The 72,089-nt window shown below is 39.5% G+C and overlaps 3 protein-coding genes and 1 pseudogene across 3 annotated transcripts; 1 reads left to right on the top strand and 3 right to left on the bottom strand.

Annotated features, from left to right (window-relative positions):
* The first annotated feature begins 7,165 nt into the window (after positions 1-7,165).
* LOC105050001 (receptor-like serine/threonine-protein kinase SD1-8) lies at positions 7,166-13,577 on the top strand. The gene is made up of 7 exons (XM_073251227.1): positions 7,166-8,384; positions 8,800-8,925; positions 11,289-11,434; positions 11,540-11,750; positions 12,585-12,822; positions 12,910-13,060; positions 13,141-13,577. Exons 1-7 carry the CDS (start codon positions 7,181-7,183, stop codon positions 13,420-13,422), a joined length of 2,358 nt encoding a protein of 785 aa, XP_073107328.1. The 5' UTR covers positions 7,166-7,180; the 3' UTR covers positions 13,423-13,577.
* Positions 13,578-24,586: 11,009 nt separating this feature from the next.
* On the bottom strand, positions 24,587-34,293 carry LOC140855343 (uncharacterized). Its single transcript, XM_073251226.1, has 3 exons — positions 34,086-34,293; positions 25,853-26,373; positions 24,587-25,483 (listed from the first exon to the last, which is right to left on the bottom strand). Exons 1-3 carry the CDS (start codon positions 34,291-34,293, stop codon positions 24,587-24,589), a joined length of 1,626 nt encoding a protein of 541 aa, XP_073107327.1.
* An 8,449-nt stretch (positions 34,294-42,742) lies between these two features.
* Positions 42,743-48,706, bottom strand: LOC140855341 (uncharacterized; annotated as a pseudogene).
* Positions 48,707-49,034: 328 nt separating this feature from the next.
* LOC105049979 (S-locus-specific glycoprotein S13-like) lies at positions 49,035-71,738 on the bottom strand. The gene is given in 7 exon segments (XM_073251225.1): positions 49,035-49,518; positions 55,728-55,857; positions 64,797-64,925; positions 65,406-65,599; positions 68,906-69,805; positions 69,807-69,879; positions 71,606-71,738. Coding segments are annotated over 7 exon segments (2,043 nt in total).
* Between the last annotated feature and the right edge of the window lie 351 nt (positions 71,739-72,089).

Below are 72,089 nucleotides of genomic sequence, written 5' to 3'. Positions count from 1 at the left end.
ACAAAACAAAATAGTAAAAGAAATAATGAAATCATAGTTCAAATCATCAGGGATGGGTGGACACTTTGCATTAGAAAGGCGTTTGAATGCACATAGTAATATTGAATATTATACTTCGTATGTTCCTTTTGTGGCCAAGATTTCTTTGCCAAGCTCTTTGGATTTCCAACCTCAAGTTCCCGGGCACCATAGACTAGGGCTGAAACAGCATACGAATTTTACCTTCAGATGCACAAAAGAAAATATCAAACCTGGCCCCCTCCTTTTTCTTTTTGATGGAAACCTGGCCCCTGTCAAGCTAATCATTTGCTGCAAAGGATGACCAAAAATGGGTGTTCTATTTTTCTGTCTCTCATGATCCTAACCATTGTTATAATTAAATTTCTCCATTATGAATGTATTTCACCACACCATCTTCCACAAGAGAGGCAATTACTTCTATGAGAACTTCCCCCCCAAAGTAACAGTTAAAATTTTCATATTATCCAGACTAATAATCTACCATATTAGGCATCTGATACTGGCTGCTTGTAATCTAGTGGTTCAGAGAGCTATGCTTAAGACCCTGACCTGAAAACTGTGGGATCACATTATTATGAATAAACTAAATAGTTTCAAACCTGTTGCAACAAAGAAGAAGCCAACAATCTACCAAACCTAGCGCTGTTGCCCTGGAAGGAGGTCAGTCACCTTATAAACTGGCCCAAAACAACCAACTCCTAGTTTATTTGAAGCAGAGAAGTTGTTTGTAGCTGCTGTTATGATAGTGATGCTGAATGAAGAACAATCTGAGCCTCTCACCAAGCATGGCTTTTCACTTCCTGCGATTGCTAATTAACGAATACTAGCGAGAACATTAAACATCGGCCTTTCTCCATGCATGGCAACATATCAAGGTCCCTAGTAGAAGTGCCATGACCGCAGCTTCTACCAAAATTACCCCAATTACCACCCTCTTTTCTTCATTCTCTGCATCAATTAACCATTTCTAATCAGATGAAGAATTAAAACAAGTTTTTCACCCTAAAATTAGCAATTATATTGTTATATAAGTGAAATACCTTGGTTTTATGGCTTCATAGTTTCCAAATAGAGATGTGTATATTTACCTGTTACCTACTTCTGTTTACTGATTTTGTTCATCCTTAATCAGGACGAAGATTAGTAAATTCTGGTTGATCCTCCACGGATGACGCAACTAATGGTAGAAAGCAAGATAATAAAAAGGTTCAGTGATGGGGAAAATATTTGGTCTTTAGGAATTCATAGTTTTTGATGGTGATGAGACTGGTTCATGAATCTTACCTTATACACTGGTTAAAACCCTCCCTCTCCCAGTTTATTTTCAGCAGAGAAAGTTGTTCGTGGCATCTGCTACGCCAGAGAAATGAAACAACGAGAACTCTGGACCACCCTTGTCCTCACTTTCCCCAAGCTTAATTGCTATGTCATTGCTCACTGTGAATAAACATTGCTCCTACTCATACGGTCTCTTGATTCCTAATTTGTATACACAAAAAAAAAGAAGAAGGTTTTGTCAGCTATATGTGCCTCGGTAACGTAATCCGTAATTTTGTGCAAACGTTTACCTCTTCGTCGTCTTTTTCATCCACAGAAAACAAACCAGCAGGCATAAAATGAACAATGTGAAAGGTGCTGTTACAGTGACAATAATCAAGGGCTTCCTCTTTTTCCTTACATTTAGGAAGACTATTTTATCTGCTTGTATCATTGATTTCAATAATGTTTAAATCTAATCGAGCTTGTATTAGCTACCGTCAGTGATCAATCCATAATAACATTTTATTTTCAAGTAAAAAATTTGGTCTAAAGCCTATTGTTCCAGTCAACCTTGTGCTAAGATCTAATTTAGTGACAGCTAATTTATAATTTAAAGCATTATCCATTTGCTTCGTACCTCCAGATGCTAACTCGGAAGCAGCAAGGCAAAGATAAAGGGTTCGAACTTCCGTGTCATTTTCCTGTAAATTTTTTAGGTCCCCGTACCGCAAGTTGATAGGATCTTGGTGCCTTTGCTGAGCCCAGAGCAGGATCTATTGACTGGAGTTGGCAAGGATCATGAAGATGAGAAAAACAGAACATCCATGGAATTTTACTATTGACTGGATCAAGCAGGATGACAAATTTCAATGTAGAATATTCAAAACTGCTATGGTGGCATTTGGTATAGAGTGATGACCCCAAGATCAAACGATGATCAGGTTATCCTAAATCACTCGCAATTCTAATTAAATCACTGTCCAACCTAGTGACGCTGAATCCATTCTCGAGGACAAGTTTCTAATTCACTCCAGAGAACTGATGTTGGACTGAAATTTGGGGATAAAAATGGCCCTTATTCTGGCAGGAAAAATTGGTACAGTTCCCCCTCCCAATCCCTAGAATAATTATTCTTCTAGCTGGAAAATGCTTGATAATCCTTCAAAAAAAAAAAAATTTCTTGTTGGAAAAGTTTGATAATTCCCTAAAATTACTTTGACAGGTTTTGACTGATTTTTGGCCTGGACTTGTAATATATTTCATCGGCGCTTGTCAGAAAATGCCTTGGGTGGCATCCTAGGAGCGGCATCTAAGGACTGGCCGATCGGTCCGGTCGATATGGGAACGGGACAACTTGCCAATTCACAGTTTGGTTCGGTTTTTATGTACCTTCTAGCTCTGGTTATTGTTCTCATGAACGGAAAAGGAGTTCAGACATAATGAATCTGAGCAAATTTATCAGAAGAAACGACTATTTCTAGTCAGCAAGATTCATATAACCCATTTTTATAAAAATTACACCTTTAGGCTTCAGATAGTGAATTGTCCCTGGAGAGAAACAGAGGGACTACATGATCAACAAACATGCATCTCCATCCCAACACCACCCACCGGAAGGGCGGCTGTGTGTATCTCCAAGTAGTCAGGGAACCGTACTCTCTGGGAGTCCAGGTTTTGCTGCTAATCCCTTAGACAGAACACTCGCAATACTCCGCTCTAAGTTTCTCTCACGTGCACAGGATTTTATGACTCATGTTCCTCCATATTTTACTGTTACGTTTCCTATATTTTATGAATACGGCACGATAAACAACTTCATATATGTTGCCGCTGAGAAGATGATCTGACTTAAACTGTCGAGATGGAGTTGAAAGAAGGTATATATGTCTCCAAGACAGACATAGAGGCCGATCCATCCGAACGATCCGAGTCCCTGACTGCAACAATATATATACCTACATTTTTAAGAAATACACTTCCAGATACTTCAGTTTTTGCTCTCATTAACTGAAGCAACCAAGAATACAAATTCAGAAAGTACCAGATATAACATATAGAAGTCCTTTAAACAGAAATACGATATAGAAGTCTTTTAAACATATCACAAAAAATATTATTGAGATTATCAGAATACAAGTCCTTTAATCGGCCATCGCATCCCAGCCATCCGTGCTTCACATCACGTGCCCAACACTGGTACTTAAGGTGATCTCCGTTACCACCGCCTCAGATGCGACGAAGACTTCCATCTTTTCACCGAGAGAATTAGTCCGGTATTTTCCGAAAATGATTGCAACCTAACCTCGATGCCCGTGTGCGGAAATTGTAGACCACCGTCCAAGGGCGGAAAGCCCCGATTCTTATTCCACGTTTAGCGGTCCATCTCGTTTCAGAGGCGCCTCTCTGTTTTCCCTGTTTTCATTATTGTTTGTGTTTCGTTAACAGGCATTGACTGAGCCTCTATATCTCCTTTGGACTATCCTCTGTACGTATATTCTTCTTTGGACTATCCTCTGTACGTATATTCTTCTTCTAATAAAGGACTGGTGGCAGTCTTCAGCTGCCTCCTTGAAACCTCAGAGAAAAGACGTTTAGAGGTCCATCTCAGGGACGTGCGTGCATGAGACTGACCATTAGAAGAGTTCAACGTTTGTAAATCACATAGATTCTCCTTTGAATTGCAGTAATCCCTTTATGCCATATCGGACTGGGAACTAGTTTGGAAGCTGCCCTCTCTGCTCGGCTATACTCCTTTATTATTATTATTATTATTATTGTTGTTGAATAGGTGGGGTGGGTGACTTAATAACAACATCATCAAAAAAAAAAAAAAGACTTAATAACAAGCATATCATAGAATTAAAGTAGTAATATGAATGAGTAACTGGCAACTTGGATAAACAAAGTCTACTTCTAGTTCCTATCATTGTTATTAGTTATGAGAAGGTCTCCTACAGCTAGTTGTTGAAGTCGGAGACCTCTTAAACATCTGGGTATAAATCATTCATTGCTATCGGAGAACAATATAAGGGTTTGGCAGCTTCTGCTCGTTTTTTTTTTTTTTTAATCTGTTTATTCTTTCATATCTCCACCTACTCTTCAAGAGAGAGCTTATACAAGTGGCTATTACTGGATCAAAGTCTTATTGTTTTAGGTAATTTGAGGTAAGACAACCGGTTCTTTCGCTTTAGACTATTCTTTTATGGCTCCTTCCGTGGGAAAGCCACTGGCTTACCACAAGACAAATGGTACAACTAGATGAGACTTTCTAGGTGCCACGAAGCAAAAGAGAAATGGCATCGGTGGAATGGTTTCTAGTGCTTGGTATCTCGGCAGCTGCAATCCTGGTTCATGGCCAACCAGGTATGAATGCTAGCTAGTGTGTATCCAGAGCTTATTGTTCCCCTGCTTTCTTTGATAAAGAAAGCACGGCTGTATACAAGGATATCCCTTGTTTTCGTTCTTTCTACCTGTCTGACATTAGAATCTAGCCATCTATATCTTCAGAAAAGAATCCTTTTTCGGTATATAGGCCCTTCTTGCAGCTTCTCCCAAGTTTTGTATAATTTTTTATTCGCAGAAATTCATAAGTTCAACATTTGGTGGTTTTTATAAAGGCACAAAAAGTTGCACCATGGAAAATTTCCCTGAGCAGGTTAGCTTGTAAGGTAATACGCAAGAAAAGTTCCACGCATAATTTGAGTTTACCTTTTAGGAGAATTGTCGGTAAAGACAACGAGCATGACTCCAGGTAGTCTTTCTTGACTCCACAAGGGATGGTAATAGATAGAATATGGATCAATTTGGCCAATATCCACATCCATCCTATCATTAAAAACCTTAAATCCATATCCCTCCTATACTTGTGTCGGGTTAGGTTGGATCAATTCAAATAGAGGTGCGAGTAAATCAGATCAGGTTGAAAATTCATCATATAAATATTATAAAATAATTATAATTTAAAAAAAGGATTTGAATTAAGATGCATTAGGTCAGTCTCAGGGTGAGGCATATCATTTCTAGTATCTAACCTAAACTCACTTTGGGTGTTTTGGGTTAGATCAAGTTGAGTACTTGATGAATTGGCAAAAATTTCCATCCCTATCAGTAACCACAAATTGTGCTTTTGAGACCATTATATTTGAAATCTTAAGTATATATTGAGGAATTGGACCCATTCAATGGTTCTTTGAGGACATTCCAAGCAACATTAGAGTCTTTAAGTCTATCCTCCATTTATTACGGGGGATTGATTGGATGAAGGATGGATGAAAGAGAGAATGGATAGATTTAGTAAAATATGAAGGAATGGATAGAAATAATTTCCTCTTCTCTTTGATTTAGAAAGAATAAAAAAAAAATGAATGATATTTATATGATACTTTTACTAAATAATTATTTGATAAAAAATATTATTATTATCAATTTATAATTCTTATCCATACTAGAGAAGCAAGGCAATAAATAAATTTATAATTTTTATAATTTATAATTATATAAAAATTATACAAATATTTTAATTTAATTTAATAAATAATTTTTATAAATTAAATTATGTATGAATTAATTTATTGATATATGTTATTATATAAATAATTAATTAATTTATATTTTAATATAAATAGTAAATTAATTTTATACAAATAATTAACTAAAAATAATAAATATAAATAGAAAATAAAAATAATGCTAAATATTTACTTATTATAATTAAGGATGGCAATTAGGTCGGGTCAGGTGGGATACGGATCGAGTCAATAAGGATTGGATCAAAAAATTATCAACCCAAATCTAATTTGTTTATTAAATGATCAAAAATTCAAATATGAATTCAACCTATTTATTAAACAGGTAACCCGACCCTACCCATTTAATCTGTTTATTAAATAGTCAAATTAAGTTAAATGAATTAAACAGGTCAGGTTAAATAGATCAGAAATAGATTAAATAGATTTTAAACAGGTTAAATAGATCTTAAACGGGTAAAACAGGTTGGATTAAATGGATCAAAAATAGGTTAAACAGGCTAAATAAGTTAAATGAATTATTGGACTCAATCCGATTTGAATATTAAACAGATTAAACGGATCAAATATCTAAAATCCAAATTTGATCCAAACATTAATCTGATTAAATGGATCAACCTGTTTATAATCTAAACCTATTTAGCACCAATCTAAATCTATTTATAATGGATCGAACACGAGTCGGATTAGCAGATCGGATCATATTTTGTCAGTCCTATTTATAATTATAAAAATTATGTATTAAAATTAAGTTAATTGATAGTAAAATTTAATAGTATAGGATCAATAGTGTGTGTATATATATGATGAATGAAAAAGTGAAGAAATATTATAGTTATATTAAAAAATTAATGATGGATAATTTTATTAATATAAAAATCCATTCTTTCCAAGCTCCATCAATCTTTTCTTGGATCCTCTCAAATACAGAAGACACAAATTAATGGACCAGAGTAGATAGGTAATCCTTTTTTTTATTTATCCTCTCTAAGTTTTTTGAAACCAAACGATGGATGAAGATTATCTATCCTTCCAACCTAATCTATCTTCTCTTTGTAACCACAACCAAACATAATATTACAGACTAAGATTGTGCCTAGAGATCAGATTTCTCGAGCAAAGTGCCTCAAGATCAGTTAAACTCCTCTATTCTACTAAATGTAGTTTCTTTTGATAGATTGCCCAGCCCCAAATACCCAAATGAAATATGAAAAATGTAAAGCACATGAAAATTCGACGTACTAATCATATTTTCGTTCTCCTTTCGTTTTTAAAACGAAATGATGGATACCCTGTGGCCGTTTCCTCAAGATAAATTTATGGTTTTATTTCTTTCCTTTAATCTCTTCACTGTATCCATTGTAGGAGATACAATGACACCAACCAAATCCATTGTAGATGGACAAATCTTAATCTCGTCAGATGGGACCTTCGAACTGGGCTTCTTCAGCCCTGGCGACTCGAATAATCGATATTTGGGGATACATTACAGAGGCACTCCAGATAAAACAGTTGCGTGGGTTGCCAATAGAATCTCTCCCCTCAATGGCTCCATGGGGGTTCTCAATCTCACAGGTGATGGAAATCTAGTACTTCTAAACAGCACCGGATATGTTTTTTGGTCGACAGGCACGTCAAATGCAATTAATCCTGTTGTAAAGCTCCTAGACTCGGGAAATCTTGTCCTGATTGAAGGAACTTCGAAGAATTTATTGTGGCAGAGCTTTGATCATCCAAGTGACACACTTCTGCCAGGCATGAAGCTTGAATGGGATTTAAGAACCAATGTTGACAGGCATCTCACGTCATGGAAGAGTTCCTCTGACCCTTCTCCAGGGGACTACTCCTACAAGCTACACATCAATGCAGTACCGGAGCTTTTCTTATGGAGAGGATCTGTCCAAATAGTATATCGCACCGGACCTTGGAATGGACGTGGATTTGGTGGCATTCCAGAGATGAAAAAAAATAACATGTTCAGGTTTAATCTAACTTGCAATGAGTATGAGGCCAGCTATACCTTCGAAGTACTCGACAATTCTATTCTGTCTCGTGTCTTGCTGAACGAGACTGGAACGGTTCAGCGTTTGGTGCGGTATAAATCAAACCTTGCATGGGACTTTTACTGGTGGCATCCGAAAGACCCGTGTGACGAGTATGCCAATTGTGGAGCTAACGGCGTATGCAGTACAAGCTACTCACCGGCCTGTGATTGCTTGAGGGGATTCACTCCCAAGTCTCCTCAAAATTGGACAATGAGAGACAATGCTGATGGCTGTGCCAGGAGAATAGCTTTGAATTGTTCATCGGATGGTTTCTTCGGGCTGGAACAAGTGAAGTTGCCTGATACATCAAATGCCACCGCGCACAGCAGCAAAAATCTGGAAGAGTGCAAGGACTGGTGCCTGAAGAACTGCTCTTGCAGTGCCTATGCTATTAGTGGAGGGAGCGGGTGCATAACATGGACCGGAGATCTGGTAGATATCAGAGTGTTCACCGAAGGAGGGGAGAATCTATACATTCGGCTTGCATCTTCTGAATTAGGTAACGATTATTTCCTGAGAGGGCAAGGAAAAGGTGCGAGTTAGGTTAGGAATATAGCAGTACATATATTGACTACATTTGGAACTTTCTGGCAGCTGGATATGACTGTTGGGTTGAAAGGGAGGTAGATAACTAAAAGGATTATCATAGACCTCCGAACATATCTTGTTGGTTTTGTCAAAATAACCATAATACTTACTTTATATGGTTTAAGGTGAATGTGACTAGGTGATATAGTTCTGTTAAGTTTGTGACTCTCAGTACGCTGAATGTAGGAACATGTTCTGATGACAAAGTGGAAATATACCTAGTATACCAGTTCGAACATACATGTTACCAAACACATTTATATGATAGGTTAATGCAGAACAAAATATATAACTTAAATTCCATATCATAAGAAATGTACCCTAAGTGGAAGTCCTAATACCAAAAATTTGTTGTGCAGGTCATAGAAGGGACCATTATGGCAAAAAGAAGCTGATAGTCATCATCATTTCTTCACTGGCAGGGTTTCTTCTACCTGTGTGCTTTATTCACCTTCTGTGGAAGAAGAACCGAAAAAGTAAGCAAGGTACTTACCCCTTTACCTACACATACAGGCATGATCTATCACTTATACCAGCGATAGTACAATATTAACGAATTTTACTTCAAGTATTAGCATTGATTTCTTCAACATTTTTCAGAACAGATTTCATCAACATTTCGAACTAAGAATCCATCAAATAATTTTATGCCTGATAGAGAAGTACAATAGCGTTCAATGCTCAAGCTAACAAGTAAAATGATTTCATTCAGGTTGGCAATACATAGAATAATTAAGTTGACATCTTTCATGAGTCCATTAGAAGTGAAATGTATTGGTCCTGTCCACCAAATAGCTTTCTTTAGATAATTTAAGGCACCAATGACCACTTTATCCATGTCTAACAATTGTAGTTAAATTACAAGCATTTCACTCCTATGTTAATTCTCTAGTTGGTTTCAGTAGACTTACTTTGTGGATACCTTGATGCATCACAATCCTTCTTGGAATTGATGTCTAAGAAAAGCTAAACAAGGAATGGAAATTTTATTTTCCTACTTTTCTCTTCAGAACCAAAACATATGAGAAAATGTCAAGCTCATTGTAATTAGGGACGCCAATCAGGCCGAATTGGACCAAATATGGGTACAAGATAGATCAAAAATCTGTCTATCCAAATCCAATCTATTTATTAAACAGATCAAAAATTCAGATCCATGCTTGGCCATTTTATTAAACAAGTAATCCAGGCTGACCTATAATAGATTAAATCTAGTTAGACCGGTTAAGCATTGCCATCTCTAATTGTAATGGAAGCGTGTTTAGGTTCTACAAAAAGGTTCAGTTGAGTGTCTCCCTTCAGGAAAAAGTTGTGGACAAGAAATAACAATAAGTGAGCATATTGATCAGTAAATGATCCATAGGGATACAAAATGATGCAATAAAGATCAATATGGTGGAAAGCTGCTAATTCTCTCGTTATCTTCCTCCATCCATTTAACACCTTATTGTTTAAAGCTGCCTTTGCACAATTTTAGTTAAATAAACACTAATTTCTCTCATGATTCTCCATCTATGTTTACATTCTGTAGATAATTCTTTGTTTAGCTTTTTTGTGTATTGTGTCGGCAAGGGAAGAAAGCTGTAGGTGCGAATGGTCATTAGGTATCCTCTAACAAGTTTTTGGTATCCAAAAAGTGCCTAAGACAAGTCATGTGCATATCGGTTTCCAGGGCTGCTGAAGCTCTGCGACCACTATTGATGGCAGATGCAAATCTTTAGGTGTCACCTCTATTCGGGTAATGGTTTAGAGGTAACTATGAGAAGAATTTTATTCAAATAAAAAATGAATACAATATATATTCTCAAAACCAAAAAGAAACTCAGAGAAAACTTTCAAACTTGTTTTAAGCAAATATAGAAAGCAATATTATGCAAGAAAACATATGGTATGATGTACTGCATCACCACAGCATAATTCAATGTCTCCCCAATGAACATGGTTCTGGTGGAGTAAATGGGCCCCCTCATTTTACACTATGCCCAAGATAGAGAACAATACAGTGGTTCTTAAAAACTAACAGCTGGTAACTGAGCTAGTTGGTATCCATCTCTCCAAGTGAGAGGTCTCATATGTAAACAAGCATTTTCAATTGCATTAAATGCTTTTGTCTCGAATATATTGTACTCACGTATCTAGTTCTGATATATTTCTTCACATGTTGCCCTTGGTAGTTGGTAACTCTACCCATCTACATTTGTTGCCCTTGGTAGTTGGTAACTCCACCCATCTACATTTCCTTGGCATATTATTTTGAAAACAAACTTGCATGGCTTGTTGCATTTGTTTTTATTATGTTCTGCAGGGTTGTTCTACATTGACAATGACTACATTATTACCTCAATATTGTTTTCTCATTAATCTGCTAATTAGGTACATATACACGTGTGTGTGTGTCTGTGTGTGTAACGAGGAAAGATAGGGATCCTGCAATCTATTACCATAAATGATACTAATAAAGGAAAAAATTATAATATATCCGATAATCTCTACTGAACCATGACATGACTTCCGGCTTTCTTTCCAGTGCAGAGTGACCCACAAGCTTTAAACGACCTACGCACAGTTTCTAGAACAGATCTTGCTAAGCTCTGATTGTTACCTAGTATATTCTTTAGCTCCTGACACCTAGCACTCTGTCAACCATGAATTCCACATTTGTACCCATGTGAATGCATACTTGTGAATCAATTAAAATAATTGCTGTCTTGAATGAAATTTTTGTTGTTCTATTTACAAGTATTATTTTTTTCTTTTTGTTTTGGAACTTTTTGGCTAGAGATGCAAGTACAGTTGAATTCAAGAATATCACATAATTGATCTTGTTATACTAAACTTTTCATGCTAGGTAAGACAATTACTACCCACAATACAGAAAGCAGAGGAAATGAGCTACAGTTACCTTTATTTGATATACATACCATAAGAACTGCCACCAATAACTTCTCTGATGATAATAAACTTGGAGAGGGTGGATTTGGCCCTGTTTACAAGGTAATTTTTTTGACTCTAGGGCATACTGCTATTTGATCCTATAGTTATTACAAACTCTTAGAAAAAAGAGCATTGTGGAACTCACCTAAATATAGCAATTAGCAGGGTCAGTTGGACGATGGGGAAAAGATTGCTGTCAAGAGGTTGTCCAAAGATTCTGTGCAGGGCATCCATGAATTCACAAATGAGGTGTTGGTGATAGCTAAACTTCAGCACAGAAATCTTGTTCGCCTTCTCGGTTGCTGCATTGAAGGAGAGGAACGATTGCTGGTGTATGAGTACTTGCAAAATACAAGTTTGGACTGTTTCATATTCGGTTTGGCCTTTATCCTTGCACCATTTGACTACTTTATGCTCTATATACAATGCAATGTTTGATGGACATCTCGCAGGCTTAGTGACTATATTTGACTTAGTTGATCATCATGTATACTCAGACTTCTGCTTAGGTCTTCTGAGTAGGTCAATGATGAAGGAATTTAGAAAACTAAGACTGGATTGATGGGGCAATGGATTAACAATTAAGATGGACAAACAATAAGAATGGATATATTCTTCTTGCATATCAGGTTAAATTCTTTTAAATATAATAATTGTGAATTAAGCTAAGACCGCCATGAAGAATATCTATCTGATTTTTCAGAAACTATATAGATTTTTATCATTCAAAGAAAGGGGTATATGGTATGAATTGTCGGGACTGAAATTGCAACATAATGCATTTTAGTTAATCAAGTTGGCTATTTTGAAAGATGAACAGAGGTGGTGGTGATGGTGGCAGTAGATAATCTGATTCCTCTAACTTGGCACTTCCTTTACCCTTAATCTCAGCACTATGTATTAGATCTCCTACTGAAATGAAATGGGCAGAATCTGAATCTCACATCGTTGCTAATAACCTAAGGTGCAGAACTATTTCATTTCATCTTGTATAAGAATTAGCCCATAAGGAATTCTTCCATGTGCTAAATATTCAACTTATGATTATAAGGTTAATCATGGATTTAAAGAGTATAATATTGGTAAAAGATAGATTATATTTATTTGAAATATGTAGTAGACTTATCTCAAAGGAAAAAGGCAAAGAACAAGTAGCTTAGTTGAATTTCAGAATACATTTGTCAAGCTAAGGAGTGTAACTTTGGACCAGATAGGAGAAGACGTGCATTTTTGGACTGGCAAAAGCGCCTCAACATCATCTTAGGAGTTGCTCGAGGACTACTTTACCTTCACCAGGACTCTAGGTTGAAAATTATTCACAGAGATTTGAAGGCCAGCAATATTCTTCTTGATGAGGAGCTGAACCCAAAAATCTCAGACTTCGGTACTGCAAGAATTTTTAAGGTTGACCAAATTGAAGAGAATACAAATAGAGTTGTTGGGACATAGTAAGTACATAAGTGTATCAACTCATAAAGTATAAATCTGAGTGCAATATCCTAGTTGCATAAACTAATTTTGCTAATGACATGCAGTGGATATATGTCACCGGAGTATGCAATGGGTGGTATCTTTTCAGTGAAATCAGATGTCTTCAGCTTTGGTGTTCTAGTGTTAGAAATCTTAAGTGGTAAGAAGAATAGAATGATCAATCAAGCAGAAGCTCATGTAAACCTTTTAGGACGTGTAAGTACTTGATGCAATAATGTCATCATTCTAAATATTACTTCTAGTTGTTCATTCTAAACGTACCTGGATTATCACAGGCGTGGAGACTATGGACAGAAGGTAGATGCTTGGAAATACTTGATGAAGCAGTGGGATGCGCATATCCGGAGTCTAAAATATTACAGTGTATCCAAGTGGCTCTCTTGTGTGTGCAGGAAGGGAGTGAAGATAGACCAACAATGGCAGAGGTAGTGCTCATGTTAGGCACTGAAAGTGCACTGCTACCTCAGCCTCAAAAGCCAGGTTTCTACATAGCAACTCTGATGGAAAGAAATTGGTCTTCCAGCAATAAAATTACAGTTACAACTGAAGGTCGATAGAAATCTGTGACATGAGTTTTTTTTGGGGATAGGGGAATTCACGGACCTCATTGTACAAATATATTAGTCAAGCAGAGTTCAAACTATCTTAGTATGATTTTAATTGTTCATATGCCTTTTTTGTGGGGGGAATACAATATGCCTTTTTTCATTATCTTTATAAATCTAACTAGCGGATTTCATTTGAAAAAAATGTTCAAAGTAGCAAATTCTCCTCAGTTTCACAGTGATAAGATTAAGAGATTCAGGTGTAAGAAAGAAAAAATAGTGCTTCTAGATACAAATATAATTCGCACTGCCAATGGATTTAAAGAAAAGAATATATGTCCTACACAAACAAGAATGATAAGTGAAGAAGAACAAGAACCAATAATGAGATTTTGGGTGACAACGAGTGCAAAAGGAATAAAACCTCAAGAAATATTATCCACAATATTATCGCAAATGTAATAGTGATATTTTTTTTTGACTGAAATAATAGTGATATTAAAACTAGTTCACTGGCACCAAAATACATTATCTTCAGATTTTCTGGCGATAAAATATTAGAACAGAATACATTTTCACCTGAGCTCTTTCCCACAGAGTCCCACAGAGTCCACCGTGTTACGAAACGAAAGGGGCAACAATTAGTTGGAAAGGGGTTCAGGATGTATCTTACGATTGTCCTTCTTTCGCCACGTCGACCGTTGGTTCGTGAAATAGCGGCAGATGGAAGAAAGAGATTGGAGTGAGTCACGACCAAATGGTGGGCATCGCGATAAAAAGATCAATCAGTCTTTCATCCCAAAGATACAACCCGAACCCAATGGAAAGTGTAACACCCCGGCCCAAATTGGGCCCAGAATCAGCCCACAGTTCAAAAAAAAAAAAAAAAAAAAAAGGAAAACAGGGGTTCCTCCTCTCACCGGCTCCCAATCGGAGTCGGAAACGAGCTCCCTCCAGTCCTATTTAAGGAGGAGAACTCTCCTCTCATCGAGAAATCTCGGGGCAAAACGGTAGAGATCACCAGAAAATCCACCACGGAAGACCGTCCCTGTACCATCCAATTTCTCGCCGGGAGGTAAGCCTCCTCCCCTTCCTCTCTTCTCCCCCTTCCTTTCCATGCCAGTGTGCATGCTCGCCGGCGACCGGAGTCGCCAGATTTCTTTGAGAAAAAGGAGAGTTTTCGGTTTCATTTTTCTTTGTTTGCCGGCACCGGTGGTCACCGCCGACCATCGGTTTGGCTCTCCTAGTGTCGTCGAGTCGCTCCCCTCCTGCCGACGGCCGCCCCACGTCGGCTGCACCGTCGATCGGAATTCCAACGAGGGGACCTCACGGTCCCCTGTTTCGGCCCAAAAGAAACCCACGGAAAAAAGAAGAAGAAGAAAAGAAGAAGAAGGAAAAGAAAAGAAAAAGAAAAAGAAAAGAAAAAGAGAAAGAGAAAAAGAAAAATAGAAAAAAAAAGAAGAAAGAGAGAATTTTTCCTCTCTCCTCTTTCTCTTCCTCTTTCCTCTCTCCTCTCTCTACCTTCTCTCTCTAGATTCTCTCTCTATTTTCTCTCTCCAAATCTTTCTCTCTCTTTATGAATTTTATCTCTCTAGAATCTTTCTATTCTCTCTCTGATTGTATCACAGACCCTAGGATAAATTTGAAATAAAAATATGATGATTTGAGATTGCTCCGAAATTCGTACGGTAGATCTGATCCCAGTCCGATCCTATTCGAAATTGTAACACTTGATTCATATTGAGTCATCCTGATAGGACCTCTGATGATCTCGACCATGATTACCTCATCGGAAGGATACGAAGATTCTCTCTCCACTTTCTCTCTCTACTTTTTTTCTCTAGAATTTTCTCTCTCTTCATGGATTTTCTCTCTCTAAAAGTCTTATGGATCAGTGGAGGATCCTGATACTTAGACAAATCCTAATTTTGGTTAATCCTAAGAGAGGTCCTAGATTTGTGTTATTAGGATCGATTATCGGTAATTTTCTCCACATATAATTTTTATATTTGATCAGGGTTATAAAAAGATACGATTGTCTGCATAAGATATCGAGTGAAATATTTTGTTAAAGAAATTCATAAATCAAAGAAGAAAATTAATTTCTGTGCTTGGATCAGTCACCGGTAAAGGTAAGAATCCCTATACATGATCACCATTATAAATATGCTATTTTACTGTTGGTCTTGCATTATTGGTTTTGCATCGTTGGATTTGAGATCGATGAATTTATTATATCTGAGATACTATTATTTGATTTTGAGCATGAGTATGTTATGTCAATATATATGTATCAGAGATTGATGACACGATTATATGGATATGTCATATCTGAATTGATAATAATGCAAGTCGAAATTGATTTGATGAAATCAACACATAATGATTAAATGAAAAGAAAGAGATATATGGTATGGACTAGCATTATCATGTGGAATAGCCGGCCAGGAGCTTATGCCTGGGACAGCCCGCCAGGAGCTTATGCCTGGGACAGCCTCCACTGGCTTACAAGTGGATCAGCCGGCCAGGAGCTCATGCCTGGGACAGCCCGCCAGGAGCTTATGCCTGGGACAGCCTCTCACGGGCTTTCGTACGTGGGACAGCCGGCCAGGAGCTCATCCTGGGACAGTCTTGAAAGACTTTTTAAGTGGATTCAATCCGGATGATGACTGAGGTATAGATTTGGATAGTCCAGAGCCAGAAAGAAAATGTTAAAAATCATGTGATTATGAAAAGAGAAATGAAAGATAAGGCATGAAACAATTGTTGAACAAAAGTGTTTCACCTGTTAACATATGATGATGCATCTATTTTGACAAGATAGAAAATTTATGAATGTTTGCATTATTTTGGATATTGAATATGAGATTTTATATTTTACTGCTTATCCTTATTTTCAGACTATATTACTATATCAGTGTGATATGGGAATTCTTACTGGGCTGTAAAGCTCACACCCCTTCATCTTTCTTTTTCTTCTCAGAGTTACAGGATGCTCATGATTGGCTATGGCTTGGATTTACGGGTGAGCAGAAGGATAAATAGAGTGTCATAGTATCTGATCAGAGAGTTGAAAAAATTTAAATTATAATTATGCAAGGTTTTATGAATTATTACTGAAATTAATTGTTATGGATGTTAAGGTTGTAATGATTTATTTTGGCCTTGCATATTCTTTAGGGCTTGCTCTAAGGAGTATGCGGCCATCACGTATCTGATCCGGATGTTGGGTTCGGGACGTGACAGAAAGGTTGGGCCATTTATGAGAGTTAGAGATGCTGCGGATCTTCCTCCTCTCTTTTCTTTTTCTTTCCTTCTTTCCTTTTTTATTTTTTTTTTGAGAAAATAAAATATTCATATAAAATGAATATAGATACAATTCAAAAATTAAAAAAAAAAGTCACAGCAGGATATCAACAAAACATATATATATATATATATATATATATATATATATATATATATATATATATATATATATATATATATATATATATATATATATCAGACCAAACATCTGGTCCAGAATGACTGCGGATCCCTTTTGGGATCCGTATAATGCTAGCTGGTGGAAGACAACCTAATAAATGTTTCATACAATATCCATGCATGTGTAGTGCTTTTGTGTCCTCTGTCTCAATCAGTCTTGATTGCAGAAGATTGGTCTGTCTTAGTCAATCTTGATTGTAGAAGATTGGTAAGCATGAGACATAAGCGATAGAAGAAAGGCAGAGTGGGATAAGAAAGAAGATATTTATATATGGAGTTGGCTAGTTTTCTAGCTTGCTAAAAGGAAAAGGACTGTTTTTGGGCTCGAAGAAGGATGCTTATTCGAGCCGAGTTTCTTTGTTTCGAGTGAGAATTTTTCCACTGTAATATAAGAAGAACGAGCTTGTGAGGCTGTGACTGTCAAAAGCAGTTTCGTCTCTGGCTTGCTTCAGGCGCAATCGCTAGTCTGTGGCAGGATTGAATCATGAATAAAAAGGGTATTTGTTGGGATAAACTCGCACACAAACACAAATAATAATGCCACTGGTACAAATGGACACCAAAATCGCACCTTCAACGCAGAACGAAAGAAAAAAAATATAGGGAAGAAGAAGAAGAACACACAGATTTACGTGGTTCGGAGATCAAAAAGATACTCCTACGTCCACGGGCGGAGGCGAGAAATTTTCACTATGTAAGAATCAATAGTACATCAAAAGAGAAGCTTTTTAATCTCTCTCTCTTTCTCTCTCCTTTTAATTCTTTCTCTCGTGAAAAATATATTAGCAGAATGAGAGGAAGAATATCTCTTGAAAGAATCAAAAAAGAAGGAAATCCCGTTGCATTGCCAAAAGAGAGACCCGCGTGTGGGGAAAGAAAATCTCGCTGAAAAGAAAATCCCGCTGCATTGCCAAAAGAGAGGCCCCACCAAAATCGTGGGCAGAAACGGAAAGGGGAGACTGCTCTGTTGGCCGAGTCAACCTGACAAATCTCCACCTTTGGCTTGGTCAATACGAATGTTCTCCACAATGTTGATCGATCTCCTCAAACTTAAATTCTCACAAAAATAATAGTAGAAAATTCTCATCTCCTCCAAAATCCCGAAGGATATCCTCAAGTGCTGTAGACTCCAACCAAGTCCAAGCAATGTTTGAACTTAGCCACTGGAAGAGGTTTTGTCAGCATGTCAGCTGGATTGTCTTCAGTACCAATTTTCTTCACAACAATATTGCCCTGTGCAATGACTTCTCGAATGAAATGGTACCTTACATCAATGTGCTTCGTTCTCTCATGAAACATCTGATCTTTAGTGAGATGAATAGCACTCTGACTATCACAGTATATAATAGTCTCTTTCTGTTCCAAACTAAGTTCTCCAAATAAGCCTCTTAACCACATAGCTTCCTTCACTGCCTCTGTTGCTGCCATAAACTCTGCTTCTGTAGTAGATAATGCAACTGTAGGCTGAAGTGTAGCTTTCCAACTAACAGCACAACCACCAACTGAGAAAACATAACCAGTAAGAGATCTCCTTCTATTAAGATCTTCTGCAAAGTCTGAATCAACATATCCAGACAAAACATCACCGTTCCTGCCAAACTCCAAACAAGTGTTAACAGTACCTTTCAAATACCTGAAAATCCATTTCACTGCCTGCCAATGTACTTTACCAGGATTTGACATATATCTACTCACAACACTGATTGCTTGTGAAATATCTGGTCTGGTACAGACCATAGCATACATCAAAGAGCCAACTGCACTGGAGTATGGAACACGTGACATATACACCTTTTCATCTGTGGACTGAGGTGATAAAGAAGCTGAAAGTTTGAAGTGAGCAGCGAGTGGTGTAGAAACTGATTTGGCATCCCACATGTCAAACCTCTGAAGAACTTTCTGAACATAACTGGTCTGTGTCAGAAATAATTTACCTGCACCTCTGTTCCTCTGGATCTCCATCCCAAGAATTTTCTTTGCTGCTCCTAAGTCTTTCATTTCAAACTCACTGCTGAGTAAAGCTTTCAGCTGATTGATCTCAAAAATATCTGCTGCTGCAATCAACATATCATCAACATATAACAACAGATAAATAACAGAATTACCTGACAGTTTTCTGAAGTAGACACAACTGTCAAAATTGCTCCTAGAGTATCCATGTTGTGTCATAAAGGTATCAAATCTCCTATACCATTGTCTAGGAGATTGCTTCAAACCATATAATGATTTTTTTAGTAAACAAACATGGTCCTCTTTTTCTTCAACTTGGAAACCTTCAGGTTGCTGCATATAAATCTGCTCTTCAAGTTCACCATGCAGAAAGGCTGTTTTTACATCCATTTGCTCTAACTCCAAGTTATGAGAAGCAACTAATGCTAGTAAAACACGAATAGAACTATGTTTCACAACAGGTGAGAAGATATCATTATAATCAATACCTTCTACTTGACTGTAGTCCTTTGCAACCAACCGTGCCTTGAATCTAGCATCTTCAACACCTGGAGTACGTTCTTTCTTCTTGAAGACCCATTTGCAGCCAACTATCTTCTTTCCTTTAGGAGCCTTCACTAACTCCCAAGTTTTATTTCTCAGGAGAGACTCAATCTCTTCCTGCATAGCAACTATCCACTGAGCTGAATCCTCACGAGATATAGCCTCTGAATACCCAGAAGGCTCATTAGCATCAAGTGTTTCCTCTGCAATTGACAATGCATAAGCAACCATATCTGCATATCTCTGAGGTAGTCTAATATCTCTTCTCTGTCTATCTCTAGCTAGAGAAAACTGCTGCATTTGTGGAGTTTCCTCTACCTGAGCTGAATCTGTCATCTGCTGTTGTTGCTGGGAAGAATGCTTCACAATAGTAGAACCACCGCTTTCAAACTCCACCTGTTTCATGCTATTACCTGAAGGACCTGCATCAGATGAAACAACTTTCTCCTCTCTAGGAGATAACATTGCAGATTCATCAAAAATAATATTTCTCTCAATCAAAAATTTAGGAGATTTAGGATCAGGACACCAAAACCTGTATCCTTTCACCCCTGATGCATAACCAAGAAAAATGCACTTTTTAGCTTTTGGATTTAATTTACCATCATTAACATGAACATAAGCAGGACATCCAAAAATTTTCAAATCAGAATAATCAGGAGGATCACCTGACCACATCTCTTCTGGAGTCTTGCATGCAATGGCTGTAGCTGGAGAATGGTTCACTAAATAACAAGCTGTAGACACTGCCTCTGCCCAAAAGTCTTTGCTAAGACCTGCATTTGACAACATACAACGGACTCTTTCTAAAAGAGTTCTGTTCATCCTCTCTGCCACTCCATTTTGCTGTGGAGTGTATTTCACTGTACGGTGCCTGACAATACCTTCATTTTTACAAAACTCATTAAACTCACCAGAGCAAAATTCAAGCCCATTATCTGTCCTCAGCCTTTTAATTTTCTTCCCAGTTTGTTTTTCAATCAAAACCTTCCACTGTTTGAATTGCCTGAACACTTCATCTTTATGTTTAAGCATAAACACCCAAACTTTTCTACAATAATCATCAATAAAAGTTAGAAAATACCTGGCACCACCTTTAGAAGGAACACGGGCAGGACCCCAAAGATCAGAATGAATATAATCCAGAGTAGCCTTGGTTCTGTGAATTGCTGTTTGAAAGCTGACTTTCTTCTGCTTCCCAAAGAAACAATGCTCACAAAAATCCATCTTACCTGTACTCTGACCACAAAGCAAGCCTCTCTTGCTCAACATAGTCATGCCCTTTTCACTCATATGTCCCAGTCTCATATGCCAAAGTTTAGTGACTTCTGATTCTGACATAGAAGGGGATGCAGCAGCTGCTGCACCTGTAACTGTAGTACCCATCAAAGTGTACAAAGTACTGGACCTTTTGGCTTTCATCAAAACAAGAGCACCTCTACAAACTCTGAGAACTCCATCTTTAGCTGAATACTTGCACCCATTGGCTTCAAGGGTGCCTAGGGAGATGAGATTCTTCTTCAAGTCAGGAACATGTCTAACCTGTGTCAATGTCCTCACTATGCCATCATGCATTTTAATTCGAATTGAACCTATCCCAACAGTCTTGCATGGGGCATTGTTCCCCATCAAGACAACTCCACCATCAATCTGCTCATAGGTGTAGAACCAGTCCCTGTAAGGACACATGTGGTAGGAGCAATCCGAATCTAAAATCCATTCATCCTTGGATCTGTCAATATTAATAGATAAAACATAATCATAGGACTCATCTTTTGCAACTCCAACCTCTGCTGCATTCTCAGATTTTTCTGCTTCTCTTTTCTATTTGTTTTTCAACTTGTAACAATCAATTTTGATGTGTCTCTTTTTCTTACAGTAATTGCAGACTTTAGACTTGTTTCTTGACTTTGATCTGCGCTCTTCCTTCTTTTTCTCAAAAGTTCTCTCTTGAGACCGGCCTCTGACCACAAGGCCTTCAGAAACTCCTTCACTGTTACCACTAGTTAAGTCCCTATCCATCAACTCTTTTGAAAATAGGGATGATTTCACATCTTCAATAGAAATAGAATCTCTACCATAAAGTAGAGTTTCTCTAAAGTGTTTAAATGATGGTGGTAAAGAGTAGAGAAATAAAAGGGCTTGGTCCTCATCTTCAATCTTGACTTCTAAATTCTCTAGATCCATAAGAATAGAATTAAATTCATCAAGATAAATTTTTACAGATGTACCTTCAACCATCTTCAACATAAAGAGACGCTGCTTCAAATGTAGCTTGCTGGTGAGGGACTTTGTCATGTACAACGACTCTAACTTGAACCACAAAGCAGCCGTTGACTTCTCATGGATGACTTCCCGCAGAACTTCGTTAGACAAGCACAACTGAATCGCAGCCAGAGCTTTCTCATCCATCTCTTGTTTCTCTTCTTCAGATAATGTGGCCGGCATCTTCTCCTTTCCAAGTAATGCCTTCTGCAACCCCTGCTGCGTCAAGATCGCGCGCATCTTAACTTGCCAAATACCGAAACTAATATTCCGGTCAAACTTCTCGATTTCGAACTTCGTAGCCATCTGGAATCCTTCACAAAGTAGCAAACAGAGCTTGTGTGCAGACAGAACGAGCGATCTGATAACCAGGCTCTGATACCAGTTTGTTGGGATAAACTCACACACAAACACAAATAATAATGCCACTGGTACAAATGGACACCAGAATCGCACCTTCAACGCAGAACGAAAAAAAAAATATAGGGAAGAAGAAGAAGAACACACAGATTTACGTGGTTCGGAGATCAAAAAGATACTCCTACGTCTACGGGCGGAGGCGAGAAATTTTCACTATGTAAGAATCAATAGTACATCAAAAGAAAAGCTTTTTAATCTCTCTCTTTCTCTCTCCTTTTAATTCTTTCTCTCGTGAAAAATATATTAGCAGAATGAGAGGAAGAATATCTCTTGAAAGAATCAAAAAAGAAGGAAATCCCGTTGCATTGCCAAAAGAGAGACCCGCGTGTGGGGAAAGAAAATCTCGCTGAAAAGGAAATCCCGCTGCATTGCCAAAAGAGAGGCCCCACCAAAATCGTGGGCAGAAATGGAAAGGGGAGACTGCTCTGTTGGCCGAGTCAACCTCACAACCAAAATCGTGGACAGAAATGGAAAGGGGAGACTGCTCTGTTGGCCGAGTCAACCTGACAGTATTGATATTCTATGTACTTCGACGCTCAAGCACACTGAAAATACTTGAGAGATTCTTTTTTTACTTTATGCAATTCGCTATTTGGAAAATAAAAGACCAATTTTCATTAAGCCATTTCGGAGCTCCGCTAGGCTCCCTCCCTTGGGGGGAAGAGCGCGATAAGGGAAAGCATAATCGATGGTGGAGCTTTCAAATAACTTTAGAGCCCGTTTGTTTCTATTAGAGTTTTTTTTTTTTTTTGAGAGAGAAACAAGGAGGAAGTAAGCTACTTCCCCCTCAAGAAAGTTGTATTAGATAGATTGGTAAATTACAAGGGAAAGGGGCTTGAAAGAAGAAAATGTTAAAATAAATACAAGGTACTTCGACGTAAGAGATAACTTCCTAACGCCATGAATGAATGGGTTCTATCAAAGTGCCTAGAAAACCACACCCTCCTCAAAACAAATGTTCGAAATTAGTTCCCCTTCTGTGCAAACAAGGAAGGTGAGCATTGTTTCCTCCACCCAAAAAAAATGATAACCCACAGAGAGACTGAATCCCTAGAGACTCGTAAGTTTTGGGGAAATGGCCCCTTCCAGGACCATTTTTGCAAGTGCCCTCCCAGTCCATTGCTTATGTTTGGAAGCTGAACTGTCGTTGGTTGCATTTCCTCTGCAAACACCAGCACCGGAAGGCATATTGATATCCCATGGACGGAAAACGTTGAGAGGTGATTGCATGCTTTCTTCGAGCGTCCCACGTTCTGTGGACCTCTCCAAAGATGGGGAACTCCAAGGTTCATGAGGGGTGAATACCAGAACATCTTGGTGCAGGTGTTAGTATCAGGCTATTCTGCATTCTACACTTTGTTCAAGATTAAGTCTGCCTATTATCCATATTCCTGAGATATGGATTGTCATAATAATGCTAAGATCTGCTCGCGAATTTCCTCTTTTGCAAACGAAGTCCAGTCTCGATATTGGAATAAAATCTTTCTTCCTACCTCTGTTGATGAAACGGCTTCGAATTTGAAGATCCGTTGGTTCCTTTCCTTCCAAATGCCCCAGCATGCAATGATGAACAACGTAGAAATGACTGCCTTGGTATGATAATTTTTTACTCCAGATCACTTTCGGTTCCAAAGATCTCTAAAGTTGTCATCGGGTTGCATTTGAGATCGACTGAGATTGATATGGTTCCAAACCCTTTTAGCAAATTCACATTTCATTGTGAGTTGATCTAAACTTTCAGGAGACAATTGACAAAGTGGGCATTGAGGTGCACCTTGAACCCCTCTCTTGGCAAGGTTGTCTGATGTAAGGATCTTGTTATGATAGCAAAGCCAAGCAAAGATCTTAACCTTTTCAGGTAGAGGTAGCTTCCATAGCCATTTAACACAAGAGGATCTAACTCCACCAGCTATGATGAAGTCATAGCAATTATGGACTGTAAAAACTTTGTTAGCTGACCATCTCCATTTCCTGACATCCAAGGTTGCTGAAAATTGTGTGTTCTGTACACCTGAGCTTCTGAATTTGCAGCGCTTGTCATTATGCTTCGGAACATGTCATTTTGATCCAAATCTGTAACATAGCTAGCCAAAGAAATATTTTTTTTAGTGGAAAAAGAGAAGAGGCTTGGTAGTGTTTTGCGTAAGGCTTCGGCACCCCACCATAAGTCGAACCAAAGGGAAGTAGTCATTCCATCACCCACTTCAGAGATGGTGAATTGGTGGAAAAGTTCTGTAAATTTGTTGACTCCTTTCCAGAATGGGGATGCAGCTCGGTTGACGCTTGTCATCGATGTTAATGGAAGCCGATGTTGATCATGGTATATTTTTTGGATCAAAACTCTCCAAGCTTTGTTTGGCTCTGTGTAAAATTTTCACCACCATTTGAGGAGTAGACTTTTGTTGAGAATTGAGAGGTTTGAGATGCCCAAGCCTCCAAATTTTTTGGTGCGGCAGACTTGGCTCCAAGCAACTAGACATTCAAGCTTTCCTCTATGATTGTTGATACCCTACAAAAATGATCTGCAAACTTTATCAATCCTCGTAATAACTGAAGATGGGATGAGGTGCACAGCCATCCAATAAATTGGAATGGTTCTCAAGACTGTGTTAATGAGTGTGAGCCTTCCTGCCCTAGAGAGTGTTTGTTGTTTCCATCCTGCTAATTTTCTCTCTATTTTCTGCACTAAAAGATTCCAACCTCCTGGTTTTGTACCGTAGAAACTTAGTGGGATACCCAGATATTTAAAAGGGAGGAATGAACGCTGACAACCAAGAATCTGAGCAAGTTTGGAATCAGGATCATAAGGTAGATTCAAGCCAATAAGGTTTGATTTGTTGAAGTTGATTTTGAGTCCAGTTAGAAACACAAATAGATAGAGGATAAGCTTGAGCATCTTGATGCAGTTCTTACTTGCTGCACAGAGAATGAGGGTATCATCAGCAAATTGTATGCAATTTATCTTACCAGTGATATCTCCGAGGCCAATTCCCTGAATAAGGTTTTCCTCCACCGCTGAGTTTAAGATTCTTTTCAAGGTATCTGTGACAAGAACAAAGAGGAGAGGAGATAATGGGTTGCCTTGCTTAAGCCCCCTTTGATTTTTGAACCAGCTTCCTAATTCTCCATTTACCATTACCCCAGAAGTTGAAAATATAAGAAGCATCTGAACCCATGATATCCACTTCTCACCAAAATCCCTCTCCTTAAGAAGTTTAAGGAGGAAGTGCCAAGAGACATTGTCGAACGCTTTCTCAAAGTCTAATTTGCATAGAATTCCACTGGCTTTAGTTCTTTTAGCAAAAGATATCACTTCAGATGCAACAACATAGCTTTCAAATATTAGTCTCCCTCTATGAAAGCTGACAGTGAATTTGAAATGAGGGAATCCATGAGCTTGCTGAACCTATTAGCCATGACTTTAGAGATGATTTTAACAATGCTATTCTCAAGGCTGATGGGTCGAAAGTCTTTTACTAATAGATTCTTCTCCTTTCTTGGGGGTGAGCACAATGTGGGTGTAATTGAGATGATGCAGGTCCAATTTAGAGTTGTGGAAGGCTTCAAAGATCTTAATCAGATCTCTTTTGATAATTTCCCAATATTTTTGATAAAAAGAGATTGGGAATCCATCAGGTCCCGAGGATTTATTTCCCTGTAGATCAAAGAGTGTGGCTTTTATCTCATTTTCAGAGAATGGGTTGTCCAAAATTGATAGATCGGCCATAGGTTCCCCAAACAATTTACTCCAGTTTATATCTAATGTTTCACTCACTTCTGAACCCAGCATGGATGTGAAGTAGGAATGGAAAGCACAATGAAGACGTCTTTGTCCTTTGATTGTGTGTCCCTCACTTGTTAACTCTATGATTTGGTTTTTCCTCCTGTTGCTTGCTGAGATGTGAAAGAACTTGATGTTTCGGTCCCCTTCTTTAAGCCATGCATTTCTAGATCTCTGTTTCCAGTAAGTTTCATCTTGTAGCAAGAATGATTCTAGTTCAGCTTTCAAAGAACATCGCTCATCCCGTTCACTGGATGATAATCCCAGATCTTCCTCTCTCAAATCCAGCTGATCAATTCTTGAGTCTATGAATTTTTTTCTTTCAAGTCTTCTTTGATTAAATTCCTTACTCCAGCTCTTAAGTTTCTGACGTAGATGCCTTAACTTGGCCACCATGTTGTGGGCTGGCTCATTTTTTTGGGGTTCTCCCTCCCACCATGTTTGTATAAGTTGGTCAAATCCCGAGTGGCTATACCACAAGTTCTCAAACCTGAATGGTCTAAGAGTTTTTGTTCCTACATCACGAAAAATTTTCAAAGATAATTTTAGTGTAGAATATGGTCTGAAGTTGATCTTACCATTGGATGAGTCGTTGAGAGAGGGAGGAGATGGTTGTTTCTATTAGAGTTACAAGCTTGTTGTAGTCGGTCCTAAAAGGAGAACCTTGCTGTTTACTTGCTATATCCCTGCATCCTTGCACGGCTTGTTTTCTTCGTGTAACACCCCGGCCCAAAATCAGCCACAGCCCAAACCAAAAAAAAAAAAAAAGAAAAAAAAAAAGGAAAGAAACAGGGGAGAAGACTCCCGAAGGGAGTCTTCTTCCTCCGTTCACTGGCTCCCAATCGGAGTCGGAGACAAGCTCCCTCCGGCCCTATTTAAGGAGGAGATCCCTCCTCTCTTCTTTCCATCAAAAATCTTGGGGCAAAACGGCGGCAATCGTCGGAAATTCCTCACGGAGACCCATCACTGTGGTGTCCAATTTCTCACCGCAAAAGCTTCGCCGGCGACGGAGGTAAGTCTCCTCCCCTTCCTCTCTCCTTCCCCTTCCTTCCCGTGCCGATGTGCACGTTTGCCGGTGACCGGAGTCGCCGGATTTTGTTGCGAAAAAAATTCTTATTTTTGCCGTTTTCCGTCGCCGGTGGTCACCGCCGACCACCGGTTTGAACGCCTCTTGCCGCCGGATCATCTCTCCTTTGGCCGCCGACCATCCCCGCACCGACTGCACCGCCGGCCGGCCAACCAAGGAGGGGATCAAAGATCCCCTGTTTCGGTCAAAAATAAGCCACGGGAAGAAAAGAAAAGAAGAAGGAAGAAGAAGAAGAAGAAGAAAAGAAAAGAAAAGAAAAAGGAAAAAGAAAAAGAAAAGAAAAAGGAAAAAAAAAAGAAAAGAAAAAAAAAAGGAAAAAGAGAAAAAAAAATAAAAATAAAATAAAATAAAGAAGAAGAAGAAGAGAGAAAAATTTTCTCTCCCCTCTCTCTCTACCTTCTCTCTCCAGTTTCTCTCTCTAGATTCTCTCTCTATTTTCTCTCTCTAGATCTTTCTATCTTTTTATGGATTTTATCTCTCTAGAATCTTTCTACTCTCTCTCTGATTACATCACAGACCCTAGGATAAATTTGAAATAAAAAAATGATGATTTGAGATTGCTTCGAAATTCGTGCGGTAGATCTGATCCCAGTCCGATTCTATTTGAAATTTGTAACACTTGATTCATATTGAGTCACCCTGATAGGACCTTTGATGATATCGATCATGATTGCCTCATTGAAAGAATACGAAGATTCTCTCTTCACTTTCTCTCTCTACTTTCTCTCTCTAGAATTTTCTCTCTCTTCATGGATTTTCTCTCTCTAAAAGTCTTATGGATCAGTGAAGGATCCAGATACTTAGGTAAATCTTAATTTTGATTAATCCTAAGATAGGTCCTCGATCTGTGTTATTATGATCAATTATCGATAATTTTCTCCATATATGATCTTTATATTTGATCAGGGTTATGAAGAGATTGTCTGCACATGATATCGAGTGAAATATTTTGTTAAAGAAATTTATAAATCAAAGAAGAACATTGATTTCTGTGCTTGGATCAGTCACCGGTAAAGGTAAGAATCTCTGTACATGATCATCATTATATATGTTATTTTACCATTGGTTTTATTTCATTGATTTTGCATCGTTGGATTTGAGATCGATGAATTTGTTATATCTGAGACACTATTATTTATTTATGTGATTTTGAGCATGAGTATGTTATATCAATACATATGTATCAGCGATTGATGACATGATTATATGGGTATGACATATTTATTACATTGCAAAATTTGAATTGATTAATGAAGTCAAATATTTTAATTTCATGAAAATGAAAAGAAAGAGAAATATGGTTTGGACTGGCCTTGTCATGTGGAATAGCTTGCCAGGAGCTTATGCCTGGGACAGCCTCCACAGGCTTATGTGTGGAAGAATATGATCCGAGAAAGATCATGAAGAATATGATCCGAAAAAGATCATGAAGAATCTGATCCGAGAAAGATCATGGCCACTTTGATCCGAGAAAGATCATGAATATTTCGATCCGAGGAAGATCACAGAAATCGATCTAAATAAAAGATCGTCGCATGATCCTGGTAGTCCAAAGCCAAAGCCAAAGCCAAAGCTTAAGCTAAAACCAAAAAGAAAGGATTAAAGATGATGTGATAATAGAAGAAAATAGAAAGATAAGACATGAAACAATCGTTGAATAAAATTGTTTCACTTATTTAACATATGATGATGCATCTCTTTTGATAAACAGATAATCTATAAATGTTTGCAGTATTCTGGACAGTGAACATCGACTTTTACGTGTTATTGCCTATCATTATTTTCAGATTATATTATTATATTGGTGTGATATGGAAATTCTTACTGGGCTGTAAAGCTCACACCCCTTCATTTTCTTTTTCTTCTCAGAGTTACAAGATGTCCATGGTTGGCTATGGTATGGATTTGTGAGTGAGCGGATGCATAGATAGAGTACCATTGATACCTGATCAGAGGATTAAAGAAATATTAATTGTAATTATGCAAGTTTTATGAATTATTATTGAAATTAAATATTATGGTTGATAAGATTGTAATGATTTAATTTGGCCTTGCATATTCTTTAGGGCTTGTTCTAAGGAGTGTGCGGCCATCACGTATCCGACCCGGGTGTTGGGTTCGGGGCGTGACAGAATGGTATCAGAGCTAGGATATGATCATTAGGGATTATGATATAAGTGATTAGAATATTACAGAGTAATATCAGAGCTTAGGTTATGATCATTGGAGATTACGATATAAATGATTAGGATGTGATAGAATAATATCAAAGCTTAGGTTTAAGATCACTAGAGATTATGAAGAGATATTAAAACTTTATGTAAGATCAGTAGGATGTGACGGAGTGGCATCTGAGCTTAGAGGTTAGGTTACGTTTATTTGAAGATAATGATACAAGTGATTAGGATATGACAGAACAGTACCAGAGCCCAAGTTTAAGGTCACTAGGGATTGTCATATAAGTGATATCAAAACTTTGGGATTATAATCAATAGAGTATGATTGATAATATCCGAGTTTAAGATTATGATCATTAAAGGTATGATAGAATGATATTAGAGTTTAGGTTATGATCACTAGAAAATATGATTTAAGTGGTATTTAAGCTTAAGATTATAATTATTTGAAATTATGACTTTAGTGATATTTAAACTTAGATTATGATCATGAGGAACATGATAGATATAAAAGAGAAGAAAGAAATCGATGATTGTGAAGAATGCCCGATGTTTGATCTTTATTTATTTTCTATCAAGGATAGTCTGAGATAATTATGAATTTCGAGTGAAATGTATTAGATAAATAATGGTGGTATATTAATACAAGTCTAAAATGTTACGGTTCTTCGAAAAAGTTGAGAAATCAATAAGAAGGGATGAGTTTGAGATTTTAAATAATTTTTGTTATAACAAGATCATGAGAAATAAATAATATATAAGATATTATTGTAAGCTTGAGAATGATATGAAGAATGTATACTTTGAAATATATCTCAATAACATAACTTAATTTCGAGGACGAAATTATTTGAAGGGGAGAAGAATGTAACACCCTGGCCCAAAATCGCCACAGCCCAAACCAAAAAAAAAAAAAAAAAGGAAAGAAACAGGGGAGAAGACTCCCAAAGGGAGTCTTCTTCCTCCGTTCACTGGCTCCCAATCGGAGTCGGAGACAAGCTCCCTCCGGCCCTATTTAAGGAGGAGATCCCTCCTCTCTTCTTTCCATCAAAAATCTCGGGGCAAAACGGCGGCAATCGTCGGAAATTTCTCACGGAGACCCATCACTGTGGTGTCCAATTTCTCGCCGGAAAAGCTTCGCCGGCGACGGAGGTAAGTCTCCTCCCCTTCCTCTCTCCTTCCCCTTCCTTCCCGTGCCGATGTGCACGTTTGCCGGTGACCGGAGTCGTCGGATTTTGTTGCGAAAAAAATTCTTATTTTTGCCGTTTTCCGTCGTCGGTGGTCACCGCCGACCACCGGTTTGGCCGCCTCTTGCCGTCGGATCATCTCTCCTTTGGCCGCCGACCATCCCCGCACCGACTGCACCGTCGGTCGGCCAACCAAGGAGGGGATCAAAGATCCCCTGTTTCGGTCAAAAATAAGCCACGGGAAGAAAAGAAAAGAAGAAGGAAGAAGAAGAAGAAAAGAAAAGAAAAGAAAAAGGAAAAAGAAAAAGAAAAGAAAAAGGAAAAAAAAAGAAAAGAAAAAAAAAGGAAAAAGAGAAAAAAAAATAAAAATAAAATAAAATAAAGAAGAAGAAGAAGAGAGAAAAATTTTCTCTCCCCTCTCTCTACCTTCTCTCTCCAGTTTCTCTCTCTAGATTCTCTCTCTATTTTCTCTCTCTAGATCTTTCTATCTTTTTATGGATTTTATCTCTCTAGAATCTTTCTACTCTCTCTCTGATTACATCACAGACCCTAGGATAAATTTGAAATAAAAATATGATGATTTGAGATTGCTCCGAAATTCGTGCGGTAGATCTGATCCCAGTCCGATTCTATTTGAAATTTGTAACACTTGATTCATATTGAGTCACCCTGATAGGACCTTTGATGATATCGATCATGATTGCCTCATTGAAAGAATACGAAGATTCTCTCTTCACTTTCTCTCTCTACTTTCTCTCTCTAAAATTTTCTCTCTCTTCATGGATTTTCTCTCTCTAAAAGTCTTATGGATCAGTGGAGGATCCAGATACTTAGGTAAATCTTAATTTTGATTAATCCTAAGATAGGTCCTCGATCTGTGTTATTAGGATCAATTATCGATAATTTTCTCCATATATGATCTTTATATTTGATCAGGATTATGAAGAGATTGTCTGCACATGATATCGAGTGAAATATTTTGTTAAAAAAATTTATAAATCAAAGAAGAACATTGATTTCTGTGTTTGGATCAGTCACCGGTAAAGGTAAGAATCTCTGTACATGATCATCATTATATATGTTATTTTACCATTGGTTTTATTTCATTGATTTTGCATCGTTGGATTTGAGATCGATGAATTTGTTATATCTGAGACACTGTTATTTATTTATGTGATTTTGAGCATGAGTATGTTATATCAATACATATGTATCAGCGATTGATGACATGATTATATGGGTATGACATATTTATTACATTGCAAAATTTGAATTGATTAATGAAGTCAAATATTTTAATTTCATGAAAATGAAAAGAAAGAGAAATATGGTTTGGACTGGCCTTGTCATGTGGAATAGCTTGCCAGGAGCTTATGCCTGGGACAGCCCCCACAGGCTTATGTGTGGAAGAATATGATCCGAGAAAGATCATGAAGAATATGATCCGAGAAAGATCATGAAGAATCTGATCCGAGAAAGATCATGGCCACTTTGATCCGAGAAAGATCATGAATATTTCGATCCGAAGAAGATCACAGAAATCGATCCGAATAAAAGATCGTCGCATGATCCTGGTAGTCCAAAGCCAAAGCCAAAGCCAAAGCTTAAGCTAAAACCAAAAAGAAAGGATTAAAGATGATGTGATAATAGAAGAAAATAGAAAGATAAGACATGAAACAATCATTGAATAAAATTGTTTCACTTATTTAACATATGATGATGCATCTCTTTTGATAAACAGATAATCTATAAATGTTTGCAGTATTCTGGACAGTGAACATCGACTTTTACGTGTTATTGCCTATCATTATTTTCAGATTATATTATTATATTGGTGTGATATGGAAATTCTTACTGGGCTGTAAAGCTCACACCCCTTCATTTTCTTTTTCTTCTCAGAGTTACAAGATGTCCATGGTTGGCTATGGTATGGATTTGTGAGTGAGCGGATGCATAGATAGAGTACCATTGATATCTGATCAGAGGATTAAAGAAATATTAATTGTAATTATGCAAGTTTTATGAATTATTATTGAAATTAAATATTATGGTTGATAAGATTGTAATGATTTAATTTGGCCTTGCATATTCTTTAGGGCTTGTTCTAAGGAGTGTGCGGCCATCACGTATCCGACCCGGGTGTTGGGTTCGGGGCGTGACACTTCGAGCCCTGCTTCTCCCTTCCCCCTCCCTAGGAACCGACTATGTGGAGTATAGCCGAGTGATAAGGCATCAATTTTTGGTACTGGCATGCAAACGTTCGAATCCTTTTACTTTAGATTATGAACACTCGATCGGATTTCCATCCATTTCTATATCAAAATGTGACTTCATATATTGGTCAACAGGATTCACATCTTCACGATTCTCAGAGGGAAAAGGCATTTCATAGTGCATGCATAGTGCAAGTAAGTAGTCCACGACCAGATCTTCAAGATTGAGACGGACGACTACATGGTAGGAAAGTAAATGTCGATTATAATAATCATTATATACCTCAAAATAATCTTTTAACATAAAAAACACAGAATTAATGATTATTACTATAAAATAATACTAATTTTTGGATCATAAAATTATTATTGGAGGGAATTTTGAGATAAACATTTGAAACTTGGAAAGCATATTTTATTTGTAATAATGGTTGTTATTAATATTATGGCAACTTATTGTAACAAAAAATAATGAAAATTAATAACTATTATTTTTTTTCTATATTATTTATCTTAAAAATTTATTAGAGTTAGGTGAAAACCCTATCGTCAATGCATAAATGCCTACAAAGTCAAGGACTTACGGTAATGTTTAACGGCAAATATCAACATCCGTCGTAACGGCTTCTATGGCATTCCACCAGCTGTTAAAACAATGTTGTTCCATACTCATTATTTTTATTATTAAAAAAATATTATTTTAATTTATTTTAAGTTGTGTGGAGGTGAAGCTGATCGCTGGTGCCGTCGCCTTGTATAGAACCCCTTATTCGAAACTTCTATCTTCCCTCCCACTCTCTCCCCTTCTCTCCCAACAGGGAACTGGCGATCAGACCACTCTGATATGGAGGCTGTGCCAGGCGCTCCTTCTTCCAGCCGACATCGAGGCGATGAAGAATCAGCATGTCTCCGACATGCTGTCTTCATTCTACCCGATGATGATCCGGGTGAGTTTCTCTCTTCTTCATTTTCAATATAGCTTCCGTGAGTTCAGTCTCCTGACGGTCGGTCTTATTTTGTGCAGCTGGTTTACAACATATCTGAGCTAGAGGCCGGATATCGAAAGTTCGATGATATGCGCGCGGCTTGGAGAGACAAAGTCGCGACCGCAGAAGCCGACCGGGTCATTCTGGTCGACCAGCTGCAACAGTCGGTCGATCGGGAGGGCCGACTTGAGAGGGAGGTCACCCGACTCACGGAGGAGGTCTCCCGACTCACGGGAGCCTTGGCGACATCGGAGTTAGAGCTGCAGTCGGCCCGGGATGACGCGAAGAAGAAGTCCCGGACCGTCCACCGGCTTCGGCACGAGCGGGACGGCTTCGCCAAGGAGCTGAAGGACGAATGCGAGCAGCTCCGAGTAAGCCTCGGAAACCTCGCTAAGGCCGAAAAAGGTCTATCGATTGCCCAGGCCAACGCAGACATCGCGAAGGCAGAAGCGGAGTCGGTGAAGGAGGCCATGGGTCGGGCTGTTGAATACTTCCGCGACTCGAAAGAGTATCGGGAAGAGATTCTGGAGAGCGGCTTCCTTTCATACCGGGTGGGGTACGAGGATGCTCGGGAAACTGTTCGACACCTGTACCTGGAGCTTGATCTCAGCGGCGTTGTTCTGTCGGAGTCGGAGGCCCCAGCTGCGGAGGAGACGGTCGACCCAGCATCGGAAGGCCTCACCACCAGGGCAGAAGCCGAAGAAGACGCAGAGCAAGCCACCGAAGATCAAGCGGCCCCGACTGCCGAAGCCAGAGTGGGTTCGCCGATCATCCCCGGCCGTCATCCAGTGGAGGAGGCCGACTCTGAGGACTAGTCAGTTTTTTCTTTTTCTTTTTGCTTCGGCTTATAATACTTGTAGTCGGGCTTCAGCCCAGTTTGTAAACTTGTTTTGTTCTTCAATGAAATCAAAGTCAAAGTTTTTGGACTTGAACCTTTTCTTTCCGCATGTCTTTCTTTTTTCCTGTGTTGTGGAATGCATTTGAACACATAAGTCGCCAGTCCGATAGATCAGTTAGGACGTTCGATAATGCGTGCCACCACGAAGGCAGAGCAAGTCCCTACTCTGGATCGATCTTCCGACGGTCGAGGGCTTAAGTCGGGCGTCCTTCGCCAGGCGGTGAGTCGGGCATATTCGTTGAGTCGAAAGCTAACCGACCATTGGATAAGGCTTGGCAGTCGGATGTCGTCCGACGTGTTTAGTCGGGGAAACGATGATAAGTCAGATCCCGATATCCTTGCGTCGGGTACTTACGTTGTGCTGCATGATAGACGGTGGTAAGCCGAATGTCTTCCGGTCGGTCGTAGCCCGATCGGTGAGTCATGAATGCGACAGAGGTCGCATCGTGTGATAGACAGTGGTAAGTCGAATATCCTTCGACCGACCGTAGCTCGGTCGGTAAGTCACGACGTCGGTCGCGCAGGCGTTATGCCTTTCTTTGGTCGGGGCTCAGTCGGCAAGTTAGCTGATCGTTTGGCCCGAAAGTTCGACCGTAGAAGGAGTGCTAACTCCCGTTGTCATGGATGGTTCGGCCCTTATGAGCGTCCGATACATCGTCGGCGATCGGGCCGTAGGCTCCATATGGACATTAAGTCCAAGTCGGGACGTCGGGACTCGTCCTTCTTGGCGAGCACCGATCATCGGTCGAAGAGTCAAGACTCCAAAATTTGGAACTGAATTGGTATTCCGAATGAACAAGTACAAAGTTCATTGGTGATACAACTTCAGGTTGTCAGCATTCCAAGTCCGGAGAATGGGTTTCCCTTTCAGAGTTTCCAGTCGGTAAGCCCTTGGCCCGTAGGTGTTCGCTACCATGTAGGGCCCTTCCCAATTCGGAGCTAGCTTCCCTTGGTCTAGTGGCTTCGAGACTTCTGCCTTTCTTAGGAGTAGGTCTCCAGCCCTGAAAAGCTTTGGCCTGACCTTGGTATTGTAATATTGGGCTACTTTCTGTCGGTATGAAGCCATGCGAAGTTGAGCCTCGTCCCGAAGTTCGGGGAGGAGGTCTAAGTCGGCCCTCTGGCACTCGGAGTTGTTCAATTCTTGATACTGCTCGACCCTGGTGATGGCAGCCCGACCTCGAGCGGTATCATTGCCTCCGTCCCATAGGCCAAACTGAAAGGTGACTCTCCAGTCGGAATGCGGGGGGTCGTTCGGTAAGCCCACAGGACGGAGCTCAACTCCTCGACCCAGAGGCTTTTGGCTTCATTCAGTCGGGTTTTGAGCCCGTGCAGTATGGTCCGATTGGTTACCTCGACCTCGCCATTGGACTGTGGGTGTCTGACTGAAGTCAGTCGGTGCGTGATGTGAAACCTCACGCAGAAGTCTCTGAAGTTCTAGTTGTCGAACTGCCGCCCGTTGTCGGTGATAATGGTATGCGGCAATCCGAACCTGAAGATGATGGACTTCTGGATGAAGTCCTCCATCTTCCGCTTGGTAATCTGTGCCAGGGGCTCGGCCTCCACCCACTTGGTGAAGTAGTCGATGGCAACGACTATAAACTTCCTTTGGCCCGATGTCGGAGGAAAAGGATCGAGAATGTCAACCCCCCACTGAGCGAAGGGCCATGGGACGACAATAGGAGTGATTTGGTTGGCTGGTCGGTATTGTACGTTGGCGTACTTCTGACACGGTTCGCACTTTCGGACCAACTCAGCCGCATCTTTCCTCATGGTGGGCCAGTAGTAACCCTGCCGCAGGACCTTGTAGGCCAAAGATTTACCCCCCAAGTGACTCCCGCAGATCCCTGCGTGCACTTCTCTGAGTGCGTAATCCACGTCGGTCGGTCCCAAGCACCTGAGCAAGGGAAGGGAGAACGACCTTTTGTAGAGTCGGCCATCCATGATCACATATTGGGAGGCCGACCATCGGAGCCGCCTGGCCTCCGCGGGATCTTCAGGGCTGATCCCGTCGGTCAGGTACCGAACAATCGGATCCATCCAGCTTGGTTCAGCCGTCAGTTGTAGCACCTCTTCGACCTTGTCGATGCTCGACTGCTCGAGATTCTCCACGAACGTCCGGCCCAAAGAGTCGAAAGCTGAAGTCGCCAGCCTGGAGAGTGCGTCGGCCCGGGCGTTCTCCAACCTGGGGATATGGGAGATTTTGAAATATCCGAGGTGCGGCACGAGATCCTTCACTTTCTGGAGATACTTTGCCATAGCTGGGTCTCGTGCCTCGAATTCGCCTTTGACCTGCCCCACGATTAGCTGAGAATCGGAGAATACCCGGAGACTGTCGATCCCAAGTTCCCTTGCCATCCTCAAGCCGCGCGAGGAGCGCTTCATACTCGGCTTGGTTATTGGAGGCTTTGAAGTCAAATCGAAGGGCGTACTCGGTGACTACCCCATCCGAGTTGGTGAGCAAAAACCCAGCCCCGCTCCCCTGAGCGTTTGAAGCTCCATCGATGTGCAGTACCCAGGTGGAGACCGGGTCAGGCTCGGAGACCGCGGCTCGTCCGGGGTCCGCGCCTTCCGACCCTTGGTCGGCCGTCGGGCATTCTGCGATGAAGTCGGCCAGGACCTGGGCCTTTAAGGCAGGTTGCGGTCGGTACTGTATGTCGAACTTGCCGAGCTTCATTGCCCACTTCGTCAGTCGCCCCGATGTGTCGGGTCGGCGCAATATCGCCCTCAAGGGCAGGTTGGTGAGAACCACAATGGCGTGCGCCTGGAAGTATGGGCGGAGTCGTTGTGCAGAGACGGTCAGAGCGAAAATCATCTTTTCTGTCTCCGAATATCGAGCTTCAGCGCCGCGGAGCACTTTGCTGATATAGTAGATAGGTTGATGGGTTCGGCTCTCGTTTTCTCGGACGAGCACCGAACTGACTGCCTCGGGGGAAGTGGCCAAATAGAGATACAGTGTCTCCCCGACCTCTGGCTTAATAAGCAACGACGGAGAAGCCAGGTACCTCTTCAGATCCTCGAAGGCCCGTCGGCACTCATCCGACCAAGAGAAGCCCCTCGCCTGCCTCAGGGTTTTGAAGAACGGGAGGCATCTTTCGGCTGACCGAGAGATGAATCCGCTGAGAGCAATGATTTTTCCATTCAGCTGCTGGACCTCCTTCTTGGTGTTCGGGTGCCGCATGTCGACGATTGCTTTGATTTTCTCGAGGTTGGCCTCGATTCCTCACTGAGAAATGAGGAACTCGAGGAACTTCCCCAAGGTCACTCCGAAAGCGCACTTAGTCGGATTCAGCTTCATTCGATGTTGTCGTAGAGTGCGAAAAGCTTCTTCGAGATCTCGAACATGATCCACAGTCTGCGCATTTTTTACCAGCTGTCATCCACATATACTTTCATATTATGCCCGATCTGGTCTTTGAAGACCTTATTGACGAGTCGTTGGTAGGTAGCTCCCGCGTTCTTCAGCTCGAAGGGCATCACCCTGTAGCAGTAGAGGCCCTTGGGGGTCACGAAGGCAGTGTGCTCCTCATCTTCGGGTACCATTCGGATCTGATTGTACCCGACGAAGGCATCCATGAAGCTGAGCAGTCGATAACCGGACGTCGCATCCACCAGCTGGTCAATTTTTGGAAGTGGAAAGCTGTCCTTTGGACAGGCCCGATTCAAGTCGGTGTAGTCGATGCAAATCCTCCAATTCCCGTTGGCTTTCTTCACCATAACAACATTGGCGAGCCAATCGGGATATGTAGTTTCTCTGATGAAGCCCGCCTTGAGTAGCTTGTCCACCTCTTCGTCGATGGCCTTCTGTCTTTCAGGAGCAAAAGACCTTTTCTTCTGCCTCACTGGCCTCATCGTTGGGTCGATGTTGAGTCGGTGGACTATCGTCTCTGGGGAAATGCCCGACATATCTGCTGTCGACCAAGCAAATATGTCGGCATTGGCCTTCAGCAGCTCCACCAACCGTCGTCGTTCTGGGTCGGGTAGCTGAGATCCGACCCATACCTGTCGGTCGGGATTCTCCGCTATCGAGATGGAAACGAGCTGTTCGGCCGGTGAACCCCGTTCTCCCTCCTCCCACTGGTCTAGTTTGTCGATCGTCAGGGAGCCCTTCAGCTCATCGCTTTGGACGGAGATCTGGAAGCATCGGCGAGCGAGCTGTTGGTCTCTGCGCATCTCTCCGACTCCATTTTTGGTCGGGAACCGAACCAAGAGATGGTACGTTGAGATGATCGCTTTAAGGGCGTTTAGTCCGGGTCTTCCAAGTATGGCATTGTAGGCCGAAGACACTTGGACGACCGCAAAAGTCAGATGGACTGTGCTTTGTCGTGGTTTGGTGCCGACCGTCACGGGCAGAGTGACTTCTCCTTCCATCATGACAGCATCCCCGACGAAGCCTATCAAGGGCGTAGAGACCCTCTTGAGTCGGTCGGTTGATAGTCGCATCTGGGAGAAGGTCGAGTAAAACAAAACATTCGTTGAACTTCCATTATCTATAAAAAAATTTTTTACATCATAGTTCGCTATTGTTGCCGAGACAACAAATAGTTCGCTATTGTTGCCGAGACAACAACAGCATCGTCGTGGGAAGTTTGGATGCCCCGGACATCTTCTTCCGTAAAGATGATTACGTTGTCCGGGCGTAGCTTCTTCGTCGGCTCCCCTCCAGCAGACATCCCCGGGCCCAGTCACTTGAAATCATATTGATGACCCCGACCGTCGGCTGATTGATCGTCGCTTCTTTAGTCGGCTGGGGTCGTCGGTCGGCAGCTGGTTGAGTCGGCGGGTTCCTCCAGAATTTACTGAGATACCCCCGACGGATGAGAGCTTCGATCTCATCCTTAAGTTGGATACATTGCTCGATATTCTGACCGTGGCCCTGATGGAATCGACAGTACTTTCACCGGTCGAGGCCCTTTGCCTTCAGAGGCGGAGGCCGTCGCAGGTACTCTTCCCCCTCGATCTCCATCAAAATCTGCGCACGGGGAGCAGAGAGAGGAGTGTAGGAGTCATACCTGGGGCGTGTCGGTCTTGGAGTCTGCCGTCGGGGCGACCTCTGGTTCTGTCGTGGGGGTGAGACTCGACCGTCGGTCGTGGGCCTGCTAGGTTCGGTGGGGTCCCGACCCTTTCTTCGCTTCTCCTTCGGGCCCTTGAACTCGATCAAGCGCCGGTCGGAGGCTCCTTCGTCCATGCGCATGTACTTGTACGCGCGCTCCAATAGTTCGGCGTACGTCCGGGGGAGAGTCTTGTCCAGGGAGTAAGTGAATCGGGATGCCCTTAGCCCCCGTTTCATGGCTGAGATGGCCATGTCTCCGTTGAGGTCCCGTACCTCAAGCGTGGCCACGTTGAATCGTGTCACGAAGTGTCAAAGCATCTCATTTTCTCCTTGTTTGAGGGAGAAAAGGCTGTCCGACGTTCGCGGCGGCTTCCGGCTGGTGCTGAAGTGGGCCACAAAGGAGTGATCGAGCTGTCCGAAGGAGTGAATACTTTTCGATCGAAGATCGGAGTACCAGGCCCTGGCAGCTTTGCGGAGCATAGCGGGGAAGCCGATGCAAAGGAGGGCGTCGGTTGCCCCTTGAATCATCATGAGAGCTTTGTAGCTCTCCAGGTGGTCGATCGGGTCGGTGGAGTCATCGTAGGGCTCCACGTGCGGCATGTTGAATCGAGTGGGGATCGGTTCATCGAGGATGAGTCGGGAGAGAGGTTGGGCGGTCTGAAAGTCGGCGTCATTTGAAGACTTCTGCCCGTCCACCTGTAGCTGTGCGAGCCGACGGTCGATTTTCTCGAACCTGCGTTCGTAGTCGTCGGTCCGTCGGTGCTGGAAGACCCAGGAGTGGAGTCTCCAGAAGAGTCCGAGAGAGAGGCAGACGGCGTTCGCGGGCGCTTCTCCTTCCTTGCTCGTTCTAGCTGGGAGGAAGAATACCGTCGGGACTGATGGGTGTCACGCCGCGGCCGCCCCTCCTCCTCTCGGTAGGAGCGCTGTGGCAGGTGCTCCTGCGTAGGCGACGGAGACCGATGCGGGCATCGGCGGCTGCTCCTGGAGGGCATCGGACGCACCGCCGATTGCCCGACCGACGATGGCGGCAGCCGGACCGGCTGTTGCTGAAGGCTTTTGATCGCATCCGTCAGCACGGTCATCTGCCGCACGATCGTCGCGATCTGTGCCTCCATGGTCACCGCAGGGTGCGGAGAGCTAGGTTCCGCCGTGGAGGGTGGAGGAGAGGCCTCTTCCCAGTGGGAAGAGCGCCTCGCCGATCCGTTGACCCTCGATCGCTGAGCTCTTGTCTTTGTCATCTTGAATTTTGTGGGGGTTACAATCTCTGGTGCTGTCGATGAAGCACTAACCCGTCGCCCCCCTACCTGGCGCGCCAATCTGTTACGGCCAATCCCCTCGTCGCCTGGTCACCGGGAACGAGCGCCTGCAAAAGAAAGTCCACACTAACCGGAGGTGGCTCCGGCGGAGACCCTCCGACGGTCAAGTCAGAGAAGAGACTAGGCAACAGTGAAAAGAAAACAAGGAGCTCAATGGGAGAGGGTGAGAGAGAGAGAGAGGGAGCAAGCCCAAGAGTTTCGAAAAAGACCTCTAGCACTGTTGCCTTCCCCGATATATATAATGGAGCATGGTATGGCGCCGTCATTAATGGCGCGGACAATTGAAGAATTGTCAACTCACTGGAGACTGTCAGAGTCGCCGTAAAGGTGTTAAATCGCCGTGGGGCTGTCAAATCGCTAGGGTTGACCATGCCTTAGGTGGGATAATGCCCCTAGGCGGGAGTGTCGCATGTAGTTGTCAGGACTGACAGTCTCTGGTGGTAGTACGGCGATTGGAGGAGCCGACCGACCATAGGTCGGCGGCCAGCTGAGGGGCGTCGGGTGAAAATTTGGGCCCCTCCGACAGTCAGTCGGGCACGTTGCAGGAGTCGGGCATCGGACTCCACGGTACAGTCGGTTGGGAGTGCGGAAAAGATCTGCCCGACCGACGTATCCTCGGTCGGTCGGTAGCCATCGATCGGTCGGTAACGGCACCCGTCGGTTGGTCGGTCGGTAAAGTCGGGCATCGGACATATAGGCCCGATGATGAGTCGGCATGAGTGGGATTGGTCGGTATTCCCCAACAGAACTCATTGTTCCTATGATTTTATAAAAATCTCTTGGTTAGTTTCGAGTGAATTGTCAACATGTCTAATGATGTTTGAATTCTTGTGGAGGTTGAATACCTCTTTGGTTTTATTTTAGGTAAACAATTGTTCTGCAGGGATCAGAGTGGGGAAAGTATCTAGTCTCTGTGAGAAATTCTTTAGTGATTGAAGTGGTTTTCTCAAATGTCAGTCTATTTTGTTTATTAATTTTTGATATATTTCTCTTTATAATATATTATTTTCGGTTTTGCTGCATCTTTTTTTTTCCCACTCTTGAAAACTTGTTATTTTTGGTTCATGTTCTCTCATGTTTAGTGTATATTTTGTTTTACTTTTTTTTTTTAATGTTTTCACTTTATTTTCTTTTTTTATCTTTTTTGTAACTAGTTTCTGAATGTTCCATTTTGTATGTTTGTAGGGGCATATGAAGAACTGAAATTATGATCTTGTAGGAGTCATTCTGCTCTTGCAGTTTGAGTTTGGCACATGACACACGATGGTTAGAGGAGTGAAAACTATTAGAGGAGTGAAAACTATGAATTCATAGTGTTATAAATGCTCTTTTTTTTTTTAAAAAAGAGTTGTCTATGTGTGACATTGTGCTTAGATCTTCCTTCCTTCGGCCCGCTACTATGTGCTAATGTATTATTGGATGGTATTCTTACTGGAGCTAATTTGTGCAAGATCCAAGCCATTTTTATCTACCATATGATGATTTCATGATCATGTCACCTATTGTTTAGATTCTTCCTCTATCTCTTGCCCTCAACCTCCCTCACCGTTCCACCAAAAAAAAAAAAAAAACCTCGCTCACCGGCCCCTACCATGCAGTGTTGGAGCCACCTCAAGGTCATCACTGCTTGCTCAAACCGGCCTCCCCTGATTCCTCTTCCACGTCCTCTGTTTCATCGCCACTGCGTTGTTGCGAGTCTCGTCAGATCGCCAATAATTAACCGAGCCCTAGTCGGCCCAGCCCTCTCTTTCCCCCTCTCTCAGTGGAGGGCTGAATTGGTCCTCCTCTTCTCCTTGTTCTTGTTCTCTCGCTCCCCCTCCCTCTCACGTTTCCCACGACCACTGGCTGAGCCATAGGGGGGTGCATGACGGCCAGCCCGGAACCTCTCCCCCCCTCCTCCTCTACCTCTCTCTCTCCCCCTCTCCCTCTCCTTTTCCTCTTTGTTTCACTCTCCCTCTCTCTGTTTCTCCCGATGCGTCTCTCTCCTCTCGCTCGCTCTCTCTCTCTCTCTCTCTCTCTCTCTCTCTCTCTCTCTTTCTTCCCTTACCTTATTTTTCTTAGGGTTAATTACAGAAAAAATTCTACACAATTTAGGGATTTTCAATTTTAGCATATCCTTCTAATTTTTGCAATCAAATATGTATATTTTATAATTTATTATAATATTGATCTGCCATCAACCAGCATTCAAATTTGCTGTTAAGATGCCGATGTGTCAAGTACAGTGTCAACCCCCTGCATGATGTGTCATCCCCATGAAAGGAGAGAGAGAGAGGTTTTTGGGGAGCTTGAGTTACCCATCTTCTCTCGAAGCTTGCAAGAACTCATGAGTAGGGATCCTGATCTCTCTCAGAACAAACCACCCATTCTCTCTATGAGATATGAGGGAGATTCATGGCTTGCCATGTTGGATGAGTGCTACAAAATTTTAGGAGTTAGTTATGCAGATTTACCCCACTTTGAGAAGAAGTAATCCCATGTTTATTTCTGTTATCCAGGTGGTAAATTATGAGTTTGTGTTTACTTAGTCTTTGCAAAAAAATTGGGCACAATCAGTCCATGATCTACCCATGTTCTTAGTTCTGTTTTCATCATGTATGCCATGTTCTTCTTTATTTATAGCTCTGTAAAGCCTATTTAAAAGCAGTAGATGTTAATCAATGAGGGAATTTATTTTTAGTGTATTCTCAATTCATCTTTGTGCTCCAGCAAATCTATTTCCTCTTCCCTTTAGTTTTTCCACAGAATTCTGATGTATATGTGCAGAAGTGCTTGATTTCAGCAGCAAACTTGATCAAGCCCACCATTGCTTCAGCTCCAACAGTGGTATCAGAGCCAGGTTGGAGATCATCAAGAGGAGAAAACTCAACGCAGAGGGCTTCCTAAGGCAAGGTGATTCTACAGAAATTTCTCTGGTAAAGTCTGCACACCATTTGTTTGTTGAAAAGTCTCTTAAAGTAAGACATGGCAAATACTAATGGTATGAATCCATTGATTCCTATTTTTAATGGGCAAGCATATGAATTCTGGAATATTAAGATGGGTCGGTTTTTCATTTCATTAGATTTGTGGGATATGGTTGAAAATGGTTATGCAGAGCCAACAGAAGAAGAGGGAAGATTGACTCCTGCTCAAAGGAATGAGCTCAAGGACAATAGAAAGAAGGATGCTAAGGCATTTGTAGCACTACAACAAGCAGTTACTGGCCCCATCTTTCCAGGAATTGCTGGAGCGAGTTCAACAAAAGAAGCCTGGAATATATTGAAGAAGGAGTATCAAGGAACTGAAAAGGTAACTGCTGTAAAACTCCAAACTTTTCGGCGTGAGTTTGAAAACCTAAGAATGAAAGATGGTGAATTTGTGGATGAATTTTCTTGAAAGGTTACTATTTTAATTGGTCAATTAAGATTCCTTGGAGAAGAAATTTCTGAACAAAATGTTGTTGAGAAAGTGTTAAGAAGTTTGCCAACTAAGTTTGATAATATAGTTGCAACTATTGAAGAAAGTAAGGATCTCTCTACTTATTCTCTCACTCAACTAATAGGATCTTTGTTAGCTCATGAGGAAAGGCTCAACCGGTCAGTAGAGAAAAGTGTTGAACAGGCTCTTGCATCAAAGCTAGAAATTATAGAGAATGCTGGAAAAGCTAGCTAAGACATCTGAAACTCATACAAACAGAGGTCGTGGTAGAGATTCCTATCGTGGAAGAGGTGGTTACAGAGGAAAAAGCAGAGGAAGAGGTAGAGGAAGGTCTGGTTATGATCAAAGAGGCTATCACAATGAAAGAGGTAATTATCATGCTAATGTTCAATGCTATTTCTGTAAGAAGTATGGTCATATAGAAAAAGATTGTTGGAAAAAGGCTGATCACCAAGCTAATATTGGTGAAGAGAAAGAAGTTGATAACAATATTTTTCTCACTTGTCTAAATGCAAAAGAGAGTATAGATGATGTTTGGCTACTAGACAGTGGATGCAGCAACCATATGACAGGTTTACGGAGTCTCTTTAAAAGCATAGATGAATCAATGAATGTACAGGTTCAACTTGGTGATGGAAAGTACGTTCAAGCTGCTGGAAAAGGAACAATTGTTGTAAAGACTAAATCAGGTAATGAGAAACAAATCTCAGATGTTCTTTACATTCTTGGTTTAGCTCATAATCTTCTAAGCATTGGACAATTAGCTCACAAAGGATATCTAGTTACATTCCATGGAAATACTTGTGAAATACTTGATCAAAAATCTGGCCTCACTATAATGACAATTGAAATGACAGCAAATAAGATGTTTCCTGTGAATTTCTCTTGTATTGATGATTATGCACTTATGGCTAGCTCTAAAACTAATTCTTGGTTATAGCATATGAGGTATGGTCATTTACATGTTAATGGTTTGAAGTTGCTAAAGCAGAAAAATATGGTTTATGGACTACCCAACATTGAGAATATTGATCATGTATGTGAAGGATGCATCTATGGGAAGCAACATAGAGCAAATTTTCCAATCAAGAAGTCTTGGAGAGCTAAGGCACCACTTGAGTTGGTCCATGCAGATATCTGTGGACCAAGGAGAACTTCTTCATTAAGTGGCTGTAAGTACTTTCTCTTATTTGTTGATGATTTCAGCAGAATGAATTGGGTGTATTTCTTGAAGTTCAAATCTGAAGCTTTCTCTAAGTTTCTGCTATTTAAGAAGTTTGTTGAGAAGCAGTCCGGCTATATCATTAAAATATTGCGAACTGATAGAGGAGAATTTCTTTCTAATCAATTTACTTTATATTGTCAAGCTCATGTTATTCACAGACAATTAACAGCAAGCTACACACCCAAACAGAACGGAGTGGCAGAAAGAAGGAACAGAACTATAGTTGAGACGACAAGGAGCATGCTGCAAGCAAAATCTCTTCCAAATTCCTATTGGGCTGAAGGTGTTGCAACAGCAATTTATCTTTTGAACCGATCTCCAACAAAAGCTGTTCTAAATCAAACCCCATATGAAGCATGGAGTGGAAAAAAACCTCAAGTAAGTCACTTAAAAGTTTTCGATTTAGTTGCATATGCTCATATCAGTCCTGATGATAGACATAAACTTGATAAGAAAAGTGTTAAATGCATTTTTGTGGGATACAGTAATGAGACTAAGGGATACAGGTTATTTGATCCTGTTGCTAAAAAGCTAATCATAAGTAGGGATGTTGTTTTTGATGAACATAACTGCTATGAATTGAATAAAGTTGAGTAGAATTCTCCTAAGTTCATAGAAGTGGAGATGGAATCTGAAATAGAAAAACTCCCTACAATGACTACAAGTGGCAGTCCCTCTACTTCAAATTCAAGAAGTTCTCCCAGAGAGATGCAGCAATTAGAGAACATATACAGAACTTCTTCACAAAAGGTAAGATCACTAAGAGAAATTTATGAAAGTTGTGATTTTGCACTTGCTTTATTAGAACCATCATGTTTTGAAGAAGCCAATCAAAAGGAGGAATGGAGAACAGCAATGAATGAGGAAATGACAGCCATAGAGAAGAACCAAACATGAAAATTAGTAGACTTACCGAAAAATAAAGATGTAATTGGCTTGAAGTGGATCTTCAAGACAAAGTATGGGGCAGATGGAAGAGTGCAAAGGCATAAAGCCAGATTGGTCGCAAAAGGCTATTCACAGCTCTCAGGTATTGATTTTAATGAAACATAATTCTCACCTATTGTAAGATTTGAAATTGTTAGGATTGTTTTGGCTTATGCTGCACAAATGAAATGGCTAGTGTACCAATTTGATATAAAATCTACATTTTTAAATGATATTCTTGAAGAAACAATCTTTGTAGAGCAGCCAGAAGGGTTTGTGATTGCAGGTACGGAAGAGAAAGTATATAAATTGAGAAAGGCATTGTACGGGCTAAAACAAGCGCCAAGAGCGTGGTACAGTCGGATTGATACCTTCTTTCAGCAAGATGGATTCCAAAGAAGTGTAAATGAACCCACTCTTTACATCAAAGTGAGAAGTAAAGAATTTCTTGTTGTTTGCTTGTATGTTGATGATATGATCTATTCGAGTTCATCATATACTCTTGTAGAAGAATTCAAGGAAAGAATGATGAAGGAATTTGAGATGACTGATTTAAGACTATTGCACTATTTCTTGGGTCTTCAAATTTGTCAATCAGAAAATGAGATTTTTCTTTCATAAGAGAAATATGCTTACAATATGTTAAAGAAGTTTAACATGCAGAATTGCAAAGGTTGCAGCACACCAATCAATGCAAATGAGAAACTCAGACTAGATGATGGAACTGAGAAAGTTAATGAAGTATATTTCAGGAAGGTAGTTGGAGGATTGATGTATTTGACACACTCTCGGCCTGATATCATGTTTTCAGTCAATTTGATCTCCAGATTCATGCATAGTCCATCCAAGCATCATTTGGGAGTGGCGAAATGAATCCTCAGATATATACATGAGACAATTGATTATAGAATTTGGTACTCTCCTGTAACTAACTTTGAACTTGTTGGTTTTACTGATAGTGACTGGGCAGGTTCATTCGATGATAGAAGGAGCACTTCAGGCAACTGTTTCAGCCTCGGATTTGGAGTAATATTCTGGTTGACAAGAAAGCAAGACACCGTGGCATTATCTTCATCAGAAGCAGAATACATAGCTGCGGCATCAGCAACATGTCAAGCAATTTGGCTACGAAGGATCCTTGAAGATATTCATCAAGATCAAAAGCAAGCTACCACAATCTTCTGTGACAACAAGTCAACTATCTTGATGACAAAAAACCCAGTCTTCTATGGGCGATCAAAGCATATAGAAATTCGTTATCACTTCATCAGAGAAGCTACAGCTGAAGGCACTGTAAAGCTTCAGCACTGCTCAACACATGAACAGGTTGCCGACATTCTGACCAAGCCACTACCATATAACAAATTCGTCTACCTAAGGAAGAAGCTTGGCGTGACTGATTTTGGTGTTGGATGAGTGCTGCAAAATTTCAGGAGTTAGTTATGCAGATTCACCCCCTTTGAGAAGAACTAACCCCATGTTTATTTCTGTTATCCAGGAGGCAAATTATGAGTTTGTGTTTACTTAGTCTTTGCAAAAAAATTGGACACAATCAGTCCATGATCTACCTATGTTCTTAGTTTTATTTTCATCATGTATGTCATGTTCTTCTTTATTTATAGCTCTGTAAAGCCTATTTAAAGGCAGTAGATGTTAATCAACGAGGGAGTTTATTTTTAGTGTATTCTCAATTCATCTTTGTGCTCCAGCAAATCTATTTCCTCTTCCCTTTAGTTTTTCCACAAAATTTTGATGTATATGTGCAGAAGTACTTGATTTCAACAGCAAACTTGATCAAGCCCACCGTTACTTCAGCTCCAACATGCCACTCTTTCCGATGGATGATATCGGCGGAACCCCCCACCACTCCTCGACCGCACCTCTGACAAACCTCTGGAGTAACCACCATGCATATGCCTTTCGGTGTCCTCCTCCTCAAGATTACTGCGATCATCGCCACCTTCCTTCATCAAGTCGTCGACATCATCCGAGCTCTCGGACCAAGCCCTTCAGTGCATAGCTGCAGGGTCTCTGAATTCTTCGCAGAGAAGACACCATTGCTCTTGGGTTCACACCTGTAGCCATTTCTACCACTCTTTTTTTCTTCATCAGAGGGTGGATTGATGGGCGGTGCAGGCTTCTCTTGGAAGTGGAGCTCACCAAAGATCTCGGTGAAGGACGAGTTTTCCACTGGTTTCTTGGCTTTGATTTGGTTCCATGAGGACAGAGAATCAAACAGCGTCGCATTTTCGGGCAGCGGTTTCTCAAACAATGAGCTCAAGCTACCCAAGGTAGCCATGATCTTGTGGTGAAAATGAAGAAAATATAAGAACTAATCGAGAGAGAGAGAGAGAGAGGAGGAGGAGGAGGAGAGGGGGGGTTGGAGATTTGGTGAAGGAAGATGAGGAAGTAAGTAAGGATGTTAAGATGGTTTTATTTCCAATTAGAGAGATATCTGTGAAGACGATTTCATCTACCCGGCACACGGCCACGAGTACATCCTGAAGGGATCGGAGCTTCTCCACCTGGCAAACTCCTCTCCGATGTCTCAAGACACTGTCGCCTCCTCCTCCGGCTCCGAGAAGCTTCTGGAAATCACCAAATCCGTCCACTGCGACCCCGACTACTCTCTCGTCAGGAGAAACAAGAAGCCGTACGTGGAGCTCTCTCGATCTCAACGAGTACAAGGTCTACAAGTCTGAGCTCACCGCCCTCAAGGCCGCTGACGCGGCCACCCAGACCGACGAGAAGAGGTAGAGGCGGCATGCCATCATCGTCCGGGACGACGACCGGACCGACGAGGAGAACCCGACGACGGAGTTGGGAAGGGATGAGATCTCGCCTCCCTTGTTTTCCTCCAACCCGGAGACCCTCGAGTCGCTGATGAAGGCCGACGGGGGGCATGTCTCCGAGGCGTCGGCTATCAGGAACGGACGGTGGATAACTACCCGAGTGGGAGGTTCTGGGCCTCTGCGGTCCTGATGCACCTCATCTCGCGGCTCCATCCCAATGAAGGACCGGGGCCACGGCGTCCTCAACAAGAAGTGCCACGGCGTCCTCTTCTCCCTCATCTTCATATTCTTCATGTTCGTCGTCTCCATCTCAGACGTTCTCCTCTCCACCGACACTTCCGTCCATCTCATCAGCTCCCCGTTCAAACCTCTCTCTTTTTTCCTGAAGGATGGCACATCATCCAGATAATATAACACATCATTCAGGGGGTTGATACTGTACATGATACGCCGGCATCTTAACGGCAAATTTGAATCTCGGTTGACGGCAGATTAACATTATAATAAATTATAAAATACACATATTTGATTGTAAAAATTAAAAATTTATGTTAAAATTAAAAATTTTCAAATTGTATTAAATTTTTTATGTAATTAACCTTTTTCTCTTATGGTGTAGGCTGAAGCCCACTACCATAGGCACTGGTTCGTGGCCCACTCTCCTTTGTTATGCCCTTATGCAGTGGGCTATGGCCCACTGTTTCCCACTTCTCCTTGTTGGCCAGGCCCCAAACATTTGAGGCCTTCACTCTTCACCACCCTAGGATCCGCTACCCACATCATTGATATTCTCTCTGACGCCACCCATATACACAAGATTAATTAACCATAATTAAGAATAATCAGAGACGAGAGAATATAGGTTATGTGTGTTATCGGCGACTCACATCACTAATATTCTGTCTCATCTTTGATTATTCCCAAGTATGATTAATTAATCTTTAGAAAAGGTCATCGCACCCCAGAATCCCCGGCCCACATCACCAATGTTCTACCTCAACTCTGATTATTCCCTATTTATGGTTAATTAATCTTGTGTAGCTTTTGCAATAATTAGCATAAGGCCTCTCCCGGCCCATTAACTGAGGTAAAGTTCTAGTTCTTTATTTTTTTAATTAGTTTATAGGGTAGACCGTAAAAGACCTAGCTCTAAAGTTAGAGTTGAAGAGCTGAATTTTGCTCTTTTTTTTGGAAAACTATAAATTACTAATGAATCAATAAAAAATTAGTGAGGAGGCCCTATTTCCAAATCTTGTTATGACAAAAATTGATTATAACTAGTTGGGTGTGTTAGGTGTATCTGTGGATCGAGTTAGCACGTCCGAGTAGTCTTCGCTGCTAATAAAGGCAACGGTTGTTACAGATGATCACCTACATGATCATAAATATTTTATATATGCATGTGTATTACAAACTAATAAGTATGATGTAGTATGGACTATGATATTATTTACTTAGAATTATATGATACTAAATTATGCTTATCTACAATAAATGTGTTATGAATAAATAAATAATAAAAAAAAGGATTTTGTTTTTGCTTAATTATAAGATTCGATGAAGGGAGGCATCTTGACTAGCCAGCCATGTGTGAATAGCGTTGTATGCGGTTTGTTAGCCATGGACACAGGTGTGGTATCATGCTGTGCCAACCACAGGTGGAAACATGGTGTGGGTTAGTCACAAGCAAGAGGCAGTCAAAGCTAGTCCATCGATAAGTTCATATTGTCGGATTTGAGTAGTATGAATCAAATGATATTAAATAGTTCCAATAAAAAAAGGACATTTGGACTAGTGGTTTTTGCCTGCAATGTGGTGTATGTGTGATTTGTCAGCTTCAGGTTGGGGTGATTATGCTGCAGGACACTAATTTATACATATGTTGATGCATGGGTAGGGCTAAATTTTTGCAGGAGAGAAATAGAAATATAGTTTGCAATGTAAGTCAAGACTTTGAACAGCAAAAACGAAATCTAACCAACCTGAAAGCTAATTTGTAGAAATTCTTAATGCTTTTCTTATCTCACCTTCCAACCTATGGTTAAAAGCAGCAGATGCACAAATGGTCTGACTCGGATCTACACCTTCAAACTTTCACCGTGTTGGTCCAATCCAACTCATTCAACATACATTTTGGTTTATGAGGAAGTTTTTGTGCACACGTGCAATGCGATAATATTGACATGGAGCATTAGAGCACGTAGTATACTTAATGATGGAACAGATATTTAATACTGCTCAGTTTTTTTTTCTTCAATTTTCAATGACAAAAATACCTTTTTCTCCGTAGAATAAAGAAGGAACAATATTATTACTTCCTGATGTCTTGTATAACGTTCCGTGAATATATATAATATCCTGTATATTTATAACATTCTGAATAATATACATGACTTCTTATGAATATACATAACATTCTGAATAGTATATATGGCTAGCTAATACTTTATATAACTTTTTATGAATATACATGATATCCTGAATATATGTAACTAATAGAAAGTCATATAAGATATCAGTTGTCATATATATTATTTAGGATGTCATATATATTCACAGAAAATCATATAAGGTATTAGAAAGTCATATATACTATTCAGAATGTCATATATACTCATAGGAAGTCATATAAGATGTTAGAAAGCTATACATATTGTTAATTAGGATATCATATATATTCACAAGAAGTTATACAAGACATCAAAAAGTTATATATATTGTTCAGTATATTATAAAGATATAGAAAATCATATATATCGTTTAGGACGTCATATATATTCATTAGAAGTAGTACAAAATATCGAAAAATAATAATAATATTTTTTTTTATTTTATAGAGAAAAAAATATTTTTATTATTAAAAATTAAAAAAAATAAATAATATTAAATATCTGTTTCATATAAATAAGTTATGTGCTCTAATATTATTGAGTCGTGCGGTCTTATTACACTGCACGTGGTGCAAAATTACTCTTTGGTTCAAATGCTTTAGCATCCGCAGTCCTATTTTAAAGTGCTCCATCTCATTTTTATCAAAAAAAAAAAAAAGTGCTCCATCCCACCATCCAGGGGCTATCACGAAGATATTACACTGCGCACGTATTCCCTTTGGGGATTGTGAAGATGCAAATCCTGTTCACTGATATGTCCCGGCACACTCGGACGCAGAAACGGACGGACGGAATCATTCAGATCGTACATGCGTGCAATATTATATGTAACGTTGCGAAATTTTTTGTGCACTACGGGCGGTGTAAAACTGCATGCACCACTTACGATGACTGATTCGTACACGGAGCCGACGAAAATTTTTTTTTTTTTTCATACGTTGCATTCTAGTTTCATGCGTAAATCAATTACCGCGGGCGGTGCGTGCGTCTGTACATCGCCCGCGGTCCACAAAGAATTCCTCATGTAACGTTTATTCAGGTTGTCTTCTGACAGCTGGCATTATATGGATCTGAAGGGGACTTGTCGATTGAAGATAATATATTCAACATAAGTTATGTTGAGTATACTAGATATTATTGGTATTGACAGCTGGCATTGATAAGTTATGTTGAGTATATTATCTGGCATTATACGGATCTTCAATCATAACCTTAAATTTTGATATTATCTATCATACTTTATTGATTATAATTTCAGAGTTTTGATATCACTTATGTCACAGTCCCTAGTGACCTTAAATCTAAGCTCTAGTATTGTTCTATCATATCCTAATCATTTATATCATAGTCTCCAAATGATCATAATCTAAGCTCTGATATCACTCTGTCACATCCTATTGATCATACATAAAATTTTGATATCACTTCATAATCTTTAATGATCTTAAACCTAAGTTCTGATACTATTCTATCATATCCTAATCACTTGTATCATAGTCCACAAATGATCATAATCTAAGCTCTGATACCATTCTGTCACGCCTCGAACCCAACATCTAGGTCAGATACGTGATGGTCGCACACTCTTTAGAGCAAGCTCTAAAAAATATGCAAGGTCAAATTAAATCATTACAATCTTAACATCCATAATAATTAATTTCAATAATAATTCATAAAATCTTGCATAATTATAAATTAATTTTTTTCAATCCTTTGATCAGATACTATGACACTCTATCTATCCATCTGCTCACCTGTAAGTCCAAACCATAGTCAATCATAAATATCCTGTAACTCTGAGAAGAAAAAGAAAGATGAAGGGATGTGAGCTTTACAGTCCAGTAAGAATTTTTATATCACACTGATATAATAATATAATTTAAAAATAAGAATAAGTAATAAAATAAAAAATTTTATATTTAATATCTGAAATAATATAATATTTATAAATTATTTATTTTGTTAAAAAAATACATCATCATATGTTAACAGGTGAAATACTTTTGTTCAACAATTATTTCATATCTTATCCTTTATTTCTCTTTTCATACTCACATAATTTTTAACATTCTCTTTCTGGCTCTAGACTAACTAAGTCTATACCTCAGTCATCATCTGAATCAATTTTCACTTAAAAGCCTTTCAAGGCTGTCCCAAGATGAGCTTCTGGCTGGCTGTCCCACGTACGAAAGCCTGTGAGAGGCTGTCCCAGACAAAGCTCCTGACGAACTGTCCCAGGCATGAGCTCCTGACCGGCTGATCTATCTATAAGCCAGTGGGGGCTGTCCCAGGCATAAACTCCTGACGGACTGTCTCAGGCTCCTGACCGACTGATCCACATGACAAGGCTAGTCCATACTATATCTCTTTTTTACATTTAATCATAATGTGTTGATTTCATCAAATCAATTCCAACTTATATTATGATCAATTTAGATATATCATATTCATATAATCATGTGATCAATCTCTAATACATATATATTGACATAACATACTCATGCTCAAAATCATATAAGCAAATAATGATGTCTCGGATATAGCAAATTCACCGATCTCAAATCCAACGATGCAAAACCAATGATGCAAGATCAACAGTAAAATAGCATATATATAATGGTGATCATGTACAGGGATTCTTACCTTTACTAGTGACTGATCCAAGCACAGACTCTTCTTTGATTTATGAGTTTGAAAATAAAATATTTCACTCGACACCTTATGCAGACAATCATATCTCTTCATGACTCTGATCAATTATAAAAATCATATATGGAGAAATTATCGATAATCAATCCTAATAACATAAATCTAGGACTTCTTTTAGGATTAATCAAAATTAGGATTTGTCTATGTATCAGGACCCTCCATTAGTCCATAAGATTTCTAGAGAGAAAAAATCCATAAAGAGAGAGAAAATTCTAGAGAGAGAAAGTGAAGAGAGAATTTTCATACCCTCCAAATGAGGCAATCATGATCGAGATCATCAGAGGTCCTATCAGGATGACTTAATATGAATTAATCATGATTGATGTTATCAATTTTGAATATGGATCGGATCGGGATCTAATCTATTGCACAAATTTTGAAGCAATCTCAGGTCATCATATTTTTATTTCAAATTTATCCTAGGATCCATGATGCAATCAAAGAGAGAATATGATCCTAGAGAGATAAAATCCATAAAGAGAGAGAAAGATCTAGAGAGAGAAATTAGAGAGAGAAAGATAGAGAGAGGGGAGAGGAAAGAGAGAAAGGTAGAGAGAGGGAAGAGAAAAGAGAGAAAGGAGAGAGAGAAGAGAGAAAATTCTATCATTCTTTTTTTCTTTTCTTTTTTTTTTATTTTTATTTTTTTTTCTTTTTTTTTCTCTTTTTCTTTTTCTTTTCTTTTTTCTTTTTCTTTTTTTTTCTTTCTTTCTTCTTCTTCTTTTCCCATTTTCTTCTTTCTTCCTCTTCCTTGGCCGAACAGGGGGAGGACCAGAGGGAAGGGCTCGATGGCTCGAGCTCCAATGAGGACGGCAGCATCTGATCGACGACGATAGAGTAAGGGGAGACCGACGACGAGGTTCGACTCGTGGAGGATTTAAAGAATTTGAAAAAATAGGGGATCCGTCCCTTTTCTTTTTATTTTTCGATCATTAGCCGGTCACCGGCGACCAAGACCTTCAGGGAAGAGGGATAGAAAGATGAGGATCCTATCCTAGGGGTGAGATGCTACAAACGACGGCACCGGTGGCCAAAAAAGAACCGACCGAAACAGAGCAAAATAGGGTTCACCCTTTTCATGGATTTTTCGACGAGCTCGACGGCCGGCGAGGGTGCACCGTGCTGTGGAAAGGAGGAGAAGGAAGAAGGAAAAGAGGAGAAGGGCTTACCTCAAGCTTCAGTAGCGTTGTCGGCTCCAATTTCTGACGAGCTCGAGTACGGGAGGTCACGGCTTCAATGAAAGAAATCAAGGGGAAAGGAGAGGGAGGAAGGCCGGTGATCATCGTGGGTTGTTTAGGAGGGGAAGAGGGGGTCTTATAGAGTAGAGGGGAGGTTGAATCCCCCTTGGATTTGATTTCTCCTCCGATGACTTGGGTGGAAGAAGACTCCCAGTAGGAGTCTTCTTCATTCCATTCTCTTTTTTTTTTTGTTGTTGTTGTTTTGGGCTTGGTTTTTATATGGGTCTAGTCCAAGGCCCAAATGGGCCGGGTGTTACAGTCCTAATGTCATATAGTTTTCATCTTCAGAAAAGTTATTGGTGGCAGTTCTTATTGTATGTATATCAAATAAAGGTAGCTCTAGCTCGTCCCCTTTGCTTTCCCTGTAGTGGGTACTAAGTGTTTCACCTAGCTCGAAAATTAAGTATAACAAGATTAATTATGTGAGCTTCTTGAATTCAACTATACTTGCATCTCCATCCCAAAATGTTTCAAAACAAAAAGAAAAATAATACTTGTAAATAGAACAACAAAAATTTCATTCAAGACGGCAATTATTTTTTTCCATTCACAAGTATGTATTCACATGGGTACAAATGTGGAATTCATGGTTGACAGAGTGCTAGGTATCAGGAGCTAAAGAATATACTAGGTAACAATCAGAGCTCAGCAAGGTCTATCCTAGAAACCATGCTTAGATCAATTAAAACTTGGGTGTCACCCTGTTGTCTTTTTTTTTTTTTTGGAGTTTCAAAAACTCCTCTCTGGATGCGCGCGGCCACTTCATGCACGCACGGCCATTCTGCGGGTGCTTCGCGCATGCACGGCTGTTCCTCTGGTGCTTCGCATGCATGGGGCTGCCTGCGCATGAAGCACCCACAGGCAGCCATTCCGCGAGTCATTCACACACACATAGATTCCACGCACGGTCATTTTGAGCCTATAAAAGGGTCTCTATCCTTAGTTTTTTTTATCCACCCCCGAGAGTTCTTCTTCTCTTTTAAAAAAAATTCTCTCAGTACACACTCTCTCTATCACTCATTTTTTTTTCATTTGATCATTTGGGATGAGGACGAGTTTGATCGATATCCGATCAAGATCGTGCCACCGATAGATGTTGGAGTACTTGGCTTTCAGGTTGTACCTTGGAGGAGGTTGTGCGGCCCAAATCTTTGCATTAGAAGGGGTCAAAGTCTTCTTTAGGGCATTAGTTTAACCACCTCCCAAGCTAGATTCTTTTTTTTGTTTGCCACATCAATATATATTATTTCACACACATCACGAGAGAGAAAAAAATTTGATTATATATATATATATATATATATATATATTATTTCATATAATTTCTATACAGTCTAAAAGAGACTCTGTAGATATTTTTGTAGTGCATGCAATTTTATGTTAAATATAATTGTTGCACATAATTATGGTTTATGTTCCTTGTATATTTTATATTTATATAATATTTTTTAATTAACCATAGCATCATTTCTATAGTTTTGTGTTGTGCAAAATTAGATTCCCACAAAACTTGTATTGCTGCATTATTTTAATTCAATCTTAATAAATGTTATTAAGTGACATTAGTTAATAAAGCATATTAAGCAAAGAACAAATAAATTTTCTTTAAATTTCAGTTTTCTCCTTTGAGCCATACTTGGACCAAATGGCTACCCTTAGACATAAAATCATTAGTCTCAAACCTGACAAATTAGATGGAACCAACTTTAGAAGGTGGCCAAGCCAAATGAAATTTTGACTAGCCACATTGGGGCTTTGGCCGATTATTGACCAATACTCTGCCACTTCTAGTTCAACCTCTCCTGCCACCCCTGAAGAAGACTATCTTTATAAGGATAAAATTCTAAGTGTCCTTTCTGATTTACTTTATGATGTTTACCTATTTGCAAAGAGTGCAAAAAAATTATGGGATAACCTAGAGTCTGAATATGGCCTTGATGATGCTGGGGTTGAACGGTTCAATATCACATCATTTCTTAGATATATTATGGTAGACGACAAACCTATAAATGACCAACTCCACCAATTTCAAGAATATCTTAGGAAGCTTCAAACCAATGGAACCGTTCTCGCTGAAGAATTTAAGGTCTCGAGCCTTCTGGATAAGATGCCTTCTTCTTGGGACGGCTTTGTTAAAGATCAGTTCCATAAGCAAGGAGAGCTAACCCTATCTCAACTTTTAAATTCAATCAGGATAGAAGACCAATATAGGTTCAAAATCTAGCAAACTAAAGTCCCAGGTGCCCAAGCTAACCTGACTCTTACTAAATCCAAATTAAAATATAGATTTCAACCAAACCAACAACACCAGTCAAACTAACCTAACCATCCTAACTCAAATAAGTTCAAGCCTAAGGGTAAAAACTTCAAGGCCAATAACACTAGATCGAACAAGCCTGTCCAAGGTCCAAATGATAAGTTCTGCTTAATATGCGGAAAGACAAACCATCTTGTGAGAGACTATTTTTATTGGAAGAAGGAGCCCTTTCGCAAACCTTCTGGTTCTTTCGGACCTCAAGCTCATATAGTTGAAGGTCCAAAAGACACCACCTTTAAGTTAGTAAGCTTTGACCTTGAAGTTAATGTTACTTCCTCTATCTTGATTGGTGGTTAGATTCAGAAGCTAATGTTCACATTTGTTTAGACCACTTTTGGTTTACTACTATTCAAAACTCAAGTGGAGGAGGTGTAATCCTTAAGAATAATACAGCCACCAGGATCAAGGGATAAAGATGAATTAATTTGAAGATGATTTCTAAAAAAATTCTTACCTTGACGGATGTATTGTATGTTCCAGACCTTAAGAAGAACCTAGTTAGTGGGTCTCAGCTAGTTCAAAGGGGATATAAAATTATTCTTGATTTTAATAAAATTATGATAACTAAGAATAATGCTTTCATAGGAAGAGGATATGTAAATGATGGCTTATTCAAATTGAATGTAATAAATTATTTTATTAATAAAGCTGAGAATTAAGTTTATTTTGTGAATAAATTATCTAATCAAAATTTATGGTATGATAGATTAGCTCATGTACACTTAAGAAAAATAAGACATATGATGGATTTAAAGCTAATTCCCAAATGATAGATTGGCTCATGTATACTTAGGAAAAATCAAACATATGATGGATCTAAAGCTAATTCCCAAATCAATCTTAGATACATCTAAGTGTGAAATATGTGCTGAATCTAAACAACTAAAAAAATCATTTAAATCATTTGAAAGAAATTCTTCAATCTTGAAGTTAATACATAGTGATGTATGTGACTTTACTAAAACTGTAACCCGTGGTGGTAATAGGTATATGGTAACCTTTATAGATGATTTTTTTAGATACTATTATTGTTACCTAATTAAGTCTAAGGATGAAACCTTTAATAAATTCAAAATTTATGAAAGTGAAGTAGAAAATCAATAAGAAAAGAAAATTAAGATTCTTAGGACTGATAAAGGAGAGGAGTATACTTCAAATGATTTTTTCTTGTTCTGTCAAGAATATGGAATAATTCATGAAGTAACTGCTCCTCACTCTCTATAGTCCAATGGTGTGGCTGAGCGTAAAAATCGTATCCTCTTAAATATGATGAATGCTATGTTGATTAGCTCTGGCCTACCTGAGAACTTATGGGGAGAAGCTCTTCTGTTTTCTTGCTTCATCCTGAACAGAATCCCTGTTTAGGATAGTGGTAAGACCCCTTATGAATTTTGAAAAGGCAGGGCTCCTAACTTGAATTTTCTCAAAGTGTGGGGTGCCTAGTTAAGGTGAATATTTCTAAACCCAAAAAGAGAAAGTTAGGATCTAAAACTATAGATACTGTCTTTATAGACTATGCCCAAAATAGTAATACCTATAGGTTCTTAGTGATTAAATCAGATTAGTGATATAAGTTATAATTCAATCTTTGAAGCTAGAGATGCTTCTTTCTTTGAGGATATATTTTCTTTTAAGACTAAAATTTTTAAATCTCTAGAATATGAACTATCTTCTTTTAGATCTATAAAACTAGAACTTGAAACTAAAATTAAATTAAGAAGAAGTAAGAAGAATAAAATTGAAAGGCATTTTGAAAAAGAATTTTTTACATACCTTGCAGTGGGTAATCCTTGTACATATGATGAAGCTATGTCATCATCAGATTCATCATATTGGAAGGAAGCCATAAATAGTGAAATTCAATCAATCCTAGAGAATAAAACTTAGATTTTATCAAATTTACCTCCAGAAAATAAAGCAATAGAAACTAAATAAATTTTTTAAAAAAAATCAAGACCAGATGGAACAGTAGAAGGATATAAAGCTAGATTAGTAGCTAAGAGATATAGCCAAAAAAATGATATAGATTAATTTGATACCTATGCTCTTGTAGATAGGATAACCACCTTAAGAACCTTAGTAGCATTGGCATCAATTCATAAATTAATGATTCATCAAATAGATGTAAAAACTACATTCTTAAATGGAGAATTAGAAGAAAAAAATTATATAAACCAACCTCAAGATTTTATAGTCAAAGGACAAGAAGATAAGGTATGTAAATTAATTAAATCACTTTATGGATTCAAACAAGCTCTTAGACAATGGCATATTAAATTTGATGAAATTATCTTAGGTGATAACTTTAGAATTAACAAGCATGATAAATATGTATATTATAAAAGGAATAACTTAGATTTTATCATTTTATGTCGATATGTAGATGATATTCTATTATTTCGAGCATCACTAAAAATAATACAAGAAACTAAAGATTATTTGTCAAGTAATCTTGATATGAAAAACTTAGGAGAAGCTGATATAATCTTAGGAATAAAACTTAAAAGAACAAATAATGAAATAGCAATAAACCTAACAAATTCAATAGAAAATGCTTAAAAAGTTTGAATATTTTGATTTAAATCTTGTCTCTACCCTATATGATCATAGTTCTCACTTAACTAAGAATTTAGGAAAACCTGTAAGACAATTAGAGGATTCTCAAAGGATAGGATTGCTGTTATATGTAGCAAATAGAACCCATTTTGATATAGCTTATGCAGTAGGTAGACTAAGTCGGTATACTAGCAATCCTAGTGAAGAACATTGAAAAGCCCTTGAAAGAGTCTTTAGATATCTGAAAGAAACTCTAGATTACTCTCTTTTATTCTTCGATTATCCAGAAGTACTAGAAGAATATAGTGATGCTAACTGGATGACAGATAATTTAGATGTTAAATCCACTATAGGATATCTCTTCATGTTTGGAGGAGGTACAGTATCTTGGGGATCATGTAAACAAACAACAATAACAAGAAGTATGTTAGAATCTAAATTAACTGCTCTTGACACCACTTGCACTAAAGCACAGTGGCTAAAACACTTAATTAATGATAATGAAATTCTTCCATTCAAAATATCTGTAATACTAATAAATTGTGATTGTAAAGCTCTAATAGACCTGTTAAATCAACAGACATCAAATAAAAATATAAACAATCGTATCTTGATCAGATACCAAATTGTGAGAAATAAAATGAAAGATGTGATATCACTTCAATTTATAAGATCAAAAAATAATCCATCTGATCTTTTAACTAAAGATCTTTCAAAAGCTTCAATATTTGAGACATTGAGGGTGATGGGGCAGAAGCCCATATATTAGTCACTAGAGTGGACCGCTACCTTTGCAATTGGAGATCCCAGGGTCAAAGTTCAAAGAGAAATGATCTCTGAGGTGACGTCTGGGAGCACCATTTCTTGGAGTTTGTCTCCAACCCATCCCTATGGTGTAGTGTTCTATGTGTAATGGTTAGATTGAGCATAGTTTTTAATAGATCCAAGGTTAAAGTTCAATGAGATATGATTCCGTTACACATATCCTTGGAGGATCTACCTTAGTGAGAGTAGTCATGAGGCTACGACTATAGGATTAGGACAAATCCCTAATAACTCTCATAAAAATCAAGGCAAGTGCATGGCCTAAATAGCACTACCCAGCATTATGATTAGTTCATCTTCATATTGTGTGTATTTTTATACTAAATACAAATTCAATCCTAGAAGGTACTTGTACTAAGCATAGTAAAAGCTCAAGAAAAAAATTTTAAAATATTTGCTGAATTAAAATATTATATCATGAGTTTTTGAAACTTGTGGGAGATTGTTGTTGTTTTTTTTTTGAAGTTTCAAAAACTCCTCTTTGGACGCATGCGGCCGTTCTGTGGGCACTTCACACACACGCGGCCATTCCGCGAGTGCTCCACGCATCAGCAGCTATTCCGCGAGTGCTCCATGCAGGGGCGGCTGTTCCGTGAGTCATTCACACATGCAGATTCCATGTGCGATCGTTTTGAGCCTATAAAAGGGCCTTTATCCTTAGTTGTTTTATCCACCCCCGACAGGTCTTCTTCTCATCTTTAAAAAAAAAGAATTCTCTCAACACACAGACACACACTCTCTCTCTCTCACTCATTTTTTTTCATTTGATCATTTGGGCTGAGGATGAGTTTGATCAGTGTCTGATCGAAATCATACCATCGACGGATGTTGGAGTATTTGGCTTCTAGATTATACCTTAGGGGAGGGTGTGTGGCCCAAATCTTTGCATGAGAAGAGGTCGAAGTCTCCTTTAGGGTAGTGGTTTAACAACCTCCAAAGTCTAGTTCTTTTTTTTGTTTGTCACATCAATATATATTGTTTCACACACATCATGAGAAAGAGAAAAAACTCGATTATATATATATATATATATATATATATATATATATATATTATTCATATAATTTCTATATCGCACTCTGCACCGGAAAGAAAGCTGACAGTTATGCCATGGTTCAATAAAGATTATCGAATGTATTGTAATTTCTTCCTCCATTAGCCTGCAAATATCATTTATACTAATGGGTTGTGGGGCCCCTATCTATGTCTTTCCTCGTTACACACACACACGCACGCATGCACATACACACGTGTTTGTACCTAATTAGCAGATTAATGATGAAACAATATTAAGGTAATTTTGTAGTCATTGTCTACGCAGAACAAGCCTGCAGAACATAATAAAAACAAATGCAACATGCCATGAAAGTTTGTTTTCAAAATAATATGCGAGAAAATATTCATTGCAATGGTGATACCACATCACAGTTGTAATAAGCCAATCAACAGTCGGAAATGAATGAAATACAGGGGGTAGTGTGGGGTATAATCCAAAAGAATCAATAAAATATATGGCAATCGATGAAATATAAAGGCTTTCATTGGTTTGTTATAAATTTAATGTGGTATCACCGTTGCAACGAATATTTTTTTCATAATATGCCAATGAAATATAGAAGGGTAGAATTGCCAACTACCAGCGGCAACATGTGAAGAAAAATATGAAAACTCGATATGTGAGTACAATATATTCGAGACTAGTCGGTTGTTCCCACTACTCTCCAATTCATCAAAAAAAAAAGGAATATAATATATTCAAGACAAAAGCATTTAATACAATTGAAAATGCTTGTCAACTGGGATATGTTAGTTTTTATTCACAACTGGGCTGACTTTAATATATTTTCTGTGGTTTTTCTGGAGCTTATAATATTATACTACCGACGACTAATATATGCATGTTTTGCATTTGGGATGAACACTGGATCATGGGACCGCTGTGAACGTGGCTTAATTGGCCATTGGTATTATTATTATTATGATTTTTTTAACGAGTTGTTGGTCTTGGAGGGATGGGTACCAACTAGGTGAGTTACAAGCTGTTAGTGTTGAATAGCCACCGTATTATTCTCTATTTTGGGCATGGTGTAAAATGAGGGCCCTATGTTCTCCACCAGAACCATATTCATTGGGGAGACATTGGATTGTGCTGCGGTGATACAGTTTTTGGGACACTGGATTCACATGGTCCGGTCCCAGGTCAGGATTTCGTTTACACGTCCTTTCCAGTACATCCATAGCTTTTGTCTCCCTGCATGGTATCGCTTTCCATATTTGCTTAAAACGAGTTTGAAAGTTTTCTCTGAGTTTATTTTTGGTTTTTGAGAATATATATTGTATTCATTTCTTATTTGAATAAAATTCTTCTCATAGTTACCTCTAAACCATTACCCGAATAGAGGTGACACCTAAAGATTTGCATCTGCCATCAATATTGGCCATAGAGCTTCAGCAGCTCTTGAAAGTGATATGCACACGACTTGTCTTAGGCATTTTTTGGATACCAAAAACCCATCAAGAGGATAGCCAACGACGATTCACAGCTAAAGCTTCCTCCCCTTGAGACACAACAAACTCAAATCTAAACAAAAAAATTATCTACAGAACGTAAAAAATAGATACAGAATCATGAGAGAAATTAGTATTTGTTTAAATAAAATTGAGCCACGGCAGACTCTAAACATTAAGGTGTTAAATGGAGGAAGAGAACAAGAGAATTAGCAGCTTTCCACCATATCGATGTTACTGCATCAAATTTTTATCCCTAGGGATCACTTACTGATCAATATGTTCACAAATTATTATTTCTTGGGCACGACTTTTTCTAAAAGGGAAACACTCAATCGAACCTTTTTGTAGAACCTTAAAACACACTTCCATTGCAATTAGAGGTGGCAATGCTTAACCTATGTAAGTTGATTCACTTTGTTGTAGGTCTGCTCAAATTACTTGTTTAATAAAATGGTCAAGCATGGGTCTGGATTTTTGACCTGTTCAATAAATAGGTTGGAGTTGGATAGACGAATTTTTGACCGATCTCATGTTCGGCCCAACCCAATTGCTGCCCCTAATTACAATGAGCTTGACATTTGTTCATATGTTTTGATTCGGAAGAGTGAAGTAGGAAAATAAAAATTTCCATTCCTTGTTTAGCTTTTCTTGGATGCCAATTCCAAGAAGGATTGTGATGTATCAAGGCATCCACAAACTAGGTCTAATGAAATCAACTAGAGTATTAAGATAGGACTGAAATGCTTGTAACTTGACTAAAATAGTGTGACATAGATGAAGTGGTCATTGGTGCCTTAAATTATCTAAAGAAAGCTATTTGGTGCACAGGACCAATACATTGCACTTCTAATGGACTCATGAATGACGTCAACTTAATTATTCTATGCATTGCGCAACCTGGATAAATCATATTACTTGTTAGCTTGAGCATTGAATACTATTTTACTACAGTAGCAGGCATAAAATTATTTGATGGATTCTTAGTGCCAAATGTTGATGAAGTCGGTTCTGAAAAATGTTGAAGAAATCAATGTTAATACCAGAACTAAAATTCATTAATACTATATAATAGCTTGTATAAATGATGGATCATGTCTGTTTGTGTAGGTAAAGGTACCTTGCTTTCTTTTTTTGTTCTTCTTCCACAGAAGTCGAATACAGCACACAAGTAGAAGAAACCCTGCCAGTGAAGAAATGATGATGACTATGACAAGCTTCTTTTTACGGTAATTACCCCTTATCTGACCTGCGCAACAAATTTTTGGAATCAGGACTTTCACTTCGGGTACATTTCTTATGATATGGAATGTCAGTTAGATATTTTGGTCTACACTCACCTATCATATAAATGTATTTTCTGACAAGTATTTTAGAACTGGTATACTAATTTTATTTCCACTTTGTCATAAGATCATGTTTCTAGATTCAGCGTGCTGATGATCACAAACTTAACAGAACTATATCACCAAGTCATATTCACTCAGAACCATATAAAGTAAAATAATATGGTTATTTTGACAAAACCAACAGAATATGTTAAGAGGTCTATGATAATCTCTTCAGTCTTCCACCTCCCTTTCAATAAAAAGGGCTAATCTCTTTAGTCATCCGATGCAACCCAACTGCCATATCCAGCTCCTAAAAAGTTTCAAATGTAGTCTATATTACTTGTATGTTCCATACCTGACTCGCGCCTTTTCCTCCCCTCTCAGGAAGTAATCGTTACCTAATTCAGAAGATGCAAGCCGAACATATAGATTCTCCCCTCCTCCATTGAACAGTCTAATATCTACAAGATCTCTGGTCCATGTTACACATCCTCTCCCTTCATTGATAGCAAAGGCGCTGCAAGTGCGATTCTTCAGGCACCAGTCTTTACACTCTTCAAGACTTTTGTTGCTGTGCACGGTGGCATTTGATGTATCAGGCAACTTCTTTTTTTTTTTTGATGTAAATGAGTTAGAGAATCCTAACTCAGAGGGTATTATATTGATAGAATTAGCTATACATACTAGGCTATTACATATAGTTACGGATTGCTGATTTGTCAGTCAGCGCCAATGCTCAATTCTGTCATGACTTTTGGATTTTTTGTGGACTCCTATGCTATAAAACTGATAGGATCTGTTTCAGGTTTTTACAGAACACTTTCAGTGTTTGTTCCGTGCCATTCAGTATCGGGTGCTTGATGCATAGAGTCTTGGGACCTCCACCAGTTACAACGTCAATCTCCATCAGTTACACACCCTCCAGCTGTGTGTTCCTCTTCAGAAATTCTTCCTTTATGACTGCCAGTTTTTAAACAGATAATTGCGTCTGCAGCCCTTAGGACTCTCGCTGGAATTTTACTGAGTTGTTGGCTCCAGCACGCTGGTCATGGCATTGTGTGAGCGACCTCATCCAGGGAATAGGTGATACCTTATCCAACCTATGTTTATGATTGCTCTGCTGGCTCTGTGTTTTTCAGATTTCCCCATTGATGAGAAATATACTGGCTGCATTTCCACCTGCATGAGATAAACATTCTCCTGGCGCCTACAACATTCAGACGTCACAGGTTACCCTGTTTTCCAGATTTGCAGAAGTTGACATGCTGGTTTTTGGCTGAGTTAGATCTGGAATGCTTATTACACTGGGCTCCCAGTCCGGAATAGAGTGTCTCCAGGACTCTTGTCCTTGTCATTGTGATCAAACATTCAGCTCACTGATGTAATCAAATTTGTGCAAACCATTGACAATTTCCCAGCAGGTCAGCTTTCTGGTTCTGTAAATTGCTGATCTATGTGTGTATATAATCCTGTTCTCTGTCATTTTGGGACCAGAAGTTAAACAGACCTGTAATTTGCTGAGAGACAGAAAATGGGAGGTATGCATGGAAATTGAAGTATCTCTTACTTCTTTCTTTCCACAAACACCACAGCCCTACAGCTAGAAGTGCATCCAGCCATTTATCTGGTGCATCCTCTGCTTCTCTGCTACGCCATAAAATCTTCTGTGTTTGTGGCAAATCATTGAAATGGAAGTTGCTCTGGAGTAGCAACTAGACCTTTCTAGAAAATTCACATTGAAGAAGCAGGTGGTCTGTAGTTTCCAGATTCGAGTCACACAAGGAGCAGTTGGTATTTCCTTTCCATCCTCTCTAGGCTAAATTCATTTTTGTGAGGATGTTGTCTTGAGCACTAAGGTAGAGGAAATATTTAACCTTTTGTGGGATTGGAATTCTCCAGATTTTTATGCTAAAAATTGGTCTGACTCCTCCGTCCAGTAAAAATTTGTAACAGTATTTTGTGGAGAATGTTTTTGATAGAATCCACTTCCATTCTATTCCATCTGCTTCATTAGAGATGCTGACACCTTGCAATTTGCATTCCAGAGCTTGCTGAAATAGGTGAAAATGCTCTGGAGGTGTGATAACCCAATTTTTGCTGGTGGCGAGTGCATGGACTGCTTTTGCTCCTGTTATTTCTTTAAATGGCGCTAAAGTGAACAGTACAGGAATCTGTCTTCTATTGGTTGGTTTAACAGCCAAGAGTCATTCCAAAATAGAACTTGCTTTCCATTTCCCACCTTAAATTTCACCATCGCCCGAAACAGATCCTTTACTTTCAGTGCATTTTACCAAAATTCAGATAACCTCCAGGAGTTTACTGACTTCAATGTAATTATTTGGTTATTATAGTAGCCTGATTTGATTAGCTTACTCCACGATCTTTTGCTGCCAGAGAATAGCTTCCACCACCACTTGCAAAATAGTATCAAATTTAGGATTTTTAGATTGGCGATGCCCATTCCCCCTACTTCCTTTGGCCGACATACTGAGGTCCAATTCAGGAGGCTTTGACCCGTCTTGATCTTGTCATTACCACTCCATAGGAATGCTCTACGCATTCTATCAATTTTGTTAATGATTCCTATTGGCAAAATAAAGTTTGACATCCAGAATACCACCATAGGTGAGATGACAGCATTAAGTAATAAAGCTCTTCCTGCTAATGAGAGCAACTTAGCTTTCCAACCGGGTAGTTTCTTGCCAATCTTCTCTACTAATGGCATCCAGTCTCTAGTCTTTAGTTTTCCACTGCATAGAGGCATTTCTAGGTACATGAGTGGGTAATCAGCGGTTTTGCTTCCTAGGATAGTTGCTAATTGGTCTCTGTGTGTTTGGGTAATACCTAATCCCATGACAGTGGATTTCTCAAAGTTGATTTTTAGGCCTGATAACAGCTCAAATAAATAAAGGATAAATTTCCGTGAAGTGATGTATCTTGTTTGCGCTCTGCAGAAGATGAGAGTGTCATCTGCAAATTGGAGGTTCTGGTTTAGACTATAGAGTTGTGCTATAACCTGATCCGATGCCCTCTATTAGGCGGTTTTGCGAAGCTACTCTGAACATCCGATCTAGAATGTTTACCGCCAAAGTGAATAATTGGAGAGAGAGCGGATCTCCTTGCCTCCATCCATGCCTGTGTGTGAATGATTTTCCTGTCGAGCCGTTTAGTAGAATTGATGATTTTGCTGTTGAGACTATGTCTAGGATCCACTTGCACCATCTACTGCCAAATCTTCTTGCATACAAGAGGTCCATGAGGAAGGTCCATTCCACATTATCAAACACTTTCTCGAAATCCAGTTTGTAGATAATCCCTTTTTGCTTTGATCTGATTGCTTGCAATATAATTTCCTTCGCAACGGCAAAATTGTCGGCAAGTGTTGTTCCTTTGATAAAAGCTGATTGAGTGGGTGAGATCATGTTCTCAAGCTTCTTTGCGAGTCTGGATGATAGAACCTTGGACATAATTTTCACTATCCCATTCATTAGACTAATAGGGCAGTAGTTCTTGACAATGCAGTTGACCTCTTTTTTGGGAATGAGAGTTATATAAGAAAATTTAATTCTATCCATTGATGCTTGATGGTGGTAGAAACTGGGGAATACTTTTATCAGGTCTGGCTTTATGATATTCCAGCCGCGTTTGTGGAAGACAAAAGAAAACCCATCCGGTCCGGGGGATTTTTCAGATGCAAGATTAAAGACTGCTGCTTTAATTTCTGCCTCAGTGAAGGGAGTCTCTAATTCTGCAAGGTCGGGGGTCCTTCAGGATATAACACCTTCCAATGTGCTGCAATAAGAGGGGATTCAGATTTGCCAAGAATTCCTTTGAAGTGCTCTCGGAAGCAGTCATGAATCGATTGATGATCAGTTATGCTCCTGTTCTGATCGGTTATGTATCAGGCAACTTCATTTGTTGCGGTTCAAAGAAACCATCCGATGAACAATTTAAAGCCGTTCTCCTTGCACAGCCATCAGAATTGTCTCTCAATCTCCAATGTTGAGGAGACCTAGGACTGAATCCCCTCAAACAATCGCAGGCCGATGAGTAGTTTGTACTGCATACGCCATTAGCTCCACAGATAGCATACTCGTTGCAGTGGTCTTTCGGAAACCACCAGTAAAGGTCCCATGCAAGGTTTGGTTTAGACCGCACGAAACGCTGAACCAATCCAGTCTCGTTCAACGAGATACGAGATTGAATGGAATTGTCGAGTACTTTGAAGGTGAAGGTGGCATCATACTCATTGGAAGTTAGATTAAACCTGAACATGTTATGTGTTTTCATATCTGGAACGCCGGTAAATCCACCCGCATTCCAAGGTCCAATGCGATTTACCTTTTGGACAGATCCTCTCCATACGAAAACCTCTGGTCCTGCACTGATGTGTATTTTGCAGTAGTAGTCCCCTGGAGAAGGGTCGGAGGAAATCTTCCATGACGTGAAATGCCTGTCAGCGTTGGTTGTTAAATCCCGTTCAAGCTTCATACCTGGTAGAAGAGCGTCAGTTGGATGATCAAAGCTCTGCCACAATAAATTCTTCGAAGTTCCTTCAATCAGGACAAGATTTCCCGAGTCTAGGAGCTGTACGATGGGATTAATTGCATTTGGTGTTTTTGTCGACCACAAAATATAGCCGGCGCTATTTAGGAGGACCAGCTTTCCATCATGTGTGAGACTGAGAACCTCCGTGGATCCGTTGAGGGGAGACATCCTATTGGCAACCCACACAACTGTTTTATCCGGAGTGCCTGTGTAATATATCGCCAAGTATCGATTTTTTGAGTCACCAGGGCAGTTCGAAGGTCCCAGCCGACGAGATTAAGGTTTGTCCATCTACGATGGATTTGGTAGGTGTCATTGTATCTCCTGCATGCAAAGGATACAGTGGAGAGATTGAAGGAAAGATATTAAGGTTTCCATTCTTTGATTTATAAAATGAAAGATATTCGAGGCTCGGTAATCTACGAAAAGACAACTCATTTACTAAAACAAGGGAGTTTAGTCGCTTAACTTATCTCGAGGCACTTTGCCCAAAGAAACCTGATCTGTAGGCGCAATCGTAGACTCGTAGTCTCTCCCTTTTTTTTTTTATTTATTTATGTAATAGGACTATAGGAGGCAAGACAGCCACCTAGATTTTATTTATAGGTCCAACGTTGCTGGGAAAGTCCCCAAAGAATCATCGAATGGGTCCTGTTCCTCAACATCTATATTCACGTAAAATGGCCTGCGAAGCACAACACGGTTACCGAGACCGTGTAGTCCGGCAAGACTATCTCAAGTCATGCTCCCAGTCTTATATTGATATTTTTCTAAAATAAAAGGTAAACTTGAATTATTCGTGCAAATTTTCTTGTGCATTACCGATATCTAATGCAGCAGCTTACAAGCTATAAATCTGAAATCTTTATCAGATCTTTGATTATGATGACAGATATACCACACCCATTCCCTTATTATATTTCTTACCTAATTTAATGAGACATGCTTCCAATGGAGAATTAGGAATTTCTTCACTAAGACTTGAACATCAGTACTCATTCAACGGTAGCTAAGGAATAAGGGTCCTATAACAGGTTAACATCTTAGTTAAATAATAATGATTGTATTTTGGATTATGTTATAGCTGTTTCTTTTTTTGGATTATGTTATTTTTATAATAGTTCATAGTGATTTTGTTGTAATAATCATATCAGAGAGAAGAAAAAAAATTTTCAACCTACTCAATTCGAATATTTCAAAAGAAATTTATAAAAAGATTGAAGAATTACAAAAATAAGGCTTAAATCTCTTTTTCTTTTATTGATAATCAAAAATTAAGGTACATAATATATATTTATAATGGTAAGATCCGTCCTTCCATAATTTGGATAGGATTCCTCTTTCTAGTTATTTTTTCTAAAATAGATTTGGCTAGTTGAAATAAATTCAAAAAAACTAAAATTCTTTGAGAGGTAGATCTCGACTGCTCTACCAATTCCGTCTTTTGTCACTCCATTTAGTTATGTTAGATTGGAAGATACGTGCAATAAAATTTTTACTTAAAAAAAAAACTATCGGTTTGATTGGTATGTTTCAAGATCTAAATGTTGGAATGTAGGACTGATCGTTAAGATGATGCCCCTTAAAGGATGGAGCATCAGCTAACAGATTTTGAAAAGTGATTCATTTTTTTTAAAAAAAAAGAGCTTTCAGTCAGATGTTATATGACTAAGTTGTAGCCGTTCGATGTTTGGCTTGCAACTCAGCTTCTCATTGTAATAGATCTTGCTTTTAGATTCTATTTAGTCTTATCTATGGTAGCCAAAATAGTAACTTGTGTACTTTTAGAAAAACCACCAAGTGTCAAACTTACAAATTTTTGTGAACAAGTAACACTTTTAGCCAACTCTACAAAAAATGCTAGAAAACTTGGGTAGAGCTGCAAGAAGGGCCCATAGACTGACGAGGGAATCAATTCTGAAGAATTAGATGACTAGATTCTAGTTTCAGACAGGTAGAAAGAACGAAAACAAGGAATATCCTAAACTAGAATACAACTGTGCCCACTTTGCATCAAGAAAGAAAAAAAAACAAAAGAAAAAAACCGTACGTGCTTTCTGCATCAAAGGAAGCTGGGTAACAATAAGCTCTGGATAGACACTAGCATTCATTCCTGGCTGGCCATGAACCACGATTGTAGCTGCCGAGATTCCAAGCACTAGAAACCATTCCAGCAATGCCATTTCTCCTTGTGCTTCGTGGCACCTAGAAAGTCTCATCTATCAGTACCATTTGTCTTATGGTAAGCCTCCGGCTTTCCCATGGATGGGAGAAATTGTTGCGTGGACCAGGTCAAGTGGATCCGTGCAAATGTTGATACATATGCATGGTGGATAACACGTAATATGGAATTGGTGGAATACAAGGATAGAGAAATTCTTTATACACCGCATATGGTGTAAAAAAAATATATCATCTCACTTGATTGGACAACATAACTATTCTTTTGAACACACATTTAATATCTACAATTCTATTTTTTCATTTAAATTTTGAATAATAAAAATACCTCATCTTTTTTGAAAAGATTATAA

This window comes from Elaeis guineensis, chromosome 2, assembly GCF_000442705.2.
Source record: "Elaeis guineensis isolate ETL-2024a chromosome 2, EG11, whole genome shotgun sequence".
In the NCBI taxonomy this organism is placed as follows: domain Eukaryota; kingdom Viridiplantae; phylum Streptophyta; class Magnoliopsida; order Arecales; family Arecaceae; genus Elaeis; species Elaeis guineensis.
This window is presented reverse-complemented; position numbering and strand designations above follow the sequence as displayed.

What these genes read in the sequence shown, in the direction of transcription:
- LOC105050001 (XM_073251227.1), top strand. Translation starts at nt 7,181, where the DNA reads ATGACACCAACCAAATCCATTGTAGATGGACAAATCTTAATCTCGTCA. An exon ending in CCTGAGAGGGCAAGGAAAAG is followed by an intron (nt 8,385 to 8,799) that starts GTGCGAGTTAGG and finishes TTTGTTGTGCAG; the next exon opens with GTCATAGAAGGGACCATTAT. An exon ending in GATTTGGCCCTGTTTACAAG is followed by an intron (nt 11,435 to 11,539) that starts GTAATTTTTTTG and finishes AGCAATTAGCAG; the next exon opens with GGTCAGTTGGACGATGGGGA.
- LOC140855343 (XM_073251226.1), bottom strand. Translation starts at nt 34,293, where the DNA reads ATGACGGCCGGGGATGATCGGCGAACCCACTCTGGCTTCGGCAGTCGG. An exon ending in CCAGGTACAGGTGTCGAACA is followed by an intron (nt 26,374 to 34,085) that starts GTTTCCCGAGCA and finishes TTCGTGATGTAG; the next exon opens with GAACAAAAACTCTTAGACCA. An exon ending in CATCCATGCTGGGTTCAGAA is followed by an intron (nt 25,484 to 25,852) that starts GTGAGTGAAACA and finishes CATGGCTAATAG; the next exon opens with GTTCAGCAAGCTCATGGATT.